The sequence below is a fragment of the Mangifera indica genome, chromosome 13 (assembly GCF_011075055.1).
Source record: "Mangifera indica cultivar Alphonso chromosome 13, CATAS_Mindica_2.1, whole genome shotgun sequence".
In the NCBI taxonomy this organism is placed as follows: Eukaryota; Viridiplantae; Streptophyta; class Magnoliopsida; order Sapindales; family Anacardiaceae; genus Mangifera; species Mangifera indica.
This window is the reverse complement of record NC_058149.1, coordinates 10,562,847-10,620,684: the sequence shown is the minus strand read 5'-3', so window position 1 is coordinate 10,620,684 and position 57,838 is coordinate 10,562,847. Positions and strand designations below refer to the sequence as shown.

Sequence of the window (57,838 nt, the reverse complement as noted above, 5' to 3'; positions counted from 1 at the left end):
CTCAATCAAACGGACCCTAAATATAATAATATAATTACCAGTAGATAGTGCGACCATATAAAATTCTTAATAAAATTTCTTCTAATTTAAATGGTAAACTTAAAGGACTACACTATAATATTAATAATAACATTATATATATAAATAATATATATAATTATATACATAAATAATAACACATCACTATATTAATAAATACACAAAAAAGTTAGATGATGTTGCATGAATGATGAATTGTACAGGTCTCACGATGTCGACTAGCATTTCTGTGCATCGACTAACACACAAAACAGTTTGATCATTCGATCTCTTCAATTAGATTATTGGTGGTTTTCGCATCGAAAAACCATCAAGGTTAAAGAAAAAGTTTACCAGTGATGGAATTGATGATGTACCAATGACAATCACAGAAAAAAACGATTGTCGAAAAAAGAAATAAATGTTTAGGGGTAAATATAATATTTTGAATTTTGAGATAAATTACGTTAATTCTAAAATATGAAAATTTTATATGGTGGAAGTGAAAAAATATTTTTTTAAACTTAAGTTAAGAAAAAATTTATTACTTTTCAAAATTAAAGTAAAAAATGAAGATAAATTATTTTTTATATAAATAAAGTTTCAAAATAAAAATTTTAACCTTACAGTAACAATTAAAATTAATAAATAAATGAGTATTTAGATTTTTTTTAAATTTAATAAATAAAAATTTGAGAAAAAAGTAAATTTTAAATAAAAATAATTATTTTTATTTATTTTTAATTTAAAATTATTTAATTATAAAATAATATATTATTATTTATACAATATTTTATATATATATATATATATATATATATATATATATATATATATTATTTACACCTAAAATCTTTTTCTCTCATTAAATTCACACTATTACGTCTGCTACATTTATATAGATTAAATAGTCATTAAATGCGCCAGTCAATGATATGCCTGATCTTGTTTTATTTATTTATTGTATGTACGAACAGATGGTATCTGTTAATGTATGATAGGCTGACAGGTCTCATCATATTTTATTTATTTATTATACGTATGAACACATGGTATCTGTCAAAATGGTCGCGGAAAGTTTCACTATCATTTAATTTTAAAAAAAATAAATAAAAAATTGTGTCGTTTACATGTCACTATAACATTTTAAATAATGATGTAATCCCTTTTTCTTCCGTAATTTGTGGAACAGCAAACACACAAACACTGCATTCCCATTCCATCACCACCGACCCTCGTTGGATCCAGCATTGCGCTAACCGAACTATCATTGGTCAAGACCTTGTTCTTGTTCTTGATTGTGACTCTTATCGCTAGCCAAACTCGACGCATCCCATAAATATGTGTCCCATTGTCGATCACAACCTCACTCTCGTTTTTTATCTAATCAATCTAACATTGTCATAATATTTTACAAGTTGTTATTGTTCATATTATTATTATGATTATCACTGTGATTTTCTATTTCATTATCATTGTCTTATTCTTTGTCTTCATTCATTGTGTTGTTGTCTTTTAGCTCTGGATTTTTAGGATTAGGCTTCCGCCTCTTCCATTTTTTACTATTTGGAGCAAATTAAAATGAAATATCGAATTTGAGAAAAAAAAAAGTTGAAATGTGAGAGTAAGAGCATGGGTAGATCCAAATCAAACCAAGTCTAAATATTTATTGACCCAAGTTTAACTTATATGAAAAAAAAACTCTATTTAAGTTCATCAAGTTAAAATTAAAAATAACTCAAATTCAACTAAAATAAAAATGATTTGCAACTCCAGTTAAAAGGTCAAATTTACAACTTGAATTTGTAATTTGAGTTTGCCGCTCATTAATAAAACAATGGTATTCTATTAATAATTGATAAAATAATATCATTTTGATAATTATCTAATATAATTTTAATTAAGTCGTAAGTTAAATTCAAATCGAATTGAATCATCCCTAACTTGTAAACCAAACAAGTCAAACCCCTTGTATCTCAATTTTGGCTCAATTTCTAAAATGAGTTGACCCCCTATCTCAAACTTGGCTCTAATTTGAGTTTAACAAATCAAGTTGAGTTCAACTTTTAAAACTGGGACAATTTGATTTTGGCCGAACACTAAGTAGGAGTGAAATGTGAGGGAGGATAATTGGGCAATGGAGGTCATTTGTTGGGATAGTGAAGAGGTGGGTTGGGCAAAGTTGCATGTCATAGAGAAGAAAGAGATACTGGGTTATGGGAAAAAGGGTGGCTTACAAGGTTGGGAGCGTAGGTTGGCAACTTAATGGTGATAGTAGAGGTGGGGGTGTGAACCAGACTTTTTAAACTGTTTGTCAGGGCAACACATACCACCTAAGAAGAAAATGGTGAAAGTGAAAGGGGAAGGAGCAAAACTAGTGTTAACGCAAATTCAATATCTAAAGATATATTTTTAAAATTTTATTAATTTTAGGTGATATGATAAATTTTAAAAGTAAAATAGTTAATATGGTAATTTAACTTTTTTAACGGTGTGTCATAATTATTTTTCATTAAAAAAGTTAAATTTTGGATGAAAAAAATGTGATTTATGCATTTAATAGGTAAAAAAGTATTTTAAAGTCAAATCTTAAATAAGAAAATATTAATCACTTGTTAAAAAGAATAAAAATATACAATGTATTGTGATCCTACACATGTTCTTTAGTTTGAATAAATATACGTTAAAATAAAGTAATAAGAAAATATAAATATACGATATTGTCCCACTATTTTTGTATTTAACAAAACACAAACACACAATCAATCTAAAGATAAGAAAATCTACATTTACGATATTGTTATTAGTTAAAATTATAAAGTATCTTCAAAAGGATATGTACGAGAAAAAGTGTAAATAATTAATAGTCATGTATCATGCATATATGTAGTCATAGTGGTATGTGTATTAGTTCTTTATATTTATATTACTTGAGAGAATAAATTGTATTCAAATAAAAATATTTAGAAGTTTTCAATTTAAATATGATTTCAATGATTTATTTTCATTCTAATTAAACTAAAAAAAACAATATGAGTGATGCTTCTCAAGAAGATATCATTCAAGTAGAAGAATATGGTATAACATGAACTCTCATCAAATTGCAATTTGTTAAATTAGTAAATTTTGTTTGTATTATATTAGGGTGATAAAATATCCAGAATGCTCTAAATATTTTAGAAATGATACAATTATATATATATTTTTAGTATAAATTTGATTATCATAATAATGTGTTATTATATAATCGATGATTTTAAAATTAAATATAAAATAATACTCAATTATATAATAATACTAGTCTTGGCCATGGTTCATGAACTGACGGTTTTGATTCGAAACCGTCGGTTCATGATTCAAAAAAATAAGGATTTTGAACTGAAACCGTAATAGAATGGTTTGTAACCGGTTCGAAACCAACAGTTTCGATTCATGACCCTAGTTTGGAATCGATGGTTCCGGTTCAAAACCGACATTGAACCGTCAATTCTAATATATGATATTGATTTTATTTTTAAATTATTAATTACAATAATTGAAAATTAAAAGAAAGACTTGGACTTAATTTTTCAATTAAGCTTCCTACGTATCTTCTTGGGGTTTAGAAGAATCAAAACCTACGTAGTTCTCTTATCTTTGCATACCCAATAGCCGACAATATCCCCTTACTTTATCATTCACCTCCGCTATCTTGACTATTATTTTTCGTCATCAAATTATTCGTAGTTAAATCAAGCGATTCTTTATTGAAGTCTACTTTTATATCTTGTTAGCGTAATTCGACTATTGATTAATTATGAATAAATAAATTTAATTATATAAATAAATTTATATAATTATGAAAGATAATAAAAAATAATAAATAAAATTAATTATAGGAATAAATAAAAAATAAAAAATCAAATTAATTATAAGAATAAATTCTATAATTAATTATGAATTGTATAATAAAAATTGAAATTGAAATTGAAATTAATAAAAAATAAAGAAAAAATTTAATTAAATTTGAAAAATTTTAATTAAAAGATTGAGAGAGTATTAAGAATTGAAAGGATAAGAATGAAAGTAAATGAAAGAGTTTGAAAGATTTAGTGTGAGAGAGTTGAGAGATTGAATGAATATATATAGGAAATTTTTTTAAAAAAAATTCAAAAATGGGGGGTGAAACAAAATTTAGAAAATATGCAGGGGACCTCCTCTGCAAAAAAATTTGAGTAGGAACCAACGGTTCCTTTTTTAAAAAAATAAAAAAATATCGGTTTAGAAGAATGTAAACTGTCGATTCATAAATCGGATGTGAATCGATGGTTTTACGATTTAAAATTATATAAATCGAAATCAAACTGTCAAAATCTAATTTCGATTCTGGTTCCAATTTTAGTTTTATCCAGAATAGTTTCGATCCAATTTATTAGCCAAACCGGCCCGTGGCAGGTCTACATCATAATTGATATTTAAATTTGTATTTTATATTGCACACCTTTTCAGAAATCATCGGAATTTTAAATTATTGTTTTAGGTGTTGAAAATGACGGGTTAGTTAATCCCACCCTTAAGGTTTAAAAAACTGAAACTTGACTTGAATGCTAATTTTGGGGTCATTATGCCAAAATCACCCCTGATATTTAAAAAATTATTAGTACCACCCTGACATTCAGAAAAGAAAATTCATCATCCCCTTGATTATAAAACGAGAACAAATATTTGGATTGAAATAATATTGTGATTCGGTTCTAAAGCATATTCCGATTGGCAAAAATTTGAAATTCAAAGATAATTCAAGTTCCTTTGAATCATTTTTAAAGATTAAATTCGACTTCAGAACGACAGTAATCTGGTCATGATGGTGATAAAAGACATTTCACACTGACTTTTCAATAAAAGGCTTTAGTCATAATTAAAGGAATGATTAATTTTCCCTAATTACCCCTACTTAATCTAATAATTACATGGAAAATGCTTCCGTCTTTCCGCGAAACACGATTTTCTTATGAATGGTCACAAAAATCAAATAAAATACTAAATAAATGGGTAGTCAGAAATAAATTTAGTAAACCGACTTAGTCTAGACGTTAAATGATGGTTCTAAGATTTCTAATTAGAAATTTGATGACAATTTGCCAACCCAATCTGTAAGATTTAATCTTGAAAAATAGTACTATAATATATATATATATATATATATATATATATATATATATATAAACAAAATTTAAATAAATAAATTATATATTATCATATATAATTAAATATTATTTTATATTTAATTAAAAATTATTATTCAATCACACAATAATAATTATATGTATCCAAATTATGTATAAAATATATATACCCTTAATTTATTGCTTAAAAATAAAATAATGTTATGTGTTTATATTTTTTATATATAATTTATATATATAGATGATATATTATTACGAAATTCGATGATTTTGAATTAAAATTAAAATAATACTTAATCATATAATAATATATTATTTATATCTATAAATTATATATTAAAAATATATACATATAATTTTATTGTGAAAGAAAATATATTCTTAAGGAAGAACACTATTTTCTATTTGATTTTTGTCTCATGCTATCACCCTTTAAACTTTAGAAAAGATATTTATATTAAATATAAATTAAAATTATAAAATTTACATTATAAATTTTCCATCAAAGTCAATAATGAGTATGTTAGTCAATTAAGTCGATTAAATTAGACTTAGTTTGTTTAAGTTTGAATCTAAATTTAATTTAAACTCGTTTTAAAATTTTTATTTATGTCAGATTAATCAAATTAAAGAATCATACTTTAGGCTTATTTTTTTTATCTGACTTTGTAACTTTAAAAAAACTGGAAAAATATAAGTTTCTCCGAGGAGCAGCATGGGTGGATTCAACCTTTTACTCTTGATTTTACATAACGAAGGGATCTAAGCTTCTTGGAAAGACAATATTAAGGAGATTAATTAAACTAAAGTACAATTGTTCTAGTGTTATTAGTGAGGGCGGTGCAACAAATAACAAAGTTCCCGATCATTCGTGACAAGCGAAGGCTATTATAAGTTAGACAAAAATTATCAATAAAAAATAATTGATAAAAGGGTGTATAAATAATATAATAAAGTTTTAAAAATCAGTTATTAAAAGTGTTTTCGTTTTCAGTATTTTATTTTAATATTTAAATTTTTTATTAACAAATTGTTTAAAAAAAGAAAATCTTTTTTAAAAGGTGAAGATAAAAAGTATAATTATTAATATTATATAATATATAATACATATTTTATAATACAATATAATATAAAATAATAATATATATTATAAGATATATCAAATTAAATTTTATTATTATTTTATTTAAAAATTATATTATATAATAGGGTACAATATAATATTTAATATAAAATTTAACTATCATAATAAATTTTTTTCAGGATAAATGTAGTTGAAGATAGTGGTTATCCCGTTAAAAAAGAATTAAAAAAATTAGCAGCCAGTGATGATATTAACGCTGAAGGGTCGGTCGTACATTCATTCATTCACATTCAGACCCTCGTGTCTCGCGTGTTGATTTTTGCCCCTCATTAAAGTCAGTATCGGTAGACTTTGACTTGTCAATGAATATGAAATTGGCAGTCTCTGTCGCCCCAGTATGGCCCACCCAATCACTAATTCCCACCCTTCCTCAAACCAATTCCACGTGTTTTGCCATCTATTGTAATTCTAAGTAGACCGAGAAATTTTTATGTGCACCCCCGCCGGCCCAAGGATTGATATTTTTTTAAGAATCCCACCTTTAACTTTAAAAATGTTTAACATTCATTTATAAGTAATTAAATTTAACAAAATTCTAATTTTTTAAAATTTTATCTCTTTTTTTTTTAACTTTAAAAACTAAAATTTTTTTCTCAATCTAAATTTTAAAAAATGACAGTTTTCTCCTATAATTTGGTTTTTAGATCTCTGATATCAAATTCAGTCTCGTTGTTGGTCGTTTATCCTTTTCAAAGCTTTCTCTTCCTCTGACGGTCTCTTTTTACCCATTTGGATACCCAATTGACGTTGAATAAGACTTGAAAGACGACAGGAGATGAAGAGCTTCTTCTTTTAGAAAAAGATCAACGTCGAAAGGACGTCCAAATGGATAGAGAGAGACCGTCGGAGGGAGAAGAAGCTTCGAGAGGGATAGACAACGAACAATATTACCGAATTTAGTGTCAGAGATCTGGAAACCAAACCTTAAGGGGAAACTGTCATTTTTTAAAACTTCAGTTATGGGAAAACTTTTAGTTTTCAAAGTTTAAGGGAGAAAAAAAGATTATATTTTAGTTTATTTTTAATATTATAGATAAAATGACGATTTTATCCTTATTACTGTTAAATTTAACTGCTCATAAGTGAATATTTGAGATTTTTAAAATTAAAGAGAATATACTTGGGAAAACAATAATCTTTGGGTGGGAAATACTCCTTTGGCCTATAAATAATAATATATTATTATATAATTAATTTTAGTTTAATTTAAATAAACATGGGGGGGAGGTTTGAATTAAAAGATAAAAAAAATTATATACTTTATTTTTTATATTATTTTATTTCATTTATAAATAATAAAAAAATTTAATATTTTTTATTATTAATTATGTTATAGATAATATAAAATATAATTTTATCATCAATTTCTTCTTAAATATATTATTATTTTGTTATATATTTATATTTATTTATTAATTTTTTATGGTAAAAATATATTTATTTCTAATTAATATAACAAGTAACATGAATGATATTTTAGAATAATTATATTTAAGAATATTTAAATAAAATAATATCTTAGTAATATTCGGGTAATTTATTTTTTGATAATATTTTGTTTTTAGTAATAAAATATTACTTAAATTAAATACATCCTTACTATATGAAAAAGATAAATTAGTTAAAAAATTAGTATGCATAAATTATTATTATATTTAACAATATATATATATATATATATAAATAATTATTGTGTTAAAATAATAGTAATAAAAAATATTAATATATTATTTAATATAAATTAGTAATTAGTATTGTTATTTGATATAAATTAGTATTGTGTTAAGTTGATCTTGTATGTTTTATGTTAAATATTTGTTTTATGTATTTATTTTCTATTTTAATAATATATTAAGATTTTTTCATGTTATTAAATTATAAAATTAATTAATTAATTAATGATTTAAATTGTTATTTTATTATCTCTATATTTTTTAAACGGATTCTTATTTTTTATTTTGTTATTTTAATTGATAATAAAAATATTTTTGTTTTAAAAATTAATGAGTATTAATAAAATTAAAATTAAATTAAATTACCTTGGCTTAATATTTACTGTAGATATACTAATCAAATTACCCAACATTACCCTTGACAATGAAATATTAGCATAATTATTTATAATCTAACAATAACCTTATAAATCAATCATATTAATATTAATAATAAAATATGGATTATTAAAATAATAAAGAATTATCTTAAACTTTCCCTTCTAAAAGGCCAGAGGTTTGAATAGTATAAATCTCGTATACGAAATATTAGGGCATGAATAGTTTAGAGTTGATCACCTCATCCCAAAATCTAATACATTGATTGGACTCATCAATTAAAACAATATTTTCTCTCATCAAACCATATATATTTATTTTAAATATATATATATATATATATATTTAATTATATAATTAAAGAATTTTGAATTAAAAATAAAATAATACTCAATCATGTGATAATATATATACGCGTATATATATATTTGTATATCTAAAATAGGTATACATAATATTACTCATTTTTTCTTTCAAAACCTTAACAAGTAATTGATTATCCCCATTCAATTTCTTGTAGTCGATATTTATATGTAATTTAGTTTACATTACAACTATAGGTTTGGTTGAGACGATACGATAACACAATCGCAACATGCGATGGTGCCAACAATCAAATTTGTTATATAATATAAAATATCAGTTGATGTTTCAACTACTTTATGTCATTTGACACCACATATGGGTTAGTTTCACCACCACATATAAATTAGTTTCACACTCGTTAGTCATGCGGGGCGGAGTGTTTACATAGACGATTATAACAAATGTAAAATATTGAGAGTTGAAGGTGTTCAAATTACTATGGTTAATAGCTTGATACATAATATTTCTAATGTACGAGGTATGCTAGATCTTCACAAGATTTAAAGTTTGATGCGAATGGATTTAAAATTTGTTTAAAAGAGTAGGTTAAGTGACCGATGGATGAAATTTTATGTATAAGAATATGTTAATTTAATTTTTTTAACGATATTTTGAGATTAAATTTTTTATTTACTGATATAGTGACTGTAATATAAATTTTTTTTAATAATAGAATTAAGGCCAAAAGACTTATTCCCACCTAAGGTTGTTTAGTGCAATTCCAACTTCTACCTATAAAGTTTTAAAAACTTAAATTTCTATCTATCATTTAATTTTTTTCAAAAATCTTAATTAGATGTAAGAATAAAATTGTCATTTTATATATTAAAAAATATATAATTTTAATTCTTTTTCTTTTAAATTTTGAAAATTAATAATTTTATTTTACTAAACATTTTCAGTTTTGAAAAATCATTTTACGTGTGAAAGTTAAAAAATTATTTTTTAAAATTAAAAATATTTAATAAAAATAAAAATATTAAATTTTTAAACATGAAAAAAAAAATGAATGAAATTATTTATATATATATATTAATAATATTATTAAAATGACGGTTTTAATATGAAATGGATTACCGGGGAACACTGGAATTACACCAAACCTTGGGTGGGATTAACTCCTTTGGCCTAGAAGAAATGATTGAGAAACACCTTTTCTATCATTTAGAGGTGAAAAGCATTTTATCTCATTTATTTATGAATTTTTCTAAAATTGTGAAGCATTTTGTCCTAAAAAATCCAAAATTTGCTATTTGATTTTGGGTGGGGATGAAATCAAAACCTTTTTTTTTTAAGTTTTTGAAAAAAAAAAACAAACAACCAGAGCGACCTCTTTTTGTTATTGTCGACATTTTGTCATTCTGTTTCTGAAAATCTTCGTCGCTCTTCTTCATGGGTTTTGCCCTAATTTTTCAAGGCTAACTTTAGTGAAATCTTCTTCACTCTTCAGGATTTTTGACACTCTAAAGCTGACATTAATACTTTCTCGTGACTCCGGCCGACGACGACCGTGTAGACTCCAGAAAGGGACAACGACGTCGACGACGCAAACCAAATTGAAGTGTCGACGATTCTTCAATCTGTTCTGTTCAAGGTACTCTCTTTTTCAATTTGATGTTATCTGTTTATGTTTGTTGAAATTGAAATGTTTAGTGTTTTAGGGCTGTAAGCATTTTCTCTTCCCTCTTTATTAATTTTAATAACAATTTTGTCTCTGTTTTCTGGTCACAATCTCATTGGAATCTGGATTTTTTTTTTATTCCCAAAAAGTTAGCTTAAGGAAAAACAATCAATTTTTTTTTGGTCTTTTGCTCACTCTGTTTTGCTTCTCTGTTTTTGTGCTTTCGTTTCGTTTTGAATGGTTATTTTAAGGTTGAATTTTTTTGTTTTTGGAAATTCTGTATTTGATGCTATGTTTGTCGCATTGGTTGAGATCCTCTGTTTAGTGCTCTGTAATTTCAATAGTTTCATAATTCATTTGTTTATGTTGCCTCTGTGGGGATGTTTGTCATTGTTTTCGAGGTAAGTTAAAATACAGGAAATGACAGAGAGTAGAAAACTTGAAACTCTGAAAATTTGGACTGTGGCCACAGGTAATTTTTAAAATTAATTTCTTGTGTTTGGAGCATTTGTTTATAGCTACACAAAATAAGCTGGCTTTTTTTTTTTTCTGAATACCATTAGCCTTCTCACTTGAATAAATTCTGTGCTTGAATCGCATTATATTATTCTGCCAGTTAGTCTTATTGATTTTGCAGCATTGGCTGTTGATTTTTTGGGGAATAATGCTGATGAATAATACATTAATACCCCAGTGTTGCTTTGTGCTGCCCACAGTCACGCTTCTTATATTAACCTTAAAATCAGGAAGCAAACAATCGTCAGGGACATTTTTTGGTGGTGTTTTATTTAGTTCGTTTAAATTTAATTACGTTTTATGTATGTTTGTGTAGCATTGGTAGGAAAAGAAGAGATAATTTATTTTTCTAGATAGTTTGATGGTTTATTTATTCTTCTTTGCATTGGCTGGACTCTTTACCTAGTTTAGATTCTTGAAATAGTTAGTTGTTTGAGTTTAATTTCCCCGTGACTACTGTTATTTTAATTCAAGTTAGATAATCACTGCATGGTTATTGAATGGTGTTTTCCAGTTTGCAGATGGAGGGAATCTATTCAGTGTAAGTTTTAGATGGTGAATTTAGATGGGGAATATTTTTGAGACTGTGTGGTAATGGCCGTTGACCAGCAAAGAAAGAAAGTTAATGGTGCAAGTATGACATGTTTTAGTTCTCTGCAGCAGTATAGACTGAAGAAGAGAAAATTAGAGTCACCACACAAGGCTTGGAGAATTTGAGTAAGGTTTTCTCTTACCAGGTATCCACATGTCTAATTGATATTCTTACTCTTTTGCTGTGCACATTGGGACAACTTTTTTTGTGTGCATGTTTATGATTTTTGTTAAAGGTTTTTGGTACGTTTACTATCAAAATATAAGAGAAACCTTTCTATACACTTTCTTCGTAGTGTACAAAATGCAGAAGTGCAAGTATTGGTGTAAACTTGGCTTCACAAATGTAAGTATTGGATAATGACGCACACATTCAAACTCACTCATAGACATGAGTATGGATAAGCATGTTCAGTAAATAGGTGTTTTATTTTATTTTATTGTGCTTATATTTATAAACGAAGTGAAAGAATTTTGTGGATATAAATTTCTTATTCCTTCTGAGTCAGCCTGCATAATGCAACATTTCTGCAGGTTTACTTTACTTGTTCAGGCAATCCTCATCCTGCTGCTAAAAGCTGATAAGAAAGCGTACTAATCTGAGTTTCAGAATTATCACAATGAGTTGTCAAGCATAGCCAGTTCCTCGTACATGTGATATGCTGTTGTTTGACTCTGTGGATTTGCCCAAAATATGTAGTTTTGATTCACTCTGCCTTTGGCAGTACTATCCAGTATGTACAGAAGTTGAACGACAAATGGGAAAACTGCAAAGATCTAAAAGAGGAACTTTTGCCCAAGTTTGGAAAGCTTGATACAACATGCCTGAAGTTTTTCCATGATTGCTTTTTTTAAGGGCTGACTCTTTGACATGCATAATTGGTCACTTATAAGCCAGAGAGGATTATGTTCAAGTATTGCTATGTTTCACATGGCACATTATTAAGCAGAAAAATTCTTCAAATTTCTTTTATAATGATTGTTATTATTATATAAATTACAAAAAATTTACAAGAACAAAATTTTATAGGCCCAAGTTGTAATCCAACCAAACCAGATTAAATTATAATTTTTAAGTTCGGTTTATTTTGATTTGAAACACCAAATGATTTAATTTGATATTTTGTTAAATTGTTTTTTCAGTTTGATTTGATTTAAAGGCTTTACATGAAAGACCCTTTAAACGTAGAATTGGTTTCGAAACACTTCTATGTTATACGTATAACACCCTTAGATCTTAGGGTTAGGGTTTTGATGATCAAAAATTTAATTTTCATAATATTTCCCGCTACCATATTTGTTAGAACAGGGGTCACGAAAGCCCCACGATTTAAACATTATAACTGATTGGGACAATTGAAGCTAGTTCTACCTATTCAATTTATGGCCAGCAAAAAGAAGAGTGGGACTTTTGGAAGTTGTATTATGGCTCAGGTTAGGTGCCCTTTGGGAGTAGGTAACTTCGAAAGTTAAGGTTTCGGTGTTGAATGCCTTCCTGTATTAGGCCATGAATGGGGTCCTAAACTGGTGGAATTAAATAGGGATGAAACAGTCTACTGCAATTAAAAAGGCAGAGCAACAAATTCAATCACTGAGAAAGAAGTAACCGAGTTGGAGATAGATATGAAAAATGGTTTGGTTTCCGTTGGTAAATTTTTGAAAAACAGCTTTTAGTTTGGATCTTCGGCATTGACCGAGAGAGATTGACAAATTTTGGAAGATTTTGAACAAATTTTGACAGTTTTTGGTGATAGCAAAACCCAATTTTTCTAGAATTTATGCTCTTATATCTTGGAATAATTACGAGAGTTTTTATTTGTGCATGTTACATTAAACTCGAATAATCTTATAGGAAATAAAATCTCTATTTTCTATACAATTAAAGTTGGTCTAATATGACTTTACAAGATAGTAAAACTAGTGTCAAATCTCTAATTTTTTTGATACAATGATTGTGAGTTTGATCACTATATCTCAAATTTTAATAAATACAGACATGATCCAAATTTTTTAAAAAAGAAAAAGTTGGTATAAAGCTAAAATTTGTTAGTGGTCCACCGGTGAGAGGCCTAGAAATTAAAGACTTTGGGACCAGACTCAATCGCTTGTACGTTTCATAAAGGCCAAACGACTATTTCCCACCCAAGGTTTGATGTTTTCTGAAAAGTCCCCCCTTTAACAATGGAAACACCAAATACCCACCCATGACCGGTTAGATTTAACCAAACCCTAATTGTGGTAAGGGTAAAATCGTCATTTTTGCCATAATATTAAAAATAAACTAAAATAGAATATAATTTTGCCCCCCTAAACTTTAAAAACTAAAATTTTTTCCCAGCCTAAGTTTTAAAAAATGGCAGTTTCACCCTAGGGTTTGATTTTGAAATCTCCGACGACCATTCCGGCTTCATTGCCAACGACCTCTCCCTCCCGAAGCAGCCTCTCCTTCCGGCGAATGTTTTCCTCCCATTTGGAGGCTCGATCGGTGTCGGCTTCGCCTTGAGAGATGAAGTTCTTCGTCTCCCCAGACGAAGCCGACGCCGTCGTCTTCGTCTGGGAAGACGAAGAACTTCGTCTTCCCCGACGAAGTTCTTCGTCTCCCAAGGCGAAACCGACGTCGATCGAGCCTCCAAATGAGAGGAAAACATTCGCCAGAAGGAGAGACTGCTTCGGGAGGAAGAGGCCGTCGGCAATGGAGCCGGAACGGTCGCCGGAGATTTCAAAACCAAACCCTAGGGTGAAACTGTCATTTTTTAAAACTTAAGCTGGGAGAAAATTTTAGTTTTTAAAGTTTAGGGGGGCAAAAGGAGATAAAATTTTCAGGCGTTAGGGTTTGGTTAAATCTAATCGGCCATGGGTGTGTATTTGGTGTTTCCATAGTTAAAGGGGGGACTTTTGAGAAAACATCAAACCTTGGGTGGGAAATAGTCGTTTGGCCTTTCATAAAACATTTTCTTACATTTTCCTGAGGATTAAGTTGGGTGAAGAAAGAACATCCGTTTGTTCAGCCTTAACAAAGCAACAGAGATTTTGTAACATGCAAGTAAAAGCGAAATCCCAATTGAGGATTATGCAGAGGTCACTGTGACTGTGATTGCATGCTCTCACGTGGTGTCCGTATGTGGGGACCACTTGACATTGAGACAACACTTGTTAAACTTTCTTGTGAATGAATATTGACAAAAGACAAAAGCCAAATTTTGTTGGATTATTTAGCATGCATTATATTGTTAGGTTATGTTTGCTTCCCCAAAAATATATATTATAAAAAAATATTATTGAATATTAATTATTATTATTATTATTATATATGTGGTACAAATTTTTTTATAAATATATGTATAATTAATGTATTTGATTAGATATAATAAAAAAATAATATTATTATATATATAATTTTATGTATAAATAATAATTTGTTATTATGTGATTAAATATTATTTAATTTTTAATTATTTAATTATATGATGATATATTATTATTTATACATATAATAATAGTCATAAAAAAATATTATTTTAATTAAATATGTTAAAAATAATTATTTTAAAATATTTTTTATATTATTTATTATATTAATGATAATAAAATTAAAATTATATTGATAATATTTATTATCCGGTAAATCTATTAATATTAAAAGTTAAATTATTGAATTACTTTTGTCACACGTCTCTTGGTGTTGTAACTCATTGATTTGGGATTATGCGGACTTGTAGCGCCTTACTTTAATTCACCTGTAGATTCCATTGCATGTGGCCAACTGATTCTTTGTAAGTGTATTTCAAGCAAGAGAAGCTAGTTCTTTTATTCCAAATAATTTTTTTGGGTAAATTTTTTTTTATCAGGGTTTCCGTATGAATTGGTTAGGGTGATTAATCTGAAATATAATAATTGAATTTATAATTATTATATTAAATAAGTTAAAATTTCATAAATATAACATAAACTTGAATTTAAATATTTTATTTAAAAATTCTAATATTTTACTGATTTTCCTAACTTTTGGAATTCTAATGGGTAAGTTTGGTTTCTATCTTTACCTTTAAACCGTCTGAAATAAAGAAGAACGCTTGCTTGTAAGCTTTTTAGCATAAAGCCATAGACCTCCTCACTAATCATGCATTAATTAATAACTTCTTTCCCTTAATCACATGCTGCAGCAGCATGGTTAAATGCAGAAACATCTCCCATCTTCTTCTTTATCATTGGCTGAGCTGGTTGGCTCGTGAGCCTAAGAGAACCCCACTAAGTAATTGTAGTGGGCATTTTTATGTGTCACTTCAAACATGTTGGTTTTATTATTTAATTTGTGATTATTGTAAGGGAATTCTAGTTTCCTTTCCTTAAGTGACTTTTTTGGCATATTGTTTTTTTATGGTGGGTTGGAGCTTTCTTGCCAAAATTAAAATTAATATATAAAAGAAAATCCCACAAGTATATGCTGGAATATGTGGCTCCTTCAAATCAATGACCAACCCACTTTCATTATTTTTGGTACAATTCAACCGTTTTTAAGAGAGTGAATTACATTTTCCCACCCAAAATTTAGTTCAAAATCACTTATTTCACTCCGTAATCAGATAAATGATAATTTTTCACTCAAAATTTAGCATTATTAATAGAATAGCTACAATCACGAGACAAAATCATCATTTTTATTTTTAAAAATTTTAAAAATTATTATTTTTTATTTTCTTGTTCTTTTTGAAATTTTTTCTTCCTTGCCACCATCAAGCTCGACTATTATTAGTTTATTGGTTTTTGGATTTAATTCCTCAACTATTTCATTTAGTGGTTATCGTGATTACATCTCCTTCCATGTCGACCCTAATGACCTAGCATGCATTTTAAGTATTTCTCTAGCTTTATCTTTCATCTTATTACTACATTCAACTTAAAGCACCAAACACAATTTTACCACAACACCAATCAATAAAATCTCTTAAAAGAACACCAACAGTTGCCAAGAACTTCAAAATGGAAAGAAAAATCTACATTGTGCTATGTAAAACCCTAAGTATCTTCTTTAACATTATAGTCATTCCCACCTTGTGTTTTGACAATTAAGCTCTTTCCTCGGCACATTGGTAAAGAATATTAGTTTTTATTAGAATAATCTCACAATCTCTCCTATCATATTTATCCAAGAGAAGATTGATGAGGATGGAAATGGCACCAACTTCGACTGCCTTCACTTGATTTTTGCCCTATCGAAGAAGATAGATAAGTGATTGTAGTTTGACTTTTGAAGTCTATGGGAGATTTGATTCTGCAAATTTTGAATGATTTTGATGAGGAATAGGGGCTTCAATTTATGCATTAGGTTAGTGAATTGGTTTTCGTGGCCGATGAACAAGGTGGTGTCGGAAGCTATAACATTCTAGTGGAGTGAAATTTTAAATGATTTTAATGAATAATAGGGGGCTTAAGTTCATGCATTAGGTTGGCGAATTGGTTTTCATGGCTGATGAGAAAGGTGGTGTTGGAAGCTATAACATTTAAGTGGATGAAATTTTGAATGACTTTGATGAAGAATAAGGGCTTCAGTTTATGCATTGGGTTGGCAAATTCGTTTTCATAGTCAATGAGCAAGGCAGTGTTGAAAGCTATAACATTTTAGTGGATTGAACTTAGTGATGGAGACACAGTGGTGGAAATAGTGATAGCAATTTAAGCATGAAAAGGGGTTTTGGAATGCATATCAATTCAAAGGCAAATGTCACTTTAAGGCAAAAATTGACTTTCATTCAGAAAAGGAAATGGAAAGAGTTAGGTAATTTAGTCAAAGGTTTATAAGTCCCTCTGGATTCTACCTTAAGTGTAAGGAGAAATATATTAGGAACATGTTAATGTTGTATATTTTAGTCTATTTCCCTTGTATTTTGATAAAAAGGAAAGAAGAAATAATATAATGAGCTTTTGCAAGGGAGAAGAGCTGGCAAATGCCACAAAATGAACAAAATAGGCATTAAGTAGGAATGGGCCACAAACACATTAAGGTTTTTCAAGAGATAAAAAAATCAAAGGTTTGAAGCATTTGCATCTTAGGCAACCATCAACACAACAACCATCGTCACCAACTCAGGAAAATTAAAAAAAAAAAAAAAAGATATCTTATAAACATTTGGACATAAATCAAAGAAACCCCAAAAAATCCCCCCAAAACGCAACGATTGAAAGGGTATATAGCAATAATTGGTAATTTTACTACATAATAAGGATATTTAAGTAATTTCACAAGTACATAAATAAATAATAACAAAAGTCAATTCATAAGAGTCTTACAATAACTATAGACTTTACTGCTCTGTATCTGATAACGATGTTGAGTTTTAACTGGAAATGGCCAAGTGTTTTTGAACCAAACTTTGGTGGAAAAATTTAATTCATTTTTTTTTAAAACATTGAATGTACTTAGTATACATCTTTTTAAAGTGTCTTTGAAAAAATATTATAAATAATTTTTAAACTTTAAAATCTTTTTTATATACCTTTATTATATTATCATTTTATTTTAAAATATATATAATTTATATCAGTAATATTTATCTTATCATCTGATAAATTTATTATATTATATTAATTTGATATTTTTTAAGATATATATTATTTTTTATTTATATTATATTATATATATTGTATATTAAGGGATATTAATACCCATGATTTAATATATTTATATCATGAGGAATTCCAATGCAAATACGCTGAATCTTAATGTTGACTCCAAATATTACAGGAGGCTTTAAAAAATTTTGACACACACAAAAGCCAAAGTGGCTCAGAAACTAATAACTGCTATCCACCGCTGTGCTTGACAGGGACAGTGAACCGTAATTTAGAATACACTTTATATTATATAATGAAAATTAAATAAATTATGATTATTAATATTGTTTAATTTAGTGGGAAGAATCGTGTAAGGTGATGCGTCGAATTGTTTAATACTGTCTGACACATGCCACAATTCACTCTCACCGGCTCACTATCTGAAACTGGCCAACAGGATCTGCTTGGATATATATTATTTTCAACAATTTGCAACTTCCCAGTTCTTACTTTCCCTTCAATTCCTACTTTTTAATCTAACTTTTCCATTAAAAAATATCCTAATCATGCCAAACTGCTAACTGCAAACTATAAAGTCTGTTGCTTGCGTTTTACTGTTGCTTTTTTAGTGTTTTCACTGTTCTTTTGGGTTAGTTTTTAGTTGTGTTTCTGAAACTGGTTTCATTTTTCATCATGCATGGCAAATCTTGAGCTTTTTGCTAGCTGAAGAGATTATATTTTGAGAAAAATCATTTCTTGGGTTCTTTTCTAGTTTTCACCAAACTTAGATGTTTCTGGGTTTGGCGTTAAACTCCCTTGACATTGCTTTTGTCGTACCGTTTGTGGGTCTTTTGGTAATGTGACATCTAATCTTGTACTTGCTTCAAGCTATCAATCATTCTCTTAAACTTATTTTTTTATCGTTATATTTTATTACTTGCTTTAATTTCTTCATCATCATTGACGTTGAGGTGGTTGGCTTTGAGATTTGGTGTTTATGGGATGGGGATGGGGAGGCCAATGATTCTCCAGTTGCTGAAGCTATGTGTCATTGGCTTTGCTTTCAGTGTTCAAGGATCTGCAGGTAATTTTTACCTTTTTCACTGATTTTGTTTTCTTCCCCTAAAATTTGAAATAATATGATCTGAATCAGTTGATTTGATGATTATATTATTTGTGGAATTCTTATTATTTATTTATTTTTACGTTCAATCAACAATTGGATGATCTGGGTTGAAGAGATTTCGCTTGTATTGTTTATGAGTAATGTGGAGAAGCTGAACTTTTGTTCAATATAATAATCAAGGTCTAGGTTAATTTGATCAACTGGGTAAAAGGGATTTTGATTTTGGCATCTACTTAATCTGATAACATTTCTTGGCAGAATTTTGGCATCTACTTAATCTGTACCTTTAGCTGATGCATTCTGCATCTACTTTCTTAGAGTCTAAAAAGTTCAGTTACTTGAATCCCAGCTCATTCTTAAAATGGCTTCGACTGAGTAATGTTTTCAGCTGAGCCTTCATCAGGGCAGAAGGTTTTTTTTTTTTTTGGATGGCATTAGCTGCTTTTAGCTGTTTTACCTTCGCCTCATATTTTAGTTTTTGATGGCTGAGCAAATTTGGAGTTTTGGCTCAGTAGTGATAAGTAAGATTTGAATCTCATCTTCCTACAATCCTTCCTTCTTCAGTCTACGTTTGAAGTTTTCTACTTCTCTTCTTTGCAATAATTTTCATTTTATTGGCTCCTGATGTCCGTAAGGCAATAATCATCAGTGGAGGCATGAAGCAGAAAATTTTTCTTCTTGAGAACAGTCTCAAGAACTAAATTCCTGTATTTTCGTTTAGTGACGCTTACAGAAGTGAAATGTTTCCCCTTAAAACTAAAGTTGCTATAAACTAAAACACATTATGAACTTTTTTTCCTCTGATCCAATAGTTAGAAATTTTATATTTCTTGGAATTGCTGAGACAAGTTTTGGTTATAAGCTTTAAAATGCTATAAATCTATTCCACAACATTATTAGATAGATTATAGAGATTAGGAATTATTAAGTTATTGCTTGCTTGCAAAAATTTGTGCACTAAAAACTTTTATTTTTCTTTCATTCAGGGTTTTATATCTCTCCCTCTCCGGCATTTCTTTCTGTGATTCCTCCTATAGAAGGAACACCTGGTAATTCATTGAGAAGTGATGCCCCAAGCTCAGCATCTCACCCGAATGGTAACTTTCTAAAACCTGGCTCTGTTAAACTTGGAACCGATCTTCAGATTTCTTGATGAAGCTTCTGGTTTGATCCAGGGTCAAATTTACACTCTCCTGCAATACCTCCTATGGCATCACCTCAAGTTCCCAAAATGGTTTCTGGGCTTGCACCTTCCTTGTCACCAAGTACTTCAGTAGAGTTGCCACCATACAGTACTGCTCCTCCACCCATAGTCTTTCAAGGACGTGAACCATCCTTGTCACCGAGCACTCCCTTAGTTTCACCTCCAGTTACTACGGCTACTCCATCTTTGGCACCTAGTATTTCAGCAGTGCCAACACCACCATCTTTGACACCAAGTATTCCAGCAGTACTGACACCACCCAATATGGCTCCACCACCATTAATTGTCCATGGACAAGTACCATCTATGCTGCCAAATGGTCCTCCAGGGAAGGCACCAGTTAGAAAGAGTCCTGTCTCAGTATCAACTGCTCCAGGTACAGAACTTATTGGGGTGTTTTGAAGTCTTATTGAACTTGGCATTTCCTGGACCAACTTCATCTTTTTCATTGTCGGTTTCAGTTGCTACCCCTTTGAAGGGTTCACCACAACCTTCACCATTGATCCCTGCAAGAATACCAGAAGCTTTGCCACCAATTACTCATGAAAGAAATGCATCAAATGATAAGGCTCCCACCACAGAGCCAACCGGTCCAGGTATACAAATATGTTAGTATTAAGTTATCATAATATCTCGAGTAGATCTTGTTTTAATTTAGCTTCCATTTTCATTCTTTCCCAAAACAATATAGTAGTTTCATTGCCAACATGGATATCAAGACAAAAGTCACCAATGGTCCACACAAATATTCCAAGAATGACACTGTTAAGAACCTACACAAACCAACCTGATATGAACAATACTGACAATAAGAGGTGACAGCTACTATCAAGCCCCAATAAGCTAGAGCTTACCGAAAACCTTATAGAATATTTTTCCCTTTCCTTTTTTTACCTCTTTTTTATGCTTGCTTATTTTATAACTAACCATACAGGTTTTATAACTTCCTAATCCCATTTATTTCGCCAAAATGTTATCATAATCAATATTATCCTAATTAATTATTATTTTAATCAATATTATTAATTAATATTATTATCCTAATCCTAACATATCAATATTATACTAATGAACTATTATCTTAATTAATTAGTATCATAATCAATATTATTAATTGTCATTATTATTACAATAAAACTACGTGTATACACTTTTGAATTCACAAATGAATATATAGATTATATGTCATTATATAATCGGGTGTTACTTTATATTTATTTTAACTCAGTCATATAATAACACATTGTCTGTGTATGCAATTGTGTACTCAAAAGTGTGTACATATAACATTACTCTTATTATTATCTCAACCATAGATATCATCCCCATTTTATTGCACATATATTTCCTTGAAGTTTCTGGTTTGATGATGCAGTACCAGTTCCATCACCAACTGGAAAAATTCCGAAAAATTCACCTGCTATCCACCCAATTATGCCTGGAGAGTCTCCATCTATTCTACCAGGTGCCACTTACTTGATAATTGTATCATGAATTTCAAAGTTCCATTGGCTGAATGAAAGATTTGGTGTCCAATTTACTGAAAATATATTCAAAAGAATATTGGGAGTACTTATGAGTAAACAAGGTAGCTTTGGAACATATATATTGGTTTAACCAGTTATAGTAACCTTATTGTATTGAGACAGGAAAGTAGGCAATGTGGGCATATACCACACTTTTTTTATGCAGCCCAGTGCCAATCAATGAACATTTATGAAAAACGACCTTGTTCTTCTATTTTCTCATTTGTTTTCTTTTTCAAAAATTTTGCAATAGACCTGTGGTATTCTGAAAATAATTTTGGTCATTTTAATACAGTCCTCTGCTTGGCCATTATTTGTTTGCAATCACAGATGAAATCAGTATTAAATCATCTTCAATTGATTTCAGATGGTGATGATTTCATATTTACAAAATAATTGTTTATTTGGTTCCCCATATGAGATTGCAGATCCTGCTGTTCCTCCTCCATCAGTACCACCCTCAAGCATTGACAGGAAAAAAGATGGAGTACCAGCTGCTGAACCTCCATATGAAATACCCAAGCCATTACCACCTGTGAGCAGTTCCCCAACTAAAGGTACACTCTAAATCTTAAACGATTTAGCCAAATCATTGCCGTGAAGTATGCTAATCAAGACTATGAAGCTTCTTTTGAAATGCTAAAAAAGTTCTTTTTGGCTGTAGCGCCTTCCACACAAATCCATGAGATATTCTAATGATTCTCCTGTTAATATTTCTTCTCCTAAATCTCCTAAAAGTACAGGATTTCAGGCTCCTACATCTTCACCTTCAGCCTCATTTCATAAGCATCATCAGAGGAGGAACAAAATTGTCAGCTCTTCTCCTCCGTCATATTATATTTCTCCTACCACTTCAATACAACAAGGTTTAGTATTTATACCCTATGACTTGCCCCAACTTAATATCTGATTAGGGTAATGTTATGTTTTTAAATGAATTTCCAGTTTACCTTTTGACTGTTTCATTTAGGTCCGGCAGTCCCTCCTGCATATGTTCCTATTAGCAGGAGAAGGCACCATGCTCCTTCACCCATTAATCAAGGTACCTGACTTATGAATGCTATTGTTTTTCTTTGAGACCAGATCCTGAGGAGTGAAACAACATTGCATTCAACTTTCAAATTTCTAACTGCCTTGAAATTTCTTTAGTTTACCCATTGCATCCCCCTTCTCCTTCATCAGTCAGTCATGTACCAGCTGCTCCTTCACCATCTCCAATTGTGCCATCTGTCCAAATTGAAAGTAAGGAAAAACTCATGTCACTGTCTTTTTTATTTTTTATCTTGACGCTGAAAATTCATATTTCATTTGTTGTCTGCTTAATAACTGATTTTGCAATACATGTGCATTTCCAAGTGCCTGCTTTCCCTCCTAAAGTTTCTCCTTCTAGGCCTTCAACAAGGAATCCAAAAGTGTCGGTTCTGCCACCTATTCATGCATTACCACCCCCACCTCCTAATGAAGGTATGCAACCCTATTTTCTATTGACTTTGGAACTCCTAGTGTTCCTGATTTTCACTATTATAAATCTCACTAAATCTAACACAGATTGATTGCATCTGTAGATTGTTCAACAACTATTTGCACAGAACCATATACAAATACTCCTCCTGGCTCACCATGTGGCTGTGTCTGGCCCATGCAAGTTGGACTGCGTCTTAGTGTTGCACTGTATACTTTCTTTCCTTTGGTGTCAGAGCTAGCTACAGAAATTGCTTCTGGGGTTTTTATGAGACAAAGTCAGGTACGAATTATGGGAGCCAATGCTGCAAGTCAACAACCTGAGAAGACAGTTGTCCTTATCGATTTGGTACCCCTTGGAGAAAAATTTGACAATACCACAGCATTATTGACTTATCACAGATTTTTTCACAAACAAATCCTTATAAAATCTTCATACTTTGGTGATTATGAAGTATTATATGTGCGCTATCCTGGTATTATAGTATTCCATCTCTTGGTTATCTTTTTCATTTTCTTTTATAAATATGATCTAGGTATTAATATAGAAATAATGCTTTTACAGGTTTACCTCCGTCACCGCCTTCAGCATCTTCTGACATAACAATAATTGATGACGGGCCATATTCTGGAAATAATGGCAGGGCAATAAAGCCTGAAGGGGTCAATGTACCAAAGAGACAAAAAAAACATGGACTTAGCGGTGGCACAATTGCTATTGTTGTTCTGTCAGCCTTTGTAGCCATTGTTTTATGTTCTGCCGTTGCTTGGCTTTTATTGTTTAAATATAGAAATTATGTTAGTCAAAGGGTGGCAGCTCCACAGACTTTGCAAGCATCCCATGCTAAAGGATCAGGTAATACTAATTTCTATAAAACCAAGCCCTATTTGTTCAGTCAGTTGTATTGACTAGAGCCTTTAATAGATCAGATTGTTCAAGATGTGTCTAATATATAGATTGGAGAGTTTTGCATGATAAGTTGCTTCATGTGGGTTGACCTGGCAAGCTATTCTTGTCTAATTAAGTATGCAGTTAACTTTTTCTTATGTTCTTAGTCTTAATTGTAGTGATATGGAGTGCATCGGATCCATCCATTTATTGTTTTTCTCTTTCAGATGATAGGAAAAAGCATAAATTTGCAGGTGCTGCTGGGTCAATGATTGGCAGTGGTCTTGATTCTGCTTCCCTATCTTTTGGATCTAGCATTGCAACATATACAGGATCTGCTAAGACTTTTACTGCAAATGACATAGAGAAAGCCACTGACAATTTTGATTCTTCAAGAATACTTGGGGAAGGTGGATTTGGGCGTGTTTATAGTGGTGTTCTTGAAGATGAAACCAAAGTGGCTGTTAAAGTTCTAAAGAGAGATGATCAGCAAGGAGGCCGGGAGTTCTTGGCTGAAGTTGAGATGCTTAGTCGCTTGCATCACAGAAATTTGGTCAAGTTGATTGGTATATGCATTGAGGAGCATGCCCGCTGCTTGGTTTACGAACTCATCCCAAATGGCAGTGTTGAATCTCATTTACATGGTAGTATTTTTTGGGTTTATGCATTTAGTCTTTTTTTAACCAAAAAAAGCAAGTTCTTGTCACATGGTTTTGGTTATATCCTTTTTTTTTCTTGGTTTTCAGGAGTTGACAGGGAATCTGCTCCCCTTGGTTGGGATGCTCGCTTAAAGATTGCACTTGGTTCTGCTCGTGGTCTAGCTTATCTGCATGAGGATTCAAGCCCTCGAGTCATACACAGGGACTTCAAGTCCAGCAACATCTTGTTGGAACGTGATTTCACTCCAAAAGTATCTGACTTCGGTTTGGCTCGAACTGCCTTGGACGAGGAAAGTAGACACATATCAACACGTGTAATGGGAACCTTTGGGTATGCAATTCTCTCTCTGGCAATATTTTATTCACAGGGTCAGACATATTACATGGATGGCAGTATAAAGATATTTCGTTGTTCATATGCGTGCCATACATTAATTTATGATTGTTAGAAGGAATGATAATTTTGTAGAATAGACATAAGTTTAACCACCTCTGGAAAATAAATACCTATAGTGTCTTCCTACTAACTAAATTAATATGAAATTTTCTATATAAGGGTTCAGCTTAATAATTTGAAGCACAACTAGAATTCCTTGTCTTCAATAAGTAGCTTTTCAAGAAATCAATTTAGAGTAAGGAATATGTCATCCATTGCCAAGCCATTATAACCACTGGAGTATACATCAGTTGCTTTTGTTTGATCATTGAATGCCATTTAAGCATTTTCCAGTTAATGCGGAGCAACATTATAAGGTCATCTGTTGGGTTGTTTTAGTTCCTTGTTTAATTTGAAATGTGCCAGGTATGTGGCTCCTGAGTATGCAATGACGGGCCATCTTCTTGTGAAGAGTGACGTTTACAGCTATGGTGTAGTCCTCCTTGAGCTCCTAACTGGAAGAAAACCGGTAGACATGTCACAGCTTCCTGGCCAAGAGAATCTAGTGGCATGGGCCCGTCCGCTCCTCACAAGCAGAGAAGGTTTGGAAACAATCATCGATCCATCACTTGGATCCGATGTACCGTTTGATAGCATTGCCAAAGTGGCAGCTATCGCTTCAATGTGTGTACAACCAGAAGTACAACACCGTCCTTTCATGGGCGAGGTTGTGCAGGCCCTAAAATTAGTATGTAATGAATGTGATGAGGCAAAGGAAGTGGGTTCAAGAAGTTCTAGCAGTGATAACTTGTCCATTGATTTGGCTGAAAGGGCCAGTACAACCTCAGGACAACTGCCAAATCCTTTGCATAGTCGTTACTCGGTTGCTGACTACAATCTGGGCATTGACTCTGAGAGGGGACTTCCAGTATCAGGGCTATTCAGTTCATCTGCAAGATTCATCAAGGAGGAATCCAGTTCGTTTAGGAGATGCTTGAGTTCAGGTCCGGCAAGAATAGGAAGGGGCAAACAGTTCTGGCAAAGAGTTTCCGCAGGTAGTGTGAGTGAACATGGTGGTGCATTCAGGTTATGGCCAAGCTCATATTGAGTTCTGAAGTATAATTTTGTGCAGACTGAATTCCTCAGTAAAAACAGTCATTAAGTAAATGGAAATGAGTAAGATGATGGGGGCTGCAGATTTGTGCAAGCATAACAAGATGTGAAAGGTGGAATGAGAATGAAAATAGATAGAGAAAGATATAGGAATGAATTTGTTACTCAATTGTACAGAATAATGTTGTGTACATTATATTAAGTATCAATTTGGATAATAATAATGATATGTCGATTGAGTATTACTGTATCATTAATTTAAAATCATCTAATCATACGATGATATATCATCATTCAAACTCAAATTAATGCTTAATTTAAGTTCATAGAATTTTGTCAAATATGAAATGTATCATGAAATGGAAAGAGTAGGAAAATTTTTTCAAGTAATTATGCCTTTTATATATTTCTGTTACTTCATGTCATCTGATTAAGGCCAAATGATCATGTCCCACCTTATGTTTGATGAAATGCTCATTCACACCTTTTAGGTTTGAAATAGATAAATTTTCACCTATCAGTTAAATCAACTATTAATTTTAATGGTCAAAAGACATTTATATAATTTTTTCTAAATATTATTATATGACATATAAGTAAGGGTGTAAGTATAAGTTTTCAAAACTTACTCTTTTATTTTGTTTCAAAAATTATCATATCTCATATATTTTAAAAAATATATATATATATATATATATATATATATAATTATAATAGTTTAAAATAATACTAACATTTCTAATTCATTGAATTCTATTTTACCCTTTTATTAAGCAAAAATACTCATTTTTCCTATTCCTAAGCAAAAATGCTCATTTTTCCTATTTTTAAGCAAAAATACCCTAATTATTTTTAAATATCAAAATTACTCTTCACCACATCTATATAAACTCTTTCTCTCGCTCTCATTACATACACTTCTTATATCACTTAAACACTTACTCTCACTCTCATTTTTACTTAATATCAATTGCTATAGGTTCGTTCAGAAGGAAGAAGTTCGTATTTCTGAATTTGAATCGAAAAAAATCAATTCGTGAAAAAAAAGTATTTATATGAATCTTAGCTCAAAACTTAATTTTATTTATTAAATCTAGTTTGTATGTCATGTAAAGGAGACATTTAGATATTTGATAATAATTTAGGGATTAAATGAAATGTTAAAAAAATATGAGAGACATTTTGATATTACACAATATATAAAAGATTTAAATAACATGTTAAAAATAAACAGATATATTGAAATACCCTATAATGTTAACAATAAAAAAATTACTCAAAAATATGAAAAAAACATATTTGAATTTCGAAAACTACATGCTCTTAGGAACGAAAAAGTTGAAAAATCGATCTGAAATTTCATAATTACATTGTAAAATGTGTCTTAAAAAACACAACTAAAGAGACAGATGTCAAATTTGAAAACTATATATCAAAAAAGTCTAGTCCAATCATAAATAAACTCAAAATCATAAAAACTAAAAATTCTAAATTTGAAAAACAAAAAAACTATATAATACAAACTGAAAAAGTTTTATTTGGGCCTCCAAATTGGGCACAATCGACAAAGTGGTTGTCGTTATAAAGCTCAAAACGCGTTTAAAATGTTTTAGAATTTCCCAATTTATAAACACCTCAAACTTGTTTTAGAATTTATGGAAACCATTAAAAATTTTCACTATTACCTTTAAAATGTTAAAAAATTATAATTTATTTTAAACACACAAAAAAAATATATTGATATTTTTATTTATATTTATATCAATAATATTTTTTTATTTTCAATTAAAATTAATATAAATCAAAAGTATAAAATTATTTAATAAACCTTGTAGGGCATAATGTTATGAATAATATTATGAGTATATATTTTTTGTACATAAATATGCATATACATAGATATATCATTATGTAATTAAATATTATTTTATTAATTAATTTAAAATTATTCAATTATATTATAATATATTTATATATATATATATAAATTTATATACCAAAATTATGAATATATAATTTTATTATAATGATATTTAGTTGGATGGTTTTTTTTTTTTTTTAATCTTTTCAATATTTTTATACAAAATTTAGCACATAAATGTGAGAACACGGAATTTGATGTGCCGCCGAAGCACTGAATTATACTTCTACTCACCTCACATGGGTTCCTACATACACAGAAGATACCTCTTAGCAGTCGGCTCTCGGACTCAGAACTCAGGCGCTTTAACTCACTCCACACCCGCCAAGTAGAGAGATCTATTTCTGAAGCGCCGTTTGCCATGGTAAAAACCTTATAATTGACCATACTTCTGCCTAAATTGTTAGCTGAAAGAATGCTCTGGTTTTTTTTTTTTTTTTTGTATTTTAATTTCTGATCGCGTTTTTGTTTTGAAGGCTCCAAAACCTATTACAAGTCCAGTGCCGGAAGCTTGGTACCCTACCGTATCTGTGTTCATGCTTTCGTTCGGTCTTCTCGTCACTGCTTCATTCTTCATGTAAGCTCGACCCCCTCTCAGATCAATTCTTCTTTCTTTTTATTTTTGTCGTTTAATTCTAAAAGCCAATCGAGCACGTTTATTGGTGTTTTTTTTTTTTTGCTTTCTTGTTTTATTTTGATTTTGAAAATGTATCACTTTTAGGTATATTGCACTTGATTTGTTTATATTTGTACATCTGGACTGACTGGGAGGTAGTCATATTCATGGGATTCTCGTTTATGATTCTAATTAACCATGGAATCGATAGAATTTTGATTGAATTAGGGCTTAATTGTCGTATTATTGCTTTTTGGGGGGATTAGGATAGCATCCATCAGTTTTTTTTTTAATTTTAGTTCTTAAGTAAATCTAACAATCAGATGTCTCGATAAGCGCTGTTATATTTAAATTTACTGTAAACGAAATAAGCCAATAGCTTTTTTCTATATTTTAAAGGATTGGCTTGGTTTCCCGTAGAATTTTAGTTTTGCTGTTTCTACATTATGTAATGTTAAATGCACAATCCATTTCGAAATGGGACACTGGAACTCTTGGACCCTGGTCATAACAGCATGGATACAGTGAATCTAAGAATATAAATTTTAAATTTTGTGTGCCTGGAGTCATAATGGTTACTACCTTTGAATTGCCTCTAGTTGAATAGATGAACTTGCAAATCATTTGCTTTAACAAATGAAGATAAAAGAAACACTTGAAATTTTCTAGAGGGTTAAATTGATCTTAGCTGTTGCTATAAGGAGATTATATGTTGATGCTTTGTCTGTTGGTTATGTTTAACCACTTTGGTTTTATTTCTTCATATGTTACAAAGATGTAGGATCATGACCTGTACAGTTTTTGGCCGTCATGTTCTACCAGAGTTATCTCATTGGCACCATTTATTTTGTCAGGTCAAACATATTTTTCTTTGTTTTCATCATTTGCTGTGTGATTAGGATAATTCGATACTGGGGATAAAGTCCTTCTAAAGTGCATCGCTTGTGCATTTTTGCTTTCATTGTGCGGTTAAGCTTCTATTGCTTTTTTATAGGACTTGCACAAGTTCTACTGCTTTTTTTTTTATTTTTTTTCGTTTGATTTTTCTGCTTGAAGATTTATGACATTAATTGCTGCTACATGACTTCAGTGACGCCAATCTTGTTGTTTCCTTCTTAAAGTTTTGATTTTGACAAGCTTGAACTTAGGGTTATGTTTTTCTTCTGAGCTCCACTGATTTAAATTTTCCTGTTAAAAGTATTCTTTTAATTGCATGGAAGCACTCATTGAAGGTGAAACCTAGGAGAAGCACAAGTTCATTTAACTTGGTTATTTGATAGAAATCTGGGGCAGCTTGAGATGGTGATCTTTTATTTTATATATATATATATAAAATACAAAAATGTCAGTTAGATATGATGCACCCTGTTTGAAGTTGTAGGATCAGTTGAACAACTGCTGCTGCTGATAAATCTACTGATTCTTTGTGGTAGTAGGAGCAGGGATTTTATGAGTATGAAAAGTAAATTATATGAGTTAGCTATCTTGTATCAATGCTACCTTGGATAACCATGGTAATTTATCCTGTTTAGAATTCTTGACCTGTTTTAATGTGCAAATGTTAGAGGCTCCATTGCCATCGCCTGTTTCTCTGGGCTTCTTAAATCTAAACTTCAAAGTTGTGAATGGTTTATCTTTGTTTTTCCTCTTTTAATCTATGATAGGTGCTACGTGTCATTTGCAGTTATGAAGCAACCTCTTCTAGGCAAAACCGCATTCTTGCCAAGGAGCTTATAACAGGAGCAATAGCATCTGTCTTCCTAGTATGTATTATCTTGTCATTTTTGTCAAAATTTGTTGACCGATTACTGGTTATTTTGTTTCATTGCTGACATCTAATCTTGATTTTCTGGTGCAGGGTTGCGGGTCCTTATTCTTGCTGCTTGCTTCTGGCATATATGTTTAATTTATAAATGTTGAACCAGTTGAAATTTTGCTTTAAGCAGGATGAAGTCATATATGAAGAATGATATGCTTGACAATTTTAGTTATAGACATTTTAGTAATTTTCATTTCTTGGGCATATAATAAAACATAAATTAAATATTCGCAATTTGCATTTGCAAAAGGGAAACAACTATAATAAATAACATACATAAATTAAACACGGACGATAAATTGAATATTCGATAATTGTATTGGTATTGAAATATATATGAACAATTCTTGTTGATAATGTGTTCTGAATGTAACAGAGGAAACTAAAAATAATTGAAATGTAGAAGATTGAAATATGATGACTGGAAGAAAAATCCTTCTAACTTTTCTTAGTCTTTATCATTAACTAAAGCAAGTAAAGAAAGGGGTGGACGCTGGTTGGAAACCATTATTATTTAATATCGTCTTATGACTTTTTACTCTCTCATTTTATATTATTTATATTTTTACGGTTAGATGTAAATTGAATTGGGTTTAAATACTCTTTGGGTTGAGTTCAGTTTGAATAAAAAATAGTTTAATTTAAATTCATTGCGTTAATATTAAAGATGGTTTAAGTTTGATTTAAGTTTATTTCGAATTTATAATTTAAATCTATGATGAATACGTAGTTTAAATTTATAATTCGTCGATAAAATGATTTTTTTAATAATTATTTAATATACTTTAAATTGAATCATAAATCTAAATTTAAAGTGAAGTGAATATCAATATCTAACTCATAAATTAAATCTAATTTAATTTAAATTTAAAAAAATTGATTTGGTTTCAAAGTAAATTAAATCTTTTAATTCAAATTAAATAAATTTGAATCAGCTTCTAAGGTTGAATTAGCTTAGTTTAAGTCCAGCAGTAAGATATTCTGACGTGTTTCCGTAATTTCCTCGAACTGTGAGGAGCGAATATTCACAATCACTTCAGGATTAACATTGTAAGGCTTTTGCAATTTAGTACTATTAAAGTACCCTTTTTGTGTTTTTGTATAAGATTCCCTGACTCACCTCCACGCCACCACCTATTTCCCTCTTCCTTCCTGACGTATTGTTTAATCCCTGCGGCCCCGCCCTCTTCAGAAGCTTCCCAATTTCCAACGTTCTCAATTCTAATACCATCAAACCAAAAATACAAATACCACTCATGTCCTTAAATAGATATTTAAATTATGTATTATATTATTTATTATTTTATATGTAATTGAAAATTATTTTATTATATTATTATATATTATATAAATATTTAATTAATTTATTATATTATATTATTTTATTTTATATTTAATTTAAAATAATTTAATTATAACTAACATAAAAATGATTAAATGACTCTTGTGAATAGTACTAGGTAATCTTATTATAAAAAATGTCAAATGACTATTCTCCACACATGGTTTGATATAAATTTAATTTCTTATTTGGTATCTATTGCAAATTGAAATATTTATTAATTTATTAAATTTTACTATTATTATAAAGAGTAAAATTATTATTTAATAAAAATATTTTAAAAAATAAAAATTTATCATATTTTCATGTCCAAATTTAAAAGTTAACAAATTTTTTTATTCAAAATTTGAAAAAATTATATTTTCTTTTAGGATTTTTTTAACACATTATCAGATGTTGTAGGCAATATTTTTCTCTCTCTCACCAAACTTCTCTCTCAGGCTCACCCTATTTTTTATTATTATCAGTCAATGAAACTGATCGATGAAGATCGTTCTTTGTTTGAAGACAAACAATTCATCTTCATCGATCAGTTTCTTTAATCAATAATAATTGAAAATGAAGTGTGATTGAGAGACAAGTTGAGAGAGAAGGAGAATGTCATCATTGTCGTCTTCGACTATTGATAGACATGAATAAAAAAAATTAAGAAAAAATATTAATTTTTTAAATTTTAAATTGAGAGTAATTTGTTAAAATTTTAAATTTAGAAGAGAAAAATATAATAAAATTTTAGATTATTTAAATATTTTAATAAATAATAATTTTATTTATAATCATAATAATAAAATTTAATAAATGAATAAATTTTTAATAATTAATTAATTAAATATACATCAAATCTGGAGTGAAAAATAGTCATTTCGCCTATAAAATCTACCGAACAAAAGCTTCCGAACCGCGTAGAGAAATTTAAAAAAAAATCCAAAAAAGTCAAGTCACCGTCAAAGCTTCACAGCGCGTTCACATTTGTGCACACGCTTCCTTATACCCGCTTCTCTTCTTCTCTGTTTCACCTCACCTGTCTGTTATATAAACACTCATTCTTATCGATCGTGTTCACATTTCTTTCTTCAACTCAACCATTGTTTTCTAATCTGCATATTTGTCAACCTCTCCATACAAAGCACACCAGTAGACTTATTCTCACCCATGGAAATTTCTCCTTTCCCATTTCTTAATCAAGACGAGTTTTCCCACTTCTTGGGTCTCTTCCCTGAAATGGGTAAGGGGAGCTCCAATTTAAAGAAGCGGAAAAAAGGAAAGGACGATGAAGAGTTAATGAAAAGTGCTTGGAGTGATATCCTTGCTTCCTTTATTATGACAGATGAAGAGGAGATTTCTCTTTTCGAAGACGATCAAAGCCCAACCAATCAAGCTATGACTGATTGCTTCGACCAATATGTTGAGTCAGATGCAATGGATCAGTTGAGGACGAAACGGTGTCGTCTTGAGGCTTCAGTGGGCGCCACTATTGCAGCAGCATCAGAAGATACCACCGTTTTAACCGATAACCCGAACCAGAGCAATTCGGGTGGGCCGAATCAGAGGCGGTTGTGGGTGAAAGACCGGTCGAAGGATTGGTGGGACGAGCGTAACCACCAGGATTTTCCTGACGAACAGTTTAAGCGTGATTTTCGGATGAGTAAGGCCACGTTTAACGTGATTTGTGAGGATCTGGAATCGGCGGTTATGAAGAAGAACACCTTGCTTCGTGACGCTATTCCGGTTCGCCAACGCGTGGCGGTCTGTATTTGGCGGCTGGCCACGGGTGAACCGCTCCGGGTCGTGTCGAAACGGTTCGGGTTAGGGATATCCACGTGTCATAAGCTGGTGCTGGAGGTTTGCTCGGCGATTAAAACGGTTTTGATGCCCAAGTATTTACAGTGGCCCGATGAGCAGAGAATTAAAAAAATTAAAGAAGAATTCGAGCATATTTCTGGGATATCAAATGTTGGAGGATCAATGTACACAACTCATGTGCCAATCATCGCCCCCAAGGCCAGTGTCGCCGCTTATTTCAACAAGAGACACACAGAGAGGAACCAGAAGACGTCTTACTCCATTACTGTTCAGGGAGTCGTCGATCCGAAAGGCGTTTTCACTGATGTTTGCATCGGCTACCCAGGCTCAATGCCGGATGATCAAGTTCTTGAAAGGTCAGCTTTGTCTCAACGGGCCAACCGCGGGCTTTTGAGAGACGTTTGGATCGTGGGAAACCCTGGGCATCCATTGATGGACTGGGTTCTGGTGCCGTATACACAGAAGAATCTGACATGGGCACAACACGAATTTAACGAGAAAATTGGGAAGATTCAGCTGGTGGCTAAGGAAAGTTTTGCGAGAATGAAAGGCAGATGGGGTTGTTTGCAAAAGAGGACTGAAATGAAACTACAAGACCTCCCTGTAGTCATTGGAGCCTGCTGTGTTTTGCATAATATTTGTGAGATGAGAAATGAAGAGATAGATCCTGAGCTGAAATTTGACCTCTTTGATGACGAGATGATTCCTGAAAATATTTTTAGGTCTCAATCTTCTGCTCAGGCTAGGGATCAGATTGCTCACAATCTTCTTCACCATAGGCTTGCCGGGCCTTCCTTTCTAGGTTGATTTCCGATTTTGCATTGTTATTGCAGCATAGCTTGTTAGTTATTACACAGGTATGTCGCTATAGGAATAAATTATCAGTCAATTTTTTTGTGGGTTCACTTCATGTATAAAATTTGTTTGCCCTCTTGACTAATAAATTATGATGTTCAATTATATTTCCGAATGTGGCAGTCAAATGGTCTCTCTGGTTTGTATTAAAAATTTAATTTTTTTTTAATGGTAGGTATAATATTATATAATATTTAAAAAAAATAAAACAATAATAAATTCTAATAATAATATCATATCACAGAAAATATTACAGCATTTTTAAAAATTTAAAACTTCATATATATCTTTATAATATTATAATTTTCTATAAAAATAAAAATCACTCTATATCAATAATATATATCGTATCATAAGATATAATTGTATCATACGATATATTTATTATGTCATATTAATTTGATATATTTTATGATACATATTATTTTTCGTATGTATTATATTATAAAATGTGTATCGTATATTGTAAGATATTTATAACTATAATAGTTGAATTATATATCAAAACTTAATTTTTTGTATAATTTCATATGATATGATTTTTAAATAATAAAATAATAAAATCATTTTGAAAAGCATCAAAAACATTTTTAAAAATTTAAAATTATATATATATTTATTACATCATTATTTTTTAAAAAAAATATATCGATCATATCAGTAATATATATTATATCGTAAAATATATATTATATCATATGATTCGTCTATTATATTATATTAATTTAATATATTTTATAATATATATTATTTTATATTTATATCATATTATATATTAAAATATATATTTTATATATTACCCTACTAACAATTAAACTTTTGAATCCATATTTGGTACCCTCTTACATTTTCCAACTTCTAATAGTTTATTCAACAGATCACAAAGCAATATATTCTAATAATCAATGGGTGGCTCCTCCACTTTACAGGATCTTGACTTTAGCCAAGTAAACGGGGTTTTGAATAGGATAAATCAAGACAAACAACTTTTTCTTAGCATTAATTGATATAGTTATGGCCGGTGATTCGATTTTCCCTTTAAGCCGAGGATTCTTCGCCGTGTGGGGAACATGTATGTTTTCCCATTTCACTTATCCTATAAATATCTGTTAATATCTGGTAATTACTAATTAATGTATTTTTTAAATCTACATCCACCGAAAAACTTGCTTAAATTTCAATAATTTACCAAAAATATTTGTCTAGTAAAACAAAATTTATTGTGAAATAAAAGAAAAACCACTATTTTCCACCGATTTTATGACAAGACTACAAATTGACATATCCAATTTTTCTATTAATTTTAATAGTAAATAAATAACATAATAGTTGTTATAATATAATGAAAAAAATGTCAAGGATTTAGTCATGAAATGTAATCGGCCATCAGACTTGTTCTTATCAAAGGGTTGTTGATTCTTTAAATTGATATTCATTAAATATTAAAAAATTAAACTTCTATTCATAGGTTATTAAAATTAATAAAATTTAAAAATAAAATCATTATTTAATTAATAATATTTTAAAAAATTAAAAAAAAAAAATTTAAAGTCTAAAAATTAATCATTTCACTTTAAAATTTAAACTTTAAAAAGTTTCATTTTTCCCAAGGAAATTATTTTTTTTCCTTATTTTTCTTTGACAACTGGAATTGATTCTTTGTCTAGATGTGTTCTAATGAAATCAATTTCCTTTGTTAGATCTGTTGATGCTCCCAATTCACTTTTTCTCTCCATTGTTCGATTTCGTTCGAAATTAAAACCAAAGACGAAGAGTCCAAACACATCTAAACGAATTCCAAATATCCAGATGTGTTCAACCGAAAGAACGAAGACAAATCGAAGTTCAACTGAAAGGTTTCAGTGTTCGACCTTCATTGTCTATCCGTTGATTCGAGAGTGAGAGAGCATCAACAAAATGAAGAGAGAGGACCAACGAAATTAATAGAAACTACCAAAAAATGAAATTGATTTCAGTCTTAAGAGAAAAGCAAGGAAAAAAAGTAAAATTCTAAGGGGAAATAAAACTTTTCAAAATTTAGATTAAGAGGAAAAATAAAATAAAATATTATTATTTTTAATATATTATTGATTAAATGATGATTTTATCTTTGAAACTAATTGATTTTGTTAATTTTAACAATCCATCGGTAAAAATTTAGATTTTTAATATTTGATGAATACCAAATTAAAGATTTAACAAACCTTTTATATAAATAAGTCTTTTGACCAACATAAACTATCAATTAATGAATGGTGACATATGACCATTATGGTTGACCAATTGAAAAAAATACCCAAAAAAAAAAAGTCTTTCTTTTTATTTTTATTTTTAAATTTCTATTGAACATTTGAACACCACTACCTTCTTTCTTCCTTCTATTCTTCTTCAAACTCCATATAATTTGAAGAACAAATCTTTTTCAACCAATAAGTGGCAGCGGAAAATTGTTAAGCCAAAAAATTTGCACATAAATATGAAGTCGTCCGAAGGTGTGAAAGAAGTAGCAAAAACTGTTACAATTTCTGCCCAGAGGACAGTATCATAGAGATTAATAAAATACTTTGATGGTCAAATGCTAGTTTGTCAAATGAAGAATCAATTTCTAGCTACTTCTTGACAAAGAACTGAATTTTCAAGTTTTAATTCTCTAAATATATTTTAATATTATAAAGGTATTTTAATTATTTTAATTATTTTCATATTTTTATCTTAATTTCTAACGGAATTTATTAAAATACTTTGATGGTAAAGGTGTACTTGAATTGAGTCAAATTGATTATTATCTTACTCAAGTTCGACTCGATTATTTAAAGAGGAGTTCTAGTTGGTAAAGTATCGATACAAGTTCTAGCTTGAGACAAAATTAGGTAACTCATCTGGGTCAAAAAAATTAATTTTAACCTCTTAATTTTCAAATTAATATATTTAACCTTATAACTTATATATCTATTAAATACCCTTATATTTAAAATATAAAAATAAGTTTTTAAAGTTATAAATATAAAATTTAAAACTATATTTTATTTAAATTCAATCGTAAGATTACGAACTCATTGAATTGGACATTCTCAAACTTAAACAACTTAAATTTGAGTTCGACTTAATGTTAACCCAAACAACTTGTGAGCAATTGTGAAAATTTACTGTTTTGATATAAAACAAGTTAAATTGGAGATGTCATTCAATTTATCATTTTGATATAGAACAAGTAGGAATGATAGTACTCCATTATAATAAGAGCAATACTATGTGTACCCACTTTGGGTACACAAATATTACACACTCATATGTGTCATTATATGATTAGTTATTGTTTTATTCTTAATTCAAAATCATTAAATTATATGATGACACATATAAATATGTACATATTTATGTACCCAAAGTGGGTACACATAGTTTTATTGTTATAATAATAATAATAATAATAATAAATTATAAGTGGTCAATGAAATCATTAAAAATAGGCCAAAGGACTTATTCCCACCCAAAGATTCTTTCTTTCTTAAGTTTTCATTCTTTAATTTTAAAAAATTCTTTTATCCATTTATGAGCAATTAAATTTGTTAATTTTAAGAATAAAATTATTATTTTACCCATAATATTAAAAATAAATTAAAATTTTATCTTATTTTTCTCTTTAAACCTTAAAAACTAATAATTTTTTCTTTAGACTAAGTTTTAAAAAATAACATTTTCTCGAAGGGTTTATTTTTCTATCATTGGAACCATCTTTAACAACCTATCTCTCTAAATACTTTCTCCCCCTTTGATGATCTCTCTCCCCATTTTTCTCTCCAACCAGTAATCGAAGCGTTGAATTGAAGATGAAAAGTTGAATCATTGTCTGGCTTCATCTTCCCATCTTTTGATTTGGTGTTTCGACGACCAGTGGAAGGAAGAAATGGGGAAAAAGAGACTATTGAAGGGAGAAGAAGCGTCAAGAGGAAGAGGTTATCGGTGATGATGCCAAAGATGGAAAAATAAATCTTAGGAGTGGAAATGTTATTTTTTAAAATTTGATAATACGGGAAAATTATTAGTTTTTAGAGTTTGAAAGAGAAAAAAGAGAAAAAATTTTAAGTGATTAGAATTTAGTTAACTTTATTGATATATATATATGGTGAGAAAGGAGGAATCTTTGGGTGGAAATAAGTCCTTTGGGCTTTAATATAATTTGTTCCCCAAAGCTGGTTGGGTCAGGGGGACTCAAGATATGTATGAATATGAAAGAAGGCCAATTTCAATTTGTATTATCTTAAATTTACCTTGGTTTTATGTCACTAATGACGTTAAACTCACACTGAATCTTCCATGTAAGTACAACACACAAGCGTTCACGATGGAAAGCATCGATGATTTAAGACCGTTGATTACTAAATGACAATCAATCGGGGTCCACGTTGATCTGGTTTGTTACGCTCTGCCCCCTCACATGGACACTTTCCAGGGTCCAGCTCCAAACTGTTGAAGGCCAACAGCTGGTAGGACCCAACCAATCTATTTCATCCACGTGTCTTTGACAAATAGGATGTTGAATTCAGAGCTTTCTTTTCTTTTTTAATTTTTTCCTGGTAAAGAAAAAAGACAAAACTAGAAAAAAATTACCTGAGACTCTGAGGCTGACGCCCCCTGCTTCGTTGTCACAATCACTAAAATTCACGAATTAAAGAAGCGAGATAGACAGAGAAGAAGAGAAAGAAAGGCATGGAAAATGAAAACAACGAACTAGAGAAGGAGAAGGAAGAGGAAGCTGAGGTTGAGGCGCTGGGGCAGATGGCGGGAGCAGAAGAGGAAGGACAGGTGGGGTCCAGCTTGACCATGGAGAGGGTGGCTGCGGCCAAAAAGTATATTGAGAACCACTACAAGGCTCATAAGAAGCACCTTCAAGAACGCAGAGAAAGGTTTCTTTCCTAAAAGACGTATTGCATTATGAAATTTCTCAATTGGATTTTCGTTTCTCTTGCCTGCATGCGTATTGAATTCCACTAATTTTGACATTTCTATATATATGTTATCGCTGACGATTAATCATTCATCATTGCATGTTCTGTTAATCGTAATTCTTTTATGTCGTTGTTTGATTTAAGCATTGTCATTACATTGTCTAAACGGTATGGGCTAATGAAGGGAAAATGGAATTATCAGAATAATTGAAAATTAATGTTATTTTGATATGTTATGAGGTACTGTGTCGTGAATTATTATGTTATTTTAATGCACATTTGATTGGGAAAGATAATGTGGAGAGGAATCTGTTGTTAAAGTTGTATCTGTTGGGAGTGTCTTTGGAATTTTTGGTGGGAAAATCTAGTTGTGGCCTTTTAGGAATGTGATATCTCGTAGTGTTATATTCCTTGAAAATTTGAATACTAATGCTTGTTTGCTTGTGGACATTTGCAGTGCTGTTGAAAAAAACTAAGTAATTTGCTAATAGTTCCTTATCGTCGATAACAGAATTGTGAATGATGTAGTAATTTTGGCAAATAAAGAACACAGTGGTAAAGAGCTGTGGAGAGAGGGAAAGGACAAGATAGAGAGGTCGAGTATCATCTGTGCTTTTTTGGTTTAGAGTGTGACTAGGCCAATTTAAACCAAGAAAAAGGATAGGTTTTGCCTTTTTCATGACAGTTCAAAATGTTAAAGTTTTGGACCTAGTGGGCAATTTAACATGAGGCTATGGGCCTTAAAATAAAAAGTAGAAATGGTTTGTTTCTGGCAAGCTAACCAAGTGGAAGAAATATGTTGAGCCCTTTGCTGCCTCCATCTATTTGTACTTAATTTGACTATTAGATGGTATGTGCAGTTTTTCTGCAATCATTTGTGTGTCTAACTTATATGTTTGGTACTTCATTTGATTTCCATTCTGGTTTCTTGTTTCGTCCATTCACACAGACTCAAAACACATGCATTGTAGTGGATCAAAGTTGGCCTTCCAGGCTTAAAATTTTCAAATTCTCCTGCATTTCTTGTAACGATGTTTATCATGAGATATGATTTCCCTGATCAGTTTTTTTTATAACACTGGAGTTTTCTGTATTTAATAGTGGTAGTATTCCTGGTATAATTTTACTAATGGCAGGCGCTCAGACCTGGAAAAGATGTTGGCATGTTCAGATGTTTCAGAAGAGGAACAAATCAATCTGCTGAAGGATTTGGAACGCAAAGAGACAGAATATATGCGCCTTAAAAGGCATAAGATATCTGTTGATGATTTTGACCTTCTCACCATTGTTGGAAGAGGTGCATTTGGAGAGGTTAGATGCATGAAATTTATATAAATGTGAAGAGATATTTTTTTGACAATTGTCCTTAACACTTGGTTGATAAAGGTTTTTGGGCTGAACTCTGTTAATATTTGGAAATCAGTTCTAATAAAATTTGCAGTATGATGCCTGTATAAAGCAAAAAAAAATTCTAACTATTTTTTAATTAGATTTTAATTATCGTGAATCAATTTGAGCTCAAGATCATATATATATATATTAATATTACGGGAAAAAAAAAGGCAAAAAAAATATGCCAACTCGGGGTCAGATTGAGGTAATCATTGCATGAGAAAGGTTGGTGCACTAATTATTTTTAGAGTGTGTACTCTGATTGCTCGGTCCATATTTTTTATCACTCTCTTTGTTTCTTGTGAGAATGGAGATATTCTAGTATATTGCACTAATACTTGCCGTTTTATTCCTTGGGCTTTTTATTTAGTGATATGTGTTTCACTGCATTTGCTCAACTGAATCTGATTTTTCCCGAAGCCAAAAGTGTTTCTCAAAATGGTGTATGCACCACTTTTAATGAAAATATATGATGGGGATGGGCCACAAATTATCTAGTTCTATGTTATTAGCATTAGCGGCTGAGGAAAACTATTGGCGGTAAAAATGGTGGACAACAATTATGCCACTGGCTTTATAAGGTGAACATTGGTGGTATATTTACAATATATGTTGCTGGTAATGAAGTATGATGGTGGTGATTGATTGTTGAATGCAGTAGCAGATGGTTGGGCAATCATAGATGAGCTGATTTTGGAAGTTTGTACAACAGGTGTTCGCATAGTGATTATTTGAGGACTCATCTATGATCTGATTGCAGTGGTGATAGTGGTGAAGTTTCATGGTGACATGGTTCCATTGTCCATCATGAATTAGTAGGTGGTAATGTCATGGTAGTGCTGTAAGTGGATGTAAGCTTGTAGGTTGAGTGAGTGGCTTGGTGGCATACATCAGGTTGTTGGTAGAATCTGCTTGTATAACAGGTTCCAAACTATAGTTAATTTGGACTCTTGAGTCCCACCTTATGATTGAGAAGTGCATTGTTACTATTTTAAGATTCTGAAAAGTTCCCTGTAACTGAGTTTTAATTTAGGAATCAGAAATCTAACTTCTGTGTAGTTTTTAGATCTCGAAACTCTTTGCCATTAATTGCTATGAAGCTGTATGCCTTTACATAACGGGGTCTGATTTGATCCCAGATCATTTATGTGACACCAAATGAATTACCATTAGATCTAACTACCACCTTCTTTGAGGTGACTGATGTTATTGGTTGATTACCATCTTCATCTTATACCCCAAGTTGCCTCGGTTTTGTTAATTGTTTTGGAGTATGCTTGTTGTTTAATCTTTGTTTAGGAAGCTTAGATATTTTCATTTACAGGTTAGATTGTGTCAGGAGAAGAAATCAGGCAATATTTATGCCATGAAAAAGTTGAGGAAGTCAGAAATGCTTAGCAGGGGACAGGTGAGATATGAAATTATTATGTTATTTTTGTTCTAAGAGGTGCTCAAAAACTTATTTTCTGTACCAAAATTATTATTATTTTATATAAGGCATGCTATGTTGCTTGGAATCAATTATGTATTTTTTTTTTAAATATCTATGGCACATTCCTCTGTGTTAATAATATAAAGAAAAAGATTGCAACATGCTCTGTGTTTCCTCCACATGTATATTTTCTTGATTTGTCTTTAGGTAACTTTTCAACATTAAGTTTTGACTTTGGTCTCCAGTGTTTTGTGCAACATGATGTACAATATTAACAACATTGAGGACACTTCCCATCTTCCCATCATATAAGAACCATGAAGTGTTAGCTGTTCTTCTGGACACTCTTTTTTAAATTGTATTTAGTATGCCTTTAACTATCTTCCTTTTTTATAAGAACCATGAAAGTGTTAGCTGTTCTTTTGGACACTTCATTTTTTTTTTTTTTTGGTAAAAATATACACCTTTTCAACTGTAAGTCAGATGCATACAATCATTGTCGTTTGCAAACTGATAATAAGCCCCTATCTTGTGAAGCAGTATTAATGCATCTTTAATTTTGTAACTTCTAGGCAACTTATTTTTTTACTACTGTTTTCAATATTCTTGAGTGTTCATGCTGCTAAGGGACATCATTCAATCTCTAGATGGTTTTTCACTAATTTACCATGTCCCGTTATACTTTATTGAACTTCTTCACATGCAGTCATGTGTGCACCACAGGTTGAACATGTTAGAGCTGAAAGGAATTTGCTTGCTGAAGTTGGCAATCACTACATTGTCAAACTCTTTTATTCCTTTCAAGATGCTGAGTACCTGTATCTAATTATGGAATATCTGCCTGGTGGTGACATGATGACTTTGCTGATGAGAGAGGAGACCTTGACTGAATCTGTAGCAAGATTTTACATTGCTCAAAGTGTGCTGGCCATAGAATCTATTCATAAGCACAACTACATTCACAGGTCTGTATTTTCCTGTAGTGAGATGTTTGTCAAAGAACATATTTAGGTACTGAGTTCTTGAAGTGCAATGTATTTATGACTTGGTCTACATCTTGTTGGTTTATATTCACAACCAGTGTCTGGTAATATTTTTCAGGGATATAAAGCCTGACAACCTTCTTCTGGACAAAAGTGGTCATATGAAGCTCTCCGACTTTGGTCTTTGCAAGCCTCTTGACTGCACAAATTTGTCTTCTATTAATGAAAATGAAGCTCTGGATGATGAGAATTTGAATGAATCAATGGACATTGATGGCCACTTTCCAAAATCTGGTGTTGGTAGACGCTGGAAAAGCCCCCATGAACAATTACAACATTGGCAGATAAATCGGAGGAAATTGGTGTGCACTAAATCCTCTTTTTCTTAAGAACAGATATGGCTTTACAGCACATCTTTCTTCCATTCTGATTGCAGCTTACTTATGTGAAGGAAAGACATGTTTGCTATTTGTCTTTTCAAGGATTATATAAATAAATTCTAGATAGTAATATTATAACGGATAGAAATTTAATTATGTGGCTACATTTGGTATTTGTGGAGGAGTATGTTTACCAAAGAAGGGTCATTTCTTTGTTGGGGCATGGAAACACAAAGTGATTTTTGGAGATTATGTTTCAATTCTCAGAAATTATAGGATTAGTTGGTTATCACAGAATGCTTGCTGTAATCATCGCCATGGTTGAAGTGGTTAATAACAGATCTATCTCTTCTGTTCCTGTTACTCATATACACTGATTTGCTTTCTCTGTGTGTGTATCTTAAATGCTCTAAAATTTTGGATTAGTTGCCTTCATTATCTTTTTCCTTTTTCATTTATCAGCATTTCTCCCTTGTGGTTCTGTATAATTGGGCAGTGTATCTCTGCACATTGACTAAATTTTTACTTTCTGCAAAAGAAGTACAGCAATCTTAATTGTGTTAATTCATGACTAATCTATTCATTATTGTTGATTCTGATTACTTATATTTAGAAAGTTTTTTGCTTAAGTTTCTATTTCTAATTATTCAATTAACAGGCATATTCCACAGTTGGCACACCTGATTATATTGCTCCGGAAGTGTTGCTGAAGAAAGGATATGGAATGGAGTGTGACTGGTCAGCTAATAAGATGAATTAGGCTTTCTTTTAATTGATAAATCAAATATAATGTTGAAGGGTTTATGCCATCCATTTCTGTACATTTCTTGTGACTGTTATGTTTCTTCTAGTGCTTCTAAATGAATCCAAACCTTTGTGTTAATGTATTGAAGTGATATTAGATGTTAAGTGTTCATATATGTGTAGATGCATATATATGTTCGTTATGGCTGATATATTATTTTGATCTTTAATTGGATTGTTGTTTATTTTTCACAAGGATAGTCTTTTTGTTGCTTCTACTTTGGTGGTTAGTAATGACACTTCTGACCATCTTTTGCATAAATCTTCTATTTTGTTAAAATGATTGCCAACAAGAGATTTGTAATTATTCAAACATAATTTTAACTTTCCAAAAAGGAAAGGATGGTGTATATCTCAGAGGAACTCATTTCCCCCTAACTCAAATGGGCTTATATTTCCTCTATCATGAATCTATCTATTTTTGTGCTTGCAGGTGGTCACTTGGTGCTATAATGTATGAGATGCTTGTTGGCTATCCACCCTTTTATTCTGATGATCCAGTAACGACATGCAGAAAGGTTTGCTTGATTAATTCTCTTGAGCTGATTATCTGATAACTGATTAGCTTTTCTGTTTTATCCAATTTTAGTAAGTATGAACCATATCAAAATATCTTTGTTGAATCTAGTGTCTGTGTTATATGTCATATTGCTCACTTCTGATGTGCTTTTCATGGTTGCTCTACCTGTTTTCTCTGTTAATGAACAGACCACTTTTAATGACACATTTGATCTAATTTTGAGTTTATTTCATTTACCTCATGTATTGCAGATTGTGCATTGGAAAAATCACTTGAAATTTCCTGAGGATGCAAGGTTAACCCCTGAAGCAAAGGATTTAATCACTAGGTTGCTTTGTGATGCTGAGCATAGGCTTGGTACTCTAGGGGCAAGCCAAATTAAAGTACTTTTCTTATACACTACAATCATCATTACTTTAGAATTTTGCTATTGCTCTTTAGTCTTTTAACACCAAATATGATCAGGCTCATCCTTGGTTCAAAGATATTTTATGGGATAAACTCTATGAAATGGATGCGGCATTTAAACCAGAGGTCAATGGAGAACTTGATACTCAAAATTTCATGAAATTTGATGAGGTAATGCATTCAGGCCTATCTCACTTTGGAATTGGTCATTAATTGCGTCTGCTTTTGACTAGCCTACATAACTATATCTAGTTTAAATTAGGCTGGGGCTAGCCTTGCTGATAAATTTAGGCTGCTACATCATAAACATTTCGCAAGTCAATCATCATCAGGCATGATGGTTTATAGCTTTCATAAAGGCTGTCCTACATGATGTAGTCTGGACCATTAAGAAATAAATTGGCATTTGGTACAGACCAAAATACTTTTGAACCATTATTAAGTTGCCTTGTCTGGTGATAAGTTCTGTTACCCTTGATTTAGAATGGGAGATGTGGTTTCACTTATCATGTTTGACAGAATACTAATGCAAAATAAGAAAATTAAAGAACAAAAAACAGAGGTAGTGCTGAGAGCTTTTCTTTCTCCTTCTAAATGTAGTGTGCAATTATCATTAATGATAGGTGTTTTTTTGGTGGTGACACATGAAGTTGCATGAAAATGTGTAGGCTTGATTTCTCTCTTCCGAATTGAGCATGTGTTAATTTTTTTATTCTAGGATTTTGTATTCTTTTAAGAGGATCACAGTCTTAAAATAGTTGAAATATGAATGTTTTCATATTTGTCATCACCTACTTCTGTGCATTTATGTTGCTTACAAACTCTGGAGTCTTTATTTTATTCATCTTTTCATATATATGGATTTCTTGAGATTCTTTCTCATTTTGATATGTTGTCATTCTAGTAAGATATTTGTACATAATTCTTATTTTGCTTTAGGTGGATGCCCCATCTCCGAAAAGAACAGGATCAGGGCCTCTGAGGAAGGTACATAACTTGTGTGCTGATGCATTAGCAAAACCAGTTGGATTAAATTTAAATAACTCAGTCTGTTGTGTGATCGTATTTCATCGAAGTTGAAGAATTTTTTTAAGAAAACTAACTCTAATTGGAGCGTAACACTCAAAGTCAAAGTGCTTTTTGGCAAATAATGTCCAATCAGTAGGCTTTTAACAAAGTTTCTCTTTGGAGTCAAATGCAAGATACACCACTGACATGTTAAATGATGACCATGGACCTAGCCCATTAATTGATGTATGCTATTCTGTTCACAATTTATTGACAATAAGATTTTGTTTGAGTTGAACGGAACTATATTACAATGTCTACTAAAGTGATATAAATATATGGAATTTTGTTCTAATAGAACCTTAAGTTGGTGTCAACTTCATCAGTATTTTCTAAGATTTGATTCTAAATGATCTTGGCTAAGAAGTAGTGCCATAGCTTGATATCTACGACCTTATCAACTAAATAGAGATTGAGACATATTATCTGTTTTTCAAATAAGCATCTTTATAACCCAGTTGTGTGAACATGGGATAGGCATTAAAAAGGGATATAAGGGTTCTTTTATGTATCACGAGGAAACCGTGCTTACACAGCTCTTTTGTGGATGTGTATTTTATCCTGACCTGAAAATGTTACTATATTTTTAGTGGCTTACCAAACTGTGCTATATGTTTGTCTGCAGATGCTGTTAACTCCCGAAGATCTTAGTTTTGTTGGCTATACATACAAGAATTTTGAGGCTGTTAAAGGGTTACGCCATCCTCTGGGTATGAGAATACTACTCAAATACAAATTTCACTATACTTGTTTCTTTTTCTATATGTTGATTTCTTGATTTAACATGTGGTCATCCAAATATTCTTATTATACTGTATTTTGACTTCTTTTAGTAATTGCATATTCTTGCATGTGAAATTAAGTATCAATGTTAACATGGAATTAACTTTTGTGGATCCTTTTTTCTTTGTACATTTAATTTGATTCACTACTTGGGTTTTCTGATTCTAATGATGGGTCATGGTTTTTTGGTACAGAGCAGCACCTTGCGAATATAACCATGGGTATTAGTTAAATGTTAGGAAACAATTTTCCATGTTACTTTTAGGAGCTTTTGCTTATTGTGACAGACAGTAGTCCTGGGATACCTTGACATTCATTTTGAAACATAGTTGGCTGCTGGCCAAGACATAGAGGTTTTTCATCACAAGCAAGTGATAGTGTGCTTTTATGGGCTCATATGCTCTTGATAGTGTGCATTTATGGGCTCATATGCTCTTGAAGATCTTGAAAACCATCTAAACATCTTTGTGCACATCACTGCCCATTAATGTCAGCATCATGCGGAGTATTCTTTTCGCTGAACAAAAAGAAATCGTTTGTTATTACTTCCTCAGATTCTATTCTCTTCAGAAGCCTTCAAACAATTGTGTGTGATTTGAAGAGAATCCATGATTTCAATCTATATTTAAGTTGCAGTTTTATGAATTCTTCAATATACATCTTCTATGATGACCTGCAAAGTTATTTTTTCTTATTAATTTATACAACTATTGCAGAAAGGAGGGGGAGCGCATCACCAAATCGACTTTCCACCGATTCTTTCAACAGTAATAGATACCTTTCTTTAACACTATTTTTAAATGCATCTTGTGTGTATGATTTTCAGTCAGTTAATCTAATTGATAGTTTCTTTGCTAGGCGATTCTGCAGAGGAGTACTTGTCTAAACTTTCAACTGAAAAACACAGATAGAGAGGTGCCTGCAACATCAGGGGATGCCATTGGACGGTAAAGTGGCTGAATCCTCAGATGTAAAGCTTCTCACAAAAGAATGAAGAAGCCCTTTGGGTTTGACCTGCTTATTTTTCAGTCAGGTTTTGCCCTAGTCTGCCTTGTTAATGTAGTTTGCTGCCGCCTATTTTATGGAACTTTAATTGTACAGTCATACTGAAGAATTCTGGTTCTGGGAAGCTCTTTGATGGTTATTTGGTGGCAGTAGTATTGTAATTTAAAGTAATGTGTTCTTTGAGTTGAGATAGTATTGAGGTCCTGATTGCCAGCGCTAGCTCACAGAGTAATATGCCATCGCTTATACCTGCTTTGTTGTCCACTAGTGAAATTCCGTGCTTTGAAACTGGTTTACAAAAACCAAACTGGAGATCGATTAACAAGTACGGGGCATTGGTGAGTAGCGCAAACTTGGGACTTATGACCTTCGTATTACACGTATCTGTTTTTGAGTTTAAAACTATTATGTCAAATTTCAAATGTGATTCACTCTATATAACCGGATGCCTTTAGATTTTGTCTTCTACCCCGCTCTCCGACATATTGGCGGTGAATATATTAATGATGTATCTATTATTCATCGGTTATTCATATACACAGTAATAATAACTTCTAACAATATATTATGATTATCCAAAATGATGAAGTGCTAGTGAGAGACATGAGCCATCAATAATTTGAAATTGTACAATTTGATTATTTTATTAACCAATATCTCTTTGCGGTTAAGATGCAAAATTAGTGTCTATCTTAAATTACTTTTAATTTATGTTAGTTGATTTATGTAGTTGTGATTGGATATGATTAGACTGAACAACAACTTAGTTATACCGTAATTATAGATTTACGTAGTTATTGACATATGTCAATATGCTTAATAGAGATATTTATTCTTATATCTAAAAGTTATAAATCTTTCATACATTTCTTAATATGACCAATCACTACTATTCTAACAATCTTTTCTCAAGAATTACGTTATGCGAGCGTCAAACTATATTTATTCTGCCCTTAAATTGAAAGATTACATATACTATCATTTATTAGAAGATGTGTTTTATAGATATTAGGGTAACGATCTATATGATATCCTATTGGTAGGGCAATTTAGTAAACATGTCTACTCAGTATGTGTTCATATATTACATTAAGGGGGCATTCGGTTCCAGTTTTTTAAGATTATTTTGGTAATCTATCTTTTATTTTTTTGTTTGGTTTGTCAGTAATAAAATATTACAGTAATATTCTATTATCAATGGTGATGTGACAGGTAATATAAGTGATAATCTGATTACTACCTTCACCTTAAGTATTTAAATATTACCAAAATAATTTTGATTTTATTATAATTATATTATTATTTATTAATTTTTTGAGATAAAAATAAATTTATTTTTAATTAATATGATAAATAATATAAAAAATATTTAAAAATAATTATATTCAAGGGCATTTAAGTAAAATAATTTATTTGTAATCTTTTATTACATTTAACCAAACACAATAATTATTTAGAGCAATACTATGTGTACCCACTTTGGATACACAAATATATAAACACTCATATGTGTCATCATATGATTGGTTATTGTTTTATTCTTAATTCAAAATCATCCAATCATATGATGACAAATATAAATGTGTATACATTTGTGTACCTAAAGTGGGTACACATAGTTTTATTGAATTATTTATACCTACCAAATGTTATCAAACATAGTAATCATTTATACATAGTAATCTTTTAAGTAATCTATTTTCAATGTAATCTTTCTATTTTAATAAAAAAACATTACTCAAATCAAACGCCCTCTAAGTTGTCAATAAACAATCATTGACATGTGAATCTGTTGTTACCTCTCATAAGGTCATTCAACATTATAACGATTTTAACTATATTATACGTCTCTTAAGTCAGAATAATATCGAAACTAAGTATACTTTTAGAATGATTACCATATGTACGTAACCAAATTAAGCATTGTCTAAAGCCTAATATGTGATAATGTGTGAACGTATGATTCATACACTAATTTTTTCATTATGATTGTATCATCTTATAAACATTTATCTAATTACATAAAGTAGGATAGCAAAAAAATAATGTTATTTTATTAATACGAACATCATACAATTTGACAATTTAATACTATTACATTGACGAAATGGTTGACTTTAAACCATCTGTTGTAACAATAACCTGTCATTCCCCGCAAAGAAAAAGAAAAAGTTGATGGACAAAACTAAATATATAGATATAATTACTGTTATGATTTACAAAAATGATTAACTTGTGAAAGAAGAGGAAATTTTGACGAAAGACACCGGGAAAATCGCAACATTGGTCCAAGAAAATAACGATGGCCATGGTGATTGATGTATCGATTTTCAATTATACTATCAGATGTAATACATTCACCTTGAAGGTCAGGTCCTCCCACTACTTTTTACTCTTCTTTTTGTTTGTTTCATACACAGAGCAGGATAGTTGTGCGGACGATCCCTCTATTTCATTCATCATGTTCTTCTTGTTGGATGATGGAATAACGAAGGCCATGGCAATTGTTGTACGATTCTCCTTGATTTGATACTAACACTTGAGAGTGAAATGAAGAATAATATGTTAAGTTACAGTCCACATTGAATGCCATTAGGATGATATTTTGACTTTCAAGGATGAAAATGCATGCAAGGAGGAGGAGACTGAGAAAGTTCAGGAGGAGGAGATGTTGATGCAATAAGGTGGATAAAAGACTCGTCATTTTAACGATAACATAGAGGGTATTGTTATAAAGCCAGGTGGCTTTCCACCAGATTAAGTCAAGAAAAGCAGTGGGAACGTATTTATTATTGCAAGCACATGGAAGAAGAAATTGGCAAGGCTTACGCAAGAGAAAGCAAAGGAGTGTGAATGCATTAATGAAGTTGGAAAATTGGCTTGAAAATTTGCTTCCTTTGTTGACTGGAGGGGCGGCAAATTGCCTATAAATACGCCCTCCTCTCTTCATGGAAACACAATTTTTCTCTTCTCTTCTCTGCATCCGGTTCATATATAAAAACATTCTCTCAATACTTTCTTATTTCTTTCCATCAATTCTTCTTTAATTTCTTCATCTGTCATATTGATTAAGTTAATTTTATAACACGTTATCAGCATGATCAACTCATATATATTATATCTTTCCATTATGTCGTTATACAGTTTATATATTATAAATACGGATATCCTAGTTGTGATGTCCCAGTAATTTATGTTATATTTCTGCTTAATTTTTATTTATAATTGTATCATATTTGCAACCCAAAGATTACAAAATTGTAAATCTGGACCTAAAGTCTTGAAACTCTTGAATCTAGACCTGAAGTCTGGAATATCATAAATCTGGACTTGAAGTCCTGAATATCATAAATCTGGACTTGAAGTCCTGAATATTATTTGTAACCTGAAGTTTACAATATTATGAATCTAGACCTGAAGTCTGGAGTATTATAAATCTGGACCCGAAGTTTTGAATCTTATTTGTAACCTGAAATTTATAAAATTATGAATCTGGACCTATAGTCTTGAATATCATAAATTTGGATCTAAAATCCTGAATATCATTTGTAACCCGAAATTTACAAAATTATAAATTTGTGACCTGAAGTCATAAATATTATTTGTAACCTGAAGCTTACAAAACCAAGAATTTAGACCAGAAGTCCTGATATTATTTAAATATTTATTTTTGTTGTCTTCCATTTATTTGAATATTTATTTATTTCAATCTTTATTTTTATTTATATTCGATTTACAACCTGAAACTTGTAAAATCGTGAGAAAATCATATGTATGGGCCCGAAGTCCCGAATTTTATAATTTACAATTTGAAGTTTGTAAATTCAGGAGAATACATATATATGGGTCAGAAGTCCGAAGTTTCATCAAAGTCTATATTTTAATAAGGCCAAACGACTATTTCCCACCCAAGGTTTAGCGTTTTCTCAAAAGTCCCCCCTTTAACTATGGAAACACCAAACACCCACCCATGGCCAGTTAGATTTAACCAAACCCTAACGGCTGAAAATTTTATCTCCTTTTGCCCTCCTAAACTTTAAAAACTGAAATTTTCCCCCCGCCTAAGTTTTAAAAAATGGTAGTTTCACCCTAGGGTTTGGTTTTGAAATCTCCGGTGACCTCTCCGGCTCCGTTGCCGACGACCGCTCCCTCCGGAAGTAACCTCTCCTTCCGGCGATCTTTTTCCTCCCATTTGGAGGTCCGATCGACGCCCGGAGACGCCGTGGGAGACGAAGACTTCGTCGGGAAGACGAAGTTCTTCGTCTTCCCAGACGAAGCCGACGCCGTCGTCCTCATCTGGGAAGACGGTCGTCTTCCCAGAGGTCTTCTTCTGGGAAGACAAAGAACTTCGTCTTCCCGATGAAGTCTTCGTCTCCCACGGTGTCTCCGGACGTCGATCGGACCTCCAAATGGGAGGAAAGAGATCACCGGAAGGAGAGGTTGCTTTCGGAGGGAGCGGCCGTCGGCAACGGAGCCGGAGAGGTCGCCGGAGATTTCAAAACCAAACTCTAGGGTGAAACTGTGATTTTTTAAAACTTAGGGTGGGGGAAAATTTGAGTTTTTAAAGTTTAGGGGGGCAAAATTAAATTCTATTTTAGTTTATTTTTAATATTATAGCCAAAATGACGATTTTACCCCTACCACCGTTAGGGTTTGGTTAAATCTAACTGGCCATGGGTGGGTGTTTGATGTTTCCATAGTTAAAGGGGGGACTTTTGAGAAAACGCTAAACCTTGGGTGGGAAATAGTCGTTTGGCCTTTTAATAATGATATCACTTTTGCAACCTGAAGTTTGCATAAAGTGTAAAAATATGGACTTGAAGTCCAAAACATAATCATAATACGTATTATAAAATTTTGAATACTAACCATAAAACCAGAAGTTTTGTAGATATGAGATAATATATGGACCTGAAGCTTCCAAAATTAATCCCAATATTTCTCCTACAAAATCAGCTGTTTTATAAATATGAGATAATATTTGAACCTGAAGTTTTAAAGATTAACTCATATATATCATCTACAAAACCAGAAGTTTTGTAAATATGACAATAATTGAACTTGAAGTTCCTAAAATTAGATGGATAATATTAAAAGAGCTTTTTGCATAAGTTTCCACTTATAATTTATGGGTCTTGAAAAATTGACCAAATAAAATATCTCAGAAGGACAAACATAAGACTATTATTTCTCGGCATCATATCCCTGAAGAATTAAATTTGTGGATATAATGATAAATCTATTAAATTTGTAGAGAAATTTGAAAGATAGATTTGAATATCAGACTCAATAATACTTTCAATGACTCTATATTTAGTATAACTCTACAATATTCAGAATCTTTTCCTAAATGTGGAAGAAAAATATTCCCCACATTTTATTTTATGCTCCTGTAGTAGCAATATCGGAGAAGAAAATTCTGACTTAATATTTTCTTGTTATATATCGTTCCCTGAAGTGAACGCAACTACCAGAAGTAGTTGTAATGCAGAGTAAACCACAAAATAATATGTGTAGTTATAAATGTCATTGGTGGTGTACCTGTAGTATACACAAACGTTGGGTGGATCTATATCAAACACCCATAAGTATTAAATTTTTAATAAGTTAGATCTTGTCGATTTAATGATTCTTGATGTTTCAAATCTTCTTTCAAAGAATAACAATATAGGTCACTTAAATAATGACAAGGATGCCTAAGATTTTTATAAGTCATAAATATTATTTTGTCTTTCTTCGTTTCAATATTTTGTGTATATTATAACTAACGTAATTTTTGAATGAAAAGAAATGGACTACAAAATTGAAACGTTGACTTCAAAAGCTGATGTGGGAGACATGTGTTTGGTGGACAGTGCAACAACGCACACAATTCTTAAGGAAAAATTTTTTTTCTTAACTTTAGCATTAATCGAAGCTAAAGTAAATACTATATCAGGATCAATTAATCTGATAGAAGACTCCGGAAGAGCCACAATTATGTTAAACAATGAGACCAAATTAAGCATCAATGATGCATTATATTCAAGTAGATTCAGAAGAAATCTACTGAGTTTTAAAGATATAAGAAAAAATAGTTATCATCTTGAAACCATGAGTGAAAATGGTACAGAATTCATTTGTATAACTAGTAATACCTCTGGAAGAAGACTTATACTAGAAAAATTGTCTGCTTTATCATCTGGATTGTATTGTATAATCATAAAGGCAATTGAAACCTACGCAGTATCGAACCAGAAGTTCGTTGATCCAAAAGCATTTATGTTTTGGCATGATCGTTTAGGCCACCCATGATCTACAATAATGCGTAGAATTATTGAAAATTCACATGGACATACATTACAAAATTATAAAATTTTATTGTCCAATGAACAATTATGCACCGCCTGTTCTCAAGGCAAATTAGTAATAAGACCATCCCCCTTTAAACTTGGAGGTGAATCCCCATCATTCATGCACATGATTCAAGAGGATATATGTGGACCCATTCATCCACCAAGTGGGTCATTTCGTTATTTTATGCTCTTAATTGATGCATCTGCACGATGGTCTCATGTTTGCTTATTGCCTATTCGAAATATTGCATTTGCTAAACTATTAGTACAAATTATCAAATTAAAGACACATTTCGCAGATTATTCGATCAAGTCAATACGGCTAGATAATGCTGGTGAATTTACATTCAAAACATTTGATGATTATTACATGTCTATGGGGATTGAGGTTGAACATCCTGTCCTGCATGTCCACACACAAAATGGATTAGCTGAGTCTCTTATCAAACGACTTCAGTTAATTGCACGTACTTTATTATTAAAAAGTCAATTACCTACTTCTATATGGGGACACGCTATATTACATGCTGCAGCGTTAATTCGCTTGCAACCTTCTTCTTATCATCAATATTCTCCCCTACAATTGGTCTTCGGTTACCAACCTAATGTATCTCATTTGAGAATATTTGGTTATGCTGTATATGTCCCTATTGCGTCTCCTCAACGCACAAAAATGAGACCCCAATGTTGTTTAGGAATATATATTGGATATAATTCACCATCTATTATTAGGTACTTGAAAACATTAACAGATGATCTTTTTACTGCACGATTTACAGATTGTCACTTTGATGAGACAACTTTTCCATCTTTAGGGGAAAAGAAAATGCCTTCTGAAGTTAGACATGAACTTACTTGGTATGTACCTACCATGTCTCATTTAGATCCTCGCACATTCCAAAGTAAAACTGAAATGCAAAGGATAGTGCGATTACAAATTATTGACAACCAAATGCCTGATGCATTTGTAGATACGACAAAAGTGACAAGATCACATGTTCTAGCTGCTAATGCACCAGCAAGAATCAATGTGACTGCTGAACAGTTTATTCGAGTCGTGACTGATCCATCTACCTCATGCCAGAAGCGTGGTAGACCTATTAGATCAAAGGACATGTTCCTCAAAAAAGAAAGGCAAACAATCAAACAAATATTCCTCCAGAAGAGGTTATGGTCCCTAAAGAGACACAAGCCCCTGAAGTGGCACAAACCCCTGAAGTGGCACAAACCCCTGAAGTGGTATAGAATTCTGAAGAACAGGAAAATGAGAATATTGAAATATCTTTAAATTATGTTCATACACAAGAAATGTGGAATCGTTAAACATTTATAGTTGATGATATATTCTCATTTGCAATAGCTACTGAAATTTTGAATGATGATGATTTTGAACCACGTACTGTGGCTGAATGCAAATAAAGACATGATTGGCCTAAATGGGAAGAAGCAATTCAAGTAAAATTAACTTCACTAGCAAAACGTCCAGTGTTTGGGTCTGTAGTTTTAGCACCTCAAGACGTACAACTCGTTGGATATAAATGGGTATTTGTGAGAAAAAGAAATGAGAAAAATAAAATTGCTAGATATAAACCCAGGCTTGTAGCCCAAGGCTTTTCCCAAAGCCCGATATAGACTTTGATGAAACATATGCACCTGTGATGGATATAATCACATTAAGATATTTAATCAGTTTAATAGTCTCTGAAGGACGGAATATACATCTAATGAACGTAGTTACTGCTTATTTGTATAAAAATTTAGACACTGAAATTTATATGAAACTTCCTGAAAGATACAAATTGCCTGAAGTAAAAAGGGTCAAATCAAGAGGCTTGTATTCAATTAAATTACAACGATCATTGTACGGATTAAAACAATCTGGACGTATGTGGTACAATCGCCTCAGTGAATATTTGAAAAAAGAGACTATGTGAATGACCCTATATGTCCATGTGTCTTTATCAAAAGGTCATAATCGGAATTTGCTATTGTAGCAGTTTATGTTGATGACATGAATTTAATTGGGACTCCTGAAGAGCTCTAAAAAACTGCTGAATATTTGAAAAAAAGAATTTGAAATGAAGGATTTGGGGAAAACAAAATATTGTCTCGGCTTGCAGATCGAGCACAATTCAAATAGAATACTTATCCATCAATCAACGTATATTGAAAAATTATTAAAACGCTTTAATATAGATAAGACTTATCCTTCGAGCACCCTAATGGTTGTTCGGTCTCTTGATTCAAAAAATGATTCATTTCGTCCTAAAGAAGAAGATGAAAAGATACTTGGTTATAAAGTACCATATCTTAATGTCATTGGAGCCTTATTATATTTGGCCCAATGCACGAGATCGGATATATCCTTTGCAATTAATTTATTGGCTTGATTTAGCTCTACACCAACTCGTCGCCACTAGAATGGAATCAAACATATACTCTATTACCTATGTGGAACTAGAGATTTGAGATTATTCTATTCTGTCAAATCTCCTAAAAATCCTAGTTTGGTTGGATATGCAGATGTTGGTTATCTTTCTGACCCTCATAAGACCTATTCATAGACGAGATATATTTTTACTTATAATGACACAACTATATCATGACACTCTACCAAGCAGACTTTGGTTGTAACTTCTTCAAATCATTCAGAGATTTTAGCTCTTCATGAAGCCAGCCAAAAATGTATATGGTTACGGTCTGTCATCCATCATATCCGAAATGCATGCAGTCTTCCTTCTACAACAGACACTCTTTCCATATTATATGAAGACAATGCAGCATAGATTGCCCAAATTAGAGGTGGATACATCAAAGGAGACAAAACTAAACATATCTCGTCAAAGTTCTTTTACACTCATGAGCTCCAGCAGAGTAAAAAGATTGATGTCAAACAAATAAGATACAGTGAGAATCTTCCAGATTTGTTCACTAAGACACTACCGACATCAACATTTGAGAAGTTAGTGTTTAACATCGGTATACGGCGACTTAACAAGCAACCAAATTAATCCTACTACAAAGAAGGGGAGCGTTCATCAGAGG

At 31.2% G+C, this 57,838-nt stretch overlaps 4 protein-coding genes and 1 long non-coding RNA gene across 10 annotated transcripts; all 5 read left to right on the top strand.

The window, feature by feature from the left end:
• The first annotated feature begins 9,798 nt into the window (after positions 1-9,798).
• LOC123194125 lies at positions 9,799-12,445 on the top strand. 2 transcript variants are annotated; one of them, XR_006497229.1, is made up of 4 exons: positions 9,799-9,914; positions 10,195-10,338; positions 11,396-11,618; positions 12,007-12,445. It is a non-coding gene; the product is annotated as an uncharacterized LOC123194125 (long non-coding RNA). The 2 variants fall into 2 exon arrangements; XR_006497228.1 differs by lacking the exon at positions 9,799-9,914 and having other exon boundaries at positions 10,068-10,338.
• Positions 12,446-18,473: 6,028 nt separating this feature from the next.
• LOC123194843 (receptor-like serine/threonine-protein kinase ALE2) lies at positions 18,474-26,623 on the top strand. 4 transcript variants are annotated; one of them, XM_044608287.1, is made up of 15 exons: positions 18,474-18,878; positions 18,996-19,108; positions 20,137-20,247; positions 20,326-20,730; positions 20,810-20,950; positions 21,730-21,819; positions 22,309-22,437; positions 22,624-22,746; positions 22,851-22,922; positions 23,030-23,122; positions 23,237-23,344; positions 23,446-23,817; positions 23,907-24,197; positions 24,485-25,220; positions 25,692-26,623. In XM_044608287.1, exons 2-15 carry the CDS (start codon positions 19,027-19,029, stop codon positions 26,371-26,373), a joined length of 3,435 nt encoding a protein of 1,144 aa, XP_044464222.1. In that variant the 5' UTR covers positions 18,474-18,878; positions 18,996-19,026; the 3' UTR covers positions 26,374-26,623. The 4 variants fall into 4 exon arrangements, with proteins under 4 accessions (XP_044464222.1, XP_044464223.1, XP_044464225.1 ...); XM_044608290.1 differs by having other exon boundaries at positions 18,476-19,108; positions 24,485-24,874; positions 24,977-25,220; XM_044608289.1 differs by having other exon boundaries at positions 18,476-19,108; positions 24,458-24,874; positions 24,977-25,220.
• Positions 26,624-28,503: 1,880 nt separating this feature from the next.
• Positions 28,504-30,927, top strand: LOC123194309 (transmembrane protein 258-like). The gene is made up of 4 exons (XM_044607482.1): positions 28,504-28,663; positions 28,776-28,876; positions 30,600-30,678; positions 30,774-30,927. The coding sequence occupies exons 1-4, from the start codon at positions 28,661-28,663 to the stop codon at positions 30,819-30,821; spliced, it is 231 nt and encodes a 76-aa protein (XP_044463417.1). The 5' UTR covers positions 28,504-28,660; the 3' UTR covers positions 30,822-30,927.
• A 2,201-nt stretch (positions 30,928-33,128) lies between these two features.
• On the top strand, positions 33,129-34,839 carry LOC123195101 (protein ALP1-like). Its single transcript, XM_044608706.1, has one exon. It carries the CDS (start codon positions 33,229-33,231, stop codon positions 34,684-34,686), a length of 1,458 nt encoding a protein of 485 aa, XP_044464641.1. The 5' UTR covers positions 33,129-33,228; the 3' UTR covers positions 34,687-34,839.
• Positions 34,840-39,328: 4,489 nt separating this feature from the next.
• LOC123195041 (serine/threonine-protein kinase 38-like) lies at positions 39,329-48,926 on the top strand. Of its 2 annotated transcripts, none has more exons than XM_044608610.1 (13): positions 39,329-39,641; positions 40,820-40,994; positions 42,400-42,483; positions 43,231-43,472; positions 43,609-43,852; positions 44,529-44,608; positions 45,108-45,192; positions 45,446-45,577; positions 45,660-45,773; positions 46,542-46,589; positions 47,296-47,380; positions 48,170-48,220; positions 48,300-48,926. In XM_044608610.1, the coding sequence occupies exons 1-13, from the start codon at positions 39,445-39,447 to the stop codon at positions 48,362-48,364; spliced, it is 1,602 nt and encodes a 533-aa protein (XP_044464545.1). In that variant the 5' UTR covers positions 39,329-39,444; the 3' UTR covers positions 48,365-48,926. The 2 variants fall into 2 exon arrangements, with proteins under 2 accessions (XP_044464545.1, XP_044464546.1); XM_044608611.1 differs by having other exon boundaries at positions 39,331-39,641; positions 48,312-48,926.
• Positions 48,927-57,838: the final 8,912 nt, after the last annotated feature.

Excerpts from the sequence above, each read along its gene's own strand:
- LOC123195101 (XM_044608706.1), top strand. The coding sequence starts at position 33,229 with ATGGAAATTTCTCCTTTCCCATTTCTTAATCAAGACGAGTTTTCCCAC.
- LOC123194843 (XM_044608287.1), top strand. The coding sequence starts at position 19,027 with ATGGGGATGGGGAGGCCAATGATTCTCCAGTTGCTGAAGCTATGTGTC. Across the intron at positions 20,731-20,809 it reads CTCAGTATCAACTGCTCCAG|TTTCAGTTGCTACCCCTTTG; the intron begins GTACAGAACTTA and ends TTTCATTGTCGG. Across the intron at positions 20,951-21,729 it reads CACAGAGCCAACCGGTCCAG|TACCAGTTCCATCACCAACT; the intron begins GTATACAAATAT and ends TTGATGATGCAG.
- LOC123194309 (XM_044607482.1), top strand. Across the intron at positions 28,877-30,599 it reads GTCACTGCTTCATTCTTCAT|TTATGAAGCAACCTCTTCTA; the intron begins GTAAGCTCGACC and ends TGTCATTTGCAG. Across the intron at positions 30,679-30,773 it reads CAATAGCATCTGTCTTCCTA|GGTTGCGGGTCCTTATTCTT; the intron begins GTATGTATTATC and ends TTTCTGGTGCAG.
- LOC123195041 (XM_044608610.1), top strand. The coding sequence starts at position 39,445 with ATGGAAAATGAAAACAACGAACTAGAGAAGGAGAAGGAAGAGGAAGCT. Across the intron at positions 45,774-46,541 it reads ATTTCATGAAATTTGATGAG|GTGGATGCCCCATCTCCGAA; the intron begins GTAATGCATTCA and ends ATTTTGCTTTAG. Across the intron at positions 48,221-48,299 it reads TTCCACCGATTCTTTCAACA|TTTCTTTGCTAGGCGATTCT; the intron begins GTAATAGATACC and ends TCTAATTGATAG.